The sequence below is a fragment of the Odontesthes bonariensis genome, chromosome 12, assembly GCF_027942865.1.
Source record: "Odontesthes bonariensis isolate fOdoBon6 chromosome 12, fOdoBon6.hap1, whole genome shotgun sequence".
Lineage (NCBI taxonomy): Eukaryota > Metazoa > Chordata > Actinopteri > Atheriniformes > Atherinopsidae > Odontesthes > Odontesthes bonariensis.
In genome coordinates, this window is record NC_134517.1 from 5502737 (window position 1) to 5574225 (window position 71489).

The window sequence follows — 71489 nt, forward strand, 5'->3', positions numbered from 1 at the left end:
CAACTTCTAAGTAAGCGGTTGTCTGAAGGGATGTTGGACCATTAGATTACATATTTATCAGTAAAAGGACCAGCATTTTTGTTTGGTTTTGCATAGGTTGGTCATACTCAGTGAAAAAAATGTATCATAAAAGAGCCCAATAACTTGCAAACTTGCACTGTAAGAGCTAAACATAGTGGGTCTGACCCTATGGGTGTCACCAGCTGGCTTACACAGAACAATGGCCATTTGTGTATAGACCTAATATTGATTTCATGAAATTGAATTTAAATCCAATATATCCCTCTGTTAAAAAATGTTTTCACCAACATACAGTGCAGTAATGCTAATGTGTTGCTTCCTTGCTTGTTTTATAGCTAGAGTAGGTAATAAATGACCAGGGTTTCTCAGCAGCAGCCAATCACCCATCGGTCATTGGTTTCTGGTTGAGGGTGGGAGTGAGTTTGCCCACAGTTGTTGCGAGTTGCCTTGAGCTGCAGACCTTCACGTCTTCCTGAGAGTAAACATAAAGGATGAAGGTTGATATTCACAGTCATATTTTACCAAAGGAATGGCCCGACTTGAAACAGGTAGGCACTGCAAGAAACAAGCTCATAAAGGACCACAACGGTTTTTACAACCTGCAGGCCTCAGTGTGAGTAGATTGTCACAGTCTATAGACAAGATCTCATTTGGAGTTCTCAGATTTTTATTTTCTAAACACATTTGTATTTGTATCACATCTGTAGCAGGCAAAGCTTGAATTAAGTGGCATAATCATAAAATGTATCTACTTTCCACCAGTAAGTCAGCAAGGAGATTAACAGCTCACTCCATAAATCTATGGATGGTTAAACTTTAATCAATAGGCTCTGGCCTTGGTTTATCTGTTCCTGCTCTTATGTCTTCATCACTGTGTTGGTTGGCCTGAGCTAATGATTTCCTACATCGCGTGCTGGGCAGTGGACTTGGTCGGCAGTATCGTACTTTGAACTTAATTTTCTTTCTTTCTTTCTTTCTCCCTTTCTTTCAACCAGCATAAGTCTAAATTCTGTTTTTTATATCACCACTTTTTTACAAAAGCATGAATAGCATATCCAAGCTTTAACAGCAGAATATCAAAGCTATTTGTTTGAACTGAAGTTTAATACTACAGTTTAACACTTTCCATTCAGCTGGTTCAAATTGAAGGAAAAAAACATATGAAATAAAACTATTTAGATAGATAGATAGATAGATAGATAGATAGATAGATAGATAGATAGATAGATAGATAGATAGATAGATAGATAGATAGATAGATAGATAGATAGATAGATAGAAAGAATTAGAATTTTAAAACAAACCTTTATTTCTATGTACTCGTGTACATTTTTCGTCGCTAACTAAAAATGAAACACAGAAAAAACAAACAAACAAAAAACAGCAAGAATAAAAAAAAACAACCAATCAAGTTAAAGGTTCAGGATCAGAGAGTTTTCTCTGACTGAACACAGGACATCCCTCACACTCCAAAGCTTTTCAAACTCGTCTGTTTGTTTGGTGAGTTTAAAAAAACTAAACTCCACTCTGAGCCGAGCTGCTAGCAGCCCAGTCATCATGGACACCACGTCCTCTGACCCCTGACCTCTCACTCTATTCTTCCTGGTTTTCCAGATGGCTAACTTTGCCATTCCTGAAATGAAATTAATCAACTGAAGTACAGCCTTCCTCCTTGCACAATAATGTGGCCCAAAGATGAACAGGCTGGAGGAGAAACCCTCACCTAACCCCCGAAACCACCTCTGCAGCTGTCTGAACAGCGCCTCCAGTCTGGGACATTGGACAAAGAGGTGGTAGACTGTCTCTGACTGAGGGCAGAACGGACAGCCATCCCCTGTGCCAGGATCGAGGTGCACCAGATACCTGTTTGTAGCTATGGCCCCATGTACGATCCTCCACTGGAGGTCTCCTGTCCATTTGTCGACAGGAGGTTTGTACAGGGACCGCCAACAGCCTCCTGGGGAAGGTCCCATGCCAAAAAACTCCGTCCACTTTGACGCCATTAAACCTACCAGGGTGCGCAAGTTTCCAACTTTAATACTGAGGAGATAGAGGTCCTTCTTCCCTACAGACTCAAAGTCTGCAGACTCTGAGGTCTTCAGAGACAGCAGGCCATCCTCCTCAGGCTGCCACTGTCCCACAGCTGGAGAGACAGTCAAGGAAGGAAATACATATTCACACTCCTGGTCCCATAGATTAAATAAAGAGGGGTCTTGAACAAAACCTCTGAAACCTCCAGGCAAGGAGGCACAGACCTCTTCTACCAGGCGGAGTAGCACCCTATTAGACTTGATGTTGAGCAGGTCAGCGAGATGAGGGATGGATGTCTTCACCAGATGGCCCAGCTTCACAATTCCTGCTTCTCTCAGTCTGGACCTCAGGCTGGCAGAAGACAAGACTTGGGAGGCGATAAAACTATTCCCAATGAGCGGTTCTTTAAATAGCCACATCCCTGGTGTTGTTGTTGCTTTACGTCTTGATGTTAAAACCTGCCAAGCCTGTAGCACTGACCGGTAGAAGGGTGTAAGACCAGTCAGATCCACCGACTGGGGCTGAAGCAGGAACAGGTGCTTATCGTACCCCAGTCGTCCAGCCTTCCTCAGCAACAAACACAGTACGATTGGTCTCTGTGGACGACCAGGTCAAGACAATTTTTTAGCCTGTTGGCAAGCACTTTCGAAAAATGTTTGTAGTCAGTGCATAGCAGCGCCACAGGCCTCCAGTTCTTTAAAAGAGCCAGGTCTCATTTCTTTGGAATCAAAGAAAGAACTGCGTATCGACAAGATGTTGTCAACAATCCTGTGAGAGTGCACTCCTGTAGAACGATGATGACCTCAAAATAACCACACGAATTACATCATAATCACACAGTGAGAAAAAGAGTCAGAAAAAGTTCACAAATTCTCAGCAAACTCACCACACCTTCCTTCAACAAACTCCCAGCATGCACTCTGAGAAAAGAAGGATAGATAGATAGATAGACAGATAGATAGATAGATAGATAGATAGATAGATAGATAGATAGATAGATAGATAGATAGATAGATAGATAGATAGATAGATAGATAGATTTTTATTTTCGAACATGTATAAAAAAGAAAATGTATGTTACTATTTGTACATACAAAATAAAGAAAAAGAGAAATTTAAAAAAAATTCAATCACATAAAGTGCTAATACATAACAAAACAACGCACATTGTTCGAAAAAGGCATGGGAAGAAGTACAATACTTTTTTAGTTTCCCACCCCTTTTTAACTACTCTTCAGTTTGTAAATATCCTAACTACAATACACCTATATACATATATGCCATATATACACTTAACTTAACTTTTACACCCACTTAAATTCTGATGCCATCTTTCCTGGTCCTTTACCAGACATCAATCCCATATCATTACTGATTGTGGAAATGTGCTAGGTTTCTTCAGGCAGTCATCTTTATATGTTTAATTGGACCTGTACCTAGTATACACCCACTCCATTGCATATGTATTACCAGGGGTCCCATTTAAATGACCCTGCTGTAAATGTAGCTTGACTTGACTGTGCATATAACCGAGCTGACTGAATATCACTGTCATCCAGTCATCAATAGTACATGACTGCTTCTCTTTAGCTCACCTTGTTTTGTGGTTTAAATAATGGTTTATGTTTGGTTTGTCTTTATTTAAACCCCATTTTCTTCAGCTGGTTTCTTACATTTTGTTACTAAACATTGTCTCATGTTTATGCCCATTTGTTTTTTTTATTATTTTTACTGTGCATTTTCTATTTGATACTGTTTGCTCATATTGCTTTGAGTTTTTGTCACAATACTTTGACATCGTCCCTAGTCAACATGTATGTTTCATTTTTCCACTTTTCCCATTTTGCTTGAATTCCAGACATAACTGAGTGAGAACAACCAATATCTTATAACAATTTAATGTAATCTTTTAAGGTATGATTTACAAAGTCAGAATGTTCAGTAGGTTATTATAATACTTTTGTGTCATATCAGTATTTTTTTTTCTCCTAGTATCAGTGGTCTTTATTCAACAGTCGCTGGGCAGGATGATAAGCAGTGCAATGAGGTTTGACATGTAGCAATGGGCCACAAACCAGGATTTGAACACAAAAACAGTAAAATGAACATTCTCCAAGAGTGGTGCATTTTATCTAAATTGGAAAAGGCTTTGAAGACATATAGATTCACCATTCATACTAACAGAAGACAGAAAAAAACTATGTAGCATTTTGAAAAGCTCAAGTGTCTCAATATATCAGCTAAGTACACAGTAGAGCTGATGGGGCTTTACAAACTGTATTCCTCACACAAATCATTTACAGGTTCAATTGTATGCAAACGCCTCAACAGCCCCGAATGGCATTCACTTGTGGTGATCTGGGGAGTTGGAGCAGATGTAAAATGACGGCCGAACCTTCACAGTCATTACAAAGCTTTTCTAGGAAGATGTATGGCAATGACAAACTCTTTGTTGTCTTGTTTACAAAAAGACCCTACATCAAAATAAGATACAACAAATATGCACTGTATATGCTTAGAAGTACGCCATATTTTCGAACTCTGTGATCATGAAACTTGTATCTTTCATGTCTTTCAGAGATATGGATATAGTGGGTTCGTACAGCTTCACCATCACTGCCAAGTAAGTCACAAATTGGATTTCCTTTTTTATCTAATACACTGTTTCAGGAACAATTTTGTGCGGCATACATTGCACAGCACACACCAGGTTTGTCCTGGTAGTACCTGACCCTGTGGACCTTTCAGGCTGGTCCTTCATGTGAGCAGGCCCGCCGATAGGGGGGGACAAACGAGTATTTTGTCCCGGGCCCAGGAATGGGGGGGGGGGCAAAAAAGAAAAAATGTTTCAGGCACGCACGCCAATCAGGCTGAATTGATTTGAGAATCATCCCCGGTCAGCTGAATGACAGCCAGTATAACGCGGCTCTGGTTTAACCTTATTTTGTTTAAAATAAGCCAGTATAGACATGGCAACGTGTGAAATTGCCATTTAGATAGAGTTGCATGTAACGAATGGGTTATAAACGTGACGTTTTGGGGTAGCCTGTAACTTTCGTTTAGACTGATTTAACTTGACACTCGCCAGATGAATGGGCTCCGCCTTGTTCCCCGAACATTCTCAGAAAGTTCAGCGGACATACACGCGGGTCTGGCTATAAATAAAAGTACCCTTAACATGATTCCCTTGGTCAAGTGAAAAATGGTTGATGAAATGTGCAGTTTATGAGCTCTAAATGAATAAGATAGCGTGAGTTTTATTGTGGTAGGATTTTGAAAGCCATTCAGAGAATTTTGTCTCGGGCCCAGCCAAACCTGTCAGCGGCCGGGCATGTGAGCAGCTGCAGAACTCAGCATGGTGCCCCTGGATCAGCGGAGTGATTCACTTTAAACAAAGTCGTAGCACAGCTGAACACAGTGCAGCCTGGCTGACATATACCCAGTGAAACCTTTAGCATCAGTTGTCCGTTTAGTTTCGGAGGATGAAGTTAAATGCATAATAGTGTTGCATACAATCAAATATGCAGAGACTGGTGATGAATATTTGTTTAAGTCTTGATGTTGTTATTAAAACAAGATTTCTCAGGGTCTTTGTGGCAGGAATGCAGTTTTACCATGATGAGTTTTTTTTTTTATTAAGAATCAACTGTCTGCTGCCATCATGTGGTTGTATTTTAAAATGTGATCAAATCCCAAAAGTCAGATGATATAATATGTCTGTCCCACACCAAAGCTAACAAATCTGCCAAAGAAAACCAGGGTCTTTCATGAAGACACAGCAAAACCTTCATTTTTCAGTCAGAGCTGTGAGTGTTGCGGATGTTTGTGTTGCAGGGAGAAGCCACGATGATGAAGGATGGGAAGTTGTTCCGGGTGATACAAGAAAACTGCTGGGATGCAAACGCACGCATACAGGACATGGATAAACACGGTGTGTGTGTGAAGACATTACTGACACAAACAGCTCTTAGTGGTTCATCATACTGATAAACATTATGTTTCCATTTATTATTTGCAGGAGTCACAGTTCAGGCCCTCTCAACTGTTCCAGTGATGTTCAGTTATTGGGTTAGTGCAAACTGTATCACAGCAAAAAAAAACTAAAATCATCTGATCCTTACCAGCTCTTAAATAGATGTAAATACATTCTCAGAAGAACAGCAAGCAACACATGACATGTTATATTCCATCATTATTTAGTTATGATATATTTAACAAAAACTAAGCCAAAATATAGAAGCAGCGTTTGACAAACTACACCTAAAGATTAAACAGCTTGTAGAACCACCTGTAGCATATAAAGTGAAGTAATGGTTTTCTGAATGATGTTATCAGTCTCTTACATCCCTGTGGAGGAATTTTGGCCCACGCTTCTTTACAATGTTACTTCAGTTCATCATGGTTTGTGAGCATTTGTTTTTTGTACAGCTCCCCTAAGGTCCCACCACAGCATCTCAGTCAGTTTGAGGTCTGGACTTTGACTGGACCATTGCAACACCTCGATTCTTTTCTTTTTCAGACATTCTGTTGTAGATCTGCTGCTGTGTTTGGGATCATTGTCCTGTTGATGAGCCAGTTTCAGCCGAACTTTAGCTGTCAGACAGATGGCCTCACATTTGACTCTAGAACACTTTGGTATCCAGAGAAGTTGATGGTGGACTCAATGGCTGCAAGGTGCCCAGGTTCTGTGGCTGCAGAACAAGCCCAAATCATCAGTCCTCCACCACTGTGCTTGACAGCTGGTATGAGGTGTTTGTGCTGATATGCTGTGTTTGGTTTTCTCCAAACGTGCTGCTGTGCATTATGAGCAAACATCTCCACTTTGATCTTATTTGTGGAAAGCACATCGTTCCAGATGTCTTGTGGTTTGTTCAGATGTAACTTTACAAACCTAAGCTTTGCTGTGATGTATTCAGTGTTTTTCTAATTATACTGTCATGAGACTTGTCTGTAAAGTCTGAGATGAAGTTCTTGGGTTTTTTGCAGTTTCTCTGAGCATTGCACAGTCTGACCTTGGGGTGAACTTGCTGGGTTGTCCACTCCTGGGAAAACTGACAGATGTCTTATTGAATGTTTTCTACTTATGAATAATCGTTCTCACTGTAAAACGATGGACTCCAAATAGTTTAGATTTTGCCTTATAACCCTTCCCAGATTGATGGGCAGCAACAACTGCTTGTCTAACACTACTGATGTCTTCCCTCCTTGGCATTATGTTAAGACATACTGACAAAACTTCTGCTCTTATAGAGGTGCTCACACATCAATTAATCAAGTACTTACCCTCTTAACTCCTATGGAAGCAGAAAGGGTGTACTTAGTTTTATGCAAACTGCTTCTGCTTTTAGGCTCGCTAATTGTAAAATAAATAACGGCATTGTGTAATATTTTGTATGTTGTCATTTAAATGATATTCTATTTGCCACATTTCAAAGATCAGGTGATTTGTTATTATTTCCAGATACGTAAAACCTTAGAAATTGAAAGATGGTGTACTTTCTTTCTCACATCACTGTACTTACATGCAAAGCTGCTTATCAGTCTTATTTAATACAGAAGTACCAACTGTTTAATTTCACTTTCATACATTCATGTAATTTTGTAATTACAGGCCAAACCTCATGACACTCTGGATCTCTGTGTCCTTTTAAATGACGATTTGGCACATACAGTGCGCAGCCAACCGAAGAGGTTTGTAGGCCTGGGTACGCTGCCCATGCAGGCCCCTGACTTGGCTGTGCTGGAGATGAGGCGCTGTGTAAAGGAGTTGGGTTTCCCTGGGGTGCAGATTGGGTCACACATCAACAACTGGGACCTCAACGCCCCCGAACTCTATCCTTTTTATGCTGTGAGACATTACACAATGTCAGTATACACTGTCATAAAATGCTATGCTAAATGCTATGATCCTGGTAACTGTATTAGCAATTACATTATCTGTGTAGTTAATCATTTTTATGTATTTATTTATCATGACATCCTTTTGTATCTGGCATCATTCATATTATTAAAGGAAAAAAAAAGTGATAGTAATATTGTGTGTTTTCCATGCAGGAAGCGGAGGAGCTGGGATGTTCCATTTTTGTCCACCCATGGGACATGCAGACAGATGGGAGAATGGCTAAGTATTGGCTCCCCTGGCTGGTGGGTGAGCGAGCCGAAGCAGGAACAGAAGACATGAATTAGCTATGCAAAACAAACCAAACTGACAGCACCATCGCAGCAGTACTTTTAATTACTGATGAAGTGAAGAGAAACATTACTTTTCTTGTCTTTTCCATCCTAAAGGCATGCCATCGGAGACAACCATGGCAATTTGCTCAATGATATTTGGAGGAATCTTCGAGAGGTTTCCTGAGCTGAAAGTCTGCTTTGCACATGGAGGTAAAGAAGAGATGCTATTTTACCAGTAAATCTCATCTCTATATTAAAGTCACAGCAAAATAAAACGCACAGTAAAGCTAAATTTTCTAAGTATTCTTACTGCATGTTCTTGTTCTGCCTTTGTTCTTCTGGTTGCAGGTGGCTCTTTCCCGTTCACTGTTGGCAGAATTGATCATGGCCATAAAGTTCGCCCTGACCTGTGTGCAGTTGACAATAAGATCAGTCCACGGAAGTACCTTGGTTCTTTCTACACCGACTCATTAGTTCATGATCCCAACTCACTGAAGCTGCTCATTGATGTTATTGGAAAAGTGAGCTTATACTAATAATTTCATCAACATACACATTAGGTTTTGAAATGGTTAGAGACGGTTCATACAGTCAGATGACACTAAGGGGGCATTCTTGAGTGTGGAATGTGTTAGAGTGAAAATGACACCTCAAAACCACCTGTAAAACTACTTTGAGTCTGATACAAGATCTGTGTACTTTGGTTAGTTCAAGTGGCCGTTTCCCATTCAAAAAAAAAATTACACTTCAGAATGGTTAAACTAATATCAAGAACTCTTTCACTTTCACCGCTATGAAAGTACTGCTTATGTGTGCTCTGTCCCGCTCACATGTATGTATTCCTCTTCTAGGATAAAGTGATGCTGGGAACAGATTACCCATTCCCACTAGGAGAGCTGCAGCCTGGATCACAAATTGAGTCAATGGATGAGTTTGAAGATTCACTGAAGGTATTAACATTTTACTGTCCTTCATTAAATGTTACAGTGGCATAGTTTTGATGTCATGAATTAAATCTACCACAGATGACCAGTTGGAAATGGCATTTTTAGTTGGATAGATTAAAGTAAGGAATATCTTTTTAAAATAAAGTTCAGAGCTATTTCTAACATTTCAAATTTAGGAAAAAATTGGAAAGACATATCTTTAATTCTGCTTGTTTTAAAGCAACAAATGACCATTTCTATCTTTTTTAAATTGTGCTCTCTTTTGTCTTGCAGGAAAAACTGCTTGCTGGAAATGCGCTGGAATTTTTGGGACTGAAACAAGAGCAGTTTGTGTAACACCATAGTTGACAATGACTGCTGTAACAGCCACTGATAGAGTGCATATGCTATATTAACATGTTTATGTTTAGTGGCTTTTAAAATGACTTTGGATTACCCTTTAGAATAGACCCAACAAAGGTTATTTATGTTGGTGTTTAAAAGTAATCATTTCTCCCATTGTAACTGGAATAACCTTATTTGCTCAATGAAAAAAGAGCCTGAAGAGGGAAAATTAGGCTAATATTGTGTGCAGGAAAAGGCATTTGTTCCAATACTCTAATCATACTGGCTAAGATGTTACGTTACAATTATTGTATTGTAAATTTAATGCCTTGTTTCCCCAATGCTGTTAGGCCTCAAAATCCAGTAATTTACCCTATATTCTGTTTTAAATGAAAATGTAAATGTGATGATATTCATTGGAACCCCAACGTGGTTAAATACCACTTGTGAATATCCAGTGTTATATTTTCAGACAGTTAAATAACTTGTACCAACAGTTTATTCTTGCACATCTCATGAAACATCATAATTGTAACTATCAATAGATTTTTCTTCCTCCAAAAGAAATGATCTCTGACTTCAAATTGTAACAAATAACTACTGACTCTGTGTTATAGGTACATATTTTCAGACAGTCCCACTTTTGAATGACATATGTTGGAGTTCTCCAGATGTCTTATCAAACATCCACATTTCTTTTGATACATTTGTTCTTAAAGTAATACTATGTAACATTTCTACCTTAAAATAACAGTTTGAAAAAAATTGTGCGGCTAGAATGAGTTTTAATATTACGATTGGCCTGTCTCCTATGCCCTTCGGGGGTCTGAGTTGAAATAATTTCATTCATTTATTTATATATATTTTTTTAAACTTTATTAGTAATTCAACAAAATATGAGTTGGAATAACTGCGCTATGTAACTTTGCTGGACCGGCCCGGGAGCTGAGCGGAAGTACTTTGACTTGCTTTCTGGCACACCTACCGCAAAAACAAATAGACCCCTCTCACGCTACCAGGTAAGGCTAAGCTAGCGCAACATTGTCAGTACGATCATCATGGCAGAGGCACCGAAGAAACAGAAGAAGACGTTGACTGATGAAGCAAGGAAGAGAAAGAGATTTACGACAGTGTCTTAACCGTACATTACCTCCAAGCCTGTAGGGGGAGCTCCATAATGGGCTTTTTGAGAAGTTACATAGTATTACCACAGCCATTATAACGAACAGCCTTGCCACTCTCTATTAAGCCCCATTGTACCGGCTTTTTGGCTGCAGTTCCACCAGAATTCCACTGGGGGCGTCGGTGGAGACCAGAATGAATGGGGCCCAATGGAGCTAGATGCTACAAATGGTCAGTTTCACCTAAGTCTCCTCAAGAGCACTCAGATTTGAATGTAGTTTCTGAGAGCTCAACATGGGTTTCAAGTCAAAAATCTACTGAACGAGTACATATATCCCTTTGATTTCTTACAGGTTGGCTTCTTGTTGTCCACAACGCGCTAGCATTGTGCTAATGACAGCGCTCGACCAGAATTATGACCAGAGGCACCGCTTGACGGCTGGCTCCATACCAAGCGACAACAGAATTAAGATGGACTTTTTCCGCTTATGTTACCACAGCCTAAGAATCTGTGATGTTACCACACATTCTCTCTTACTACAGCTCTTCCTTGAAAATGCTGCTGCCTTTGAGACCAACAACAAGCAGGATTGTTGCCGTAAAGCGGCATCTCCGGTCGTAAGCTATGTATGACGTCATATACACTTCAAATCCTTTTTTTAAGCAAATGAGTGGCTCTAAAAATCTAAAACTCAGCCATGGGTATTTTTTAAACATCCTCTTTCGAAAAAACATTCGAATTACTAGAGAAAAAATTATATCTTGAGATAAGGGCACGAAAGGGCGTATAGCTCCATAGGACTCCATTCATTCTGGTCTCCAAAATTGAGCGCCCCACGTCCGATGAGGAAGCAGAGTTGGGGAGCTCGGACGTGGGACCTCCCATTTCTGGGGCTGAGGTTGCCGAGGTGGTCAAAAAACTCCTCGGTGGCAAGGCCCCGGGGGTGGATGAGGTCCGTCCTGAGTTCCTCAAGAATCTGGATGTTGTGGGGCTGTCTTGGTTGACACGCCTCTGCAGCATCGCGTGGACATCGGGGGCAGTGCCTCTGGACTGGCAGATCGGGGTGGTGGTCCCCCTCTTTAAAAAGGGGGACCGGAGGGTGTGTTCCAACTATAGGGGGATCACACTCCTCAGCCTCCCTGGTAAGGTCTTTTCGGGGGTACTGGAAAGGAGGATCCGCCGGATAGTCGAATCTCGGATTCAGGAGGTGCAGTGTTGTTTTCGTCCTGGCCGTGGAACAGTGGACCAGCTCTATACCCTCCGCAGGATCCTGGAGGGAGCATGGGAGTTCGCCCAACCGGTCTACATGTGTTTTGTGGACTTGGAGAAGGCGTTCGACCGTGTCCCTCGGGGACTCTTGTGGGGGGTGCTCCGGGAGTATGGAGTGCCGGACTCCTTGATATGGGCTGTTCGGTCCCTGTATGACCGGTGTCAGAGTTTGGTCCGCATTGCCGGCAGTAAGTCGGACATGTTTCCTGTGAGGGTTGGACTCCGTCAGGGCTGCCCTTTGTCACCGATTCTGTTCATAATTTTTATGGACAGAATTTCTAGGCGCAGCCAGGGCGTCGAGGGGGTCCGGTTTGGCGACCTCAGAATCGGGTCTCTGCTTTTTGCGGACGATTTGGTTCTGTTGGTGTCGTCAGGCCGTGACCTTCAGCTCTCACTGGAGCAGTTCACAGCCGAGTGTGAAGCAGCTGGGATGACCATCAGCACCTCCAAATCTGAGACCATGGTCTTCGGCCGGAAAAGGGTGGAATGCTCTCTTCGGGTCGGGAATGAGATCCTTCCCCAAGTGGAGGAGTTCAAGTATCTCGGGGTCTTGTTCACGAGTGAGGGACGAATGGAACAGGAGATTGACAGACGGATTGGTGCGGCGTCTGCAGTGATGCGGGCTCTGCACCGGCCCGTCGTGGTGAAGAAGGAGCTGAGCCAGAAGGCGAAGCTCTCGATTTACCGGTCAATCTATGTTCCTACCCTCACCTATGGTCACGAGCTGTGGGTAGTGACCGAAAGAACGAGATCGCAAATACAAGCGGCCGAAATGAGTTTCCTCCGCAGGGTGTCTGGGCTCTCCCTAAGAGATAGGGTGAGAAGCTCGGTCATCCGGGAGGGGCTCGGAGTAGAACCGCTGCTCCTCCGCATCGAGAGGAGTCAGATGCGGTGGCTCGGGCATCTGGTGAGAATGCCTCCTGGACGCCTCCCCAGTGAGGTGTTCCGGGCCCGTCCCACTGGGAGGAGGCCCCGGGGAAGACCCAGGACACGTTGGAGAGACTATGTCTCTCGGCTGGCCTGGGAACGCCTCGGGGTCCCCCCAGAAGAGTTGGAGGAAGTGGCCGGGGACAGGGACGTCTGGGTCTCTTTGCTCAAGCTGCTGCCCCCGCGACCCGATCCCCGGACCAGCGGAAGATAATGGATGGATGGAATGGATGGACGTGGAAAAAGGGTGGAACTGCAACCAAAATCGCCTCGTTGGAAACCGGAAATGCACCGTGAGTGGCGTATCTGTACTATTATAGAATCTGTGGTTTCCAACGAGGCGATTTTGGTTCCACCCTTTTTCCACGTGGGGCGCTCAATTTTGGAGACCAGAATGAATGGAGTCCTATGGAGCTATACGCCCTTTCGTGCCCTTATCTCAAGATATAATTTTTTCTCTAGTAATTCGAATGTTGTTTTCAAAAGAGGATGTTTAGAAAATACCCATGGCTGAGTTTTAGATTTTTAGAGCCACTCATTTGCTTAAAAAAAGGATTTGAAGTGTATATGACGTCATACATAGCTTACGACCGGAGATGCCGCTTTACGGCAACAATCCTGCTTGTTGTTGGTCTCAAAGGCAGCAGCGTTTTCAAGGAAGAGCTGTAGTAAGAGAGAATGTGTGGTAACATCACAGATTCTTGGGCTGTGGTAACATAAGCGGAAAAAGTCCATCTTAATTCTGTTGTCGCTTGGTATGGAGCCAGCCGTCAAGCGGTGCCTCTGGTCGTAATTCTGGTCGAGCGCTGTCATTAGCACAATGCTAGCGCGTGGTGGACAACAAGAAGCCAACCTGTAAGAAATCAAAGGGATATATGTACTCGTTCAGTAGATTTTTGACTTGAAACCCATGTTGAGCTCTCAGAAACTACATTCAAATCTGAGCGCTCTTGAGGAGACTTAGGTGAAACTGACCATTTGTAGCATCTAGCTCCATTGGGCCCCATTCATTCTGGTCTCCACCGACGCCCCCAGTGGAATTCTGGTGGAACTGCAGCCAAAAAGCCGGTACAATGGGGCTTAATAGAGAGTGGCAAGGCTGTTCGTTATAATGGCTGTGGTATTACCACAGCCCTTTTACAGACAGCCGTTCCACTTCCTATTCGCCCCATTATAAAAAAATTGGCTGCAGTTCAGTTGATTTTCTCTGGGGGCGCTGGCGAGCGAGTGCAGAATGACCATTGGCCATAGGGCTGGGCTAATAACTCAAAAAATGTCCCCGCTAACGACTGAAACCTGAAAATATTACTGTGATTTCTGACAGAGGGATGTAGATTTATATCAAAAGTACAATAACCTGGGAGTTATATCTTTCTGTTTTCTTACAGGTCTGGCATTTGCGAGTCAGTCTCCGCTAGCATTTAGCTAACGGAATCTGAAGAACGCACGGCAGATTACGACCGGCTGCTTTACGGCACTCATCCACTGTACCAGAGTGCTAACCTGGTGCTGCTAACAACAACCAAAGCTTAACCAGAGGCTAGTCAGAGAGTATGTAAAAGGGCTGTGCTGAAATCTGTAACTATTTAAGCTAACACCTCTCTGCTAGCTCAGCGCTAGGACTGACCATGCCGTAAAGTGATGCCACATGTGTGACGTCACTTGTGAGGCAATACTGACAATAAATGTGTATTTTAAAAAGATCTAGTGAGTCTAAAAAATCAAACCAAGTGCCGTTTGAAAGGATAATTTATGATGCCTTTAGAAAAATTTAAATGAAAAAATATAAAAAATTCTATCCAAAGCAATGGCTGCATCTAAGGTGGATTTCATAGTACCAACATAGAGTTCGGCGTGCTCTGCACTGCTTCGTTGGCGCCCCTAGAGTGCAGTACCACCCGGAAAAAGCCGCCAGTTTTCCCTCTCGTCATAATAGAGACTCTCTGGTATTACTTTAATAATAAACAGAGTGGAGCTGCAGAGATAATCAGGTGATGATCTATTTAAAATGAGCTGTCCAACGCTCTTTTCTGACCAACATAGTTACAAATCTAGCTAATCACTTTGTGCAGAGAAAATATACTTTCAGGTTACTGTATTGCAAAAGCTACGTGCCTCTGTCTGAGTTCATAAGTTAATCATTTTTGAAGGTTCGTCACCTCTTCAGTTAATGATTTATAATTATATGCAGAGGAAATACGTATACATTTATTCAGTACGTTTATTCTTGCAAATTCTTTTTTAAGTAAATGAATGCTGTCGAAATATAAACATATAAATAGAACTAAATAATGCAAAACATTAAAAAACTTGCCAATTACAAATATTTTTTACCGTCGAAGAAGTCATATTTTCCTGTGCGACATGTACGTCACATCCGCTTTCTCGATGCCAGGCTGAACGTTACAGAGTAATGGCGGCGTGCCGGGGGTCTTCGTCAAAATGGTTTTTCTCCCGGGAGCAACTAGAAAACACGCCGTCCCGCCGATGTGGAGTAGAACCAGACCGGGAATTGTCCTACCGACAGCAAGCGGCAAATCTGGTCCAAGATATGGGTCAGAGGCTAAACGTGTATCCTTTGTAAACAAACTTATTCTTGGTCAAGTTTGAGGGAGACATGGCTCTAGCTAACCGTCAGTGTGGGCCCGTTAGCTAATTCTTAACCTAAACCTGCACTCAGGCCTTTTTTTAAATGCTTGTATTTCATGGTAGCCAACATGCTGTTTTAATTGTAAAATCCTGAGCAGGAATCTCTGCGTCATGGTTTTATGTTTGACGGTGTTCTTTCGTAAAGCCTGCTAGCTAACTGAGTGTTAGCGTCTGTAAGGCCACTAGGCGGGTTTGCAGGTTTTGCTGGATTCCGTTGTAAAACAACGAGTTGCTTAGTTTTGCAATAGATAACACTATTGGTGTTATTTGACCTTGCTTAGATATAGTATCAGAATCTGATATTTTAATGTATATGTAAGTCACGTATTTTGGTAGCTTCGGCTCAGCTGTCAACCTTTCTTCACTCTGACCCTTCGCCACTGTAAAACGTTGTTCAGCGCTCAGTGGCACGTGTCTTGGTATTATGTAATAGCTTACCATTTACCCTTAATGTACTCTTCACTCTGGATAAAATACTAGCGTCAGACTAAATAAGAATTTCCCTTGACCATCCTTCCAGCTCTCAATTAACAATAAATACTGCAATTGTTTACATGCATAGATTTTATATGCACCATTCTTTCACCAAATTCCATAGGAATGTAAGTATCCTCAGATGATAATAAAAAAAAAAAGCAATATACTTTCATCCTATTTATTATCAGTTGTACACATCTCTTTAGGGTGGTTGGGTAACTGTTCACATATTGATGTTTTTATACAGATAATATCTCCAACCACCTTGTTCTTGGCTGCAAAAGTGGAAGAGCAACCCCGGAAACTGGAGCACGTGATCAAAGTTGCACATGCTTGCCTAAATCCACAAGAGCCTCCTCTAGACACAAAAAGTAATGTAAGTATGGGTACACATGCATATTGTAATACTTCACATGTTCTCCTGTCTTTCCAGTTGTCTCAGTGGTCATGGTTTCCCTGTCTATAACTGGCTGAGTCACATTCTGCTGCCCTGTTCAAGGGGCTATAATTCACTGCCTTGGGTTGCAGTTTGTGTGTACAAAACATCTGGGCTTTACCAATGCTGGTATTAATAGTGACATGAGCCTGTTTGGAGTTTTGGCCAATTTAAATCAGTTGCTAAGGGTATAGATTAATAGACTCATTACATTTGTGTTGTAATGACTGTCTATCAAACTTCAGGCATACCTCCAGCAAGCTCAAGAGCTGGTGATACTTGAATCCATAGTGCTGCAGACCCTGGGTAAGTAGTGGTGACTTGATAGAGAGCTTTGTTCATAATAATGATAATAGTAATACTTGGTTGATAAGGGCTTTTCATTGGTTATTGTTGAATCTATTTATCACAGCTTAATGTGTGAAATGTTTTATCAGCTACACTATGGCTATCTTGTCATATTTGAAATGAGCCATGTAAAGGTGACATGTCATTCTTTTGAAGCTGACATTAGTCATGCAGTACAGTATTGATTAGACTATAGAGAATTTCTCACTAGAATCTTGCAAATGCTGCTTTCACTTCACAGTCGCAACATTGTGTTACAAGGCGAGAATGGTTTGGACACACCTACTGGCTAAATTTGATAAATGTTTCTGTCCAGTGTGAAAGTGGTTGAGTCGATTGCACCTAATCTATGCCATACATTCATGTATTGACCAAGTTCCATTGCTCATAATCAATATGACTTGGAGGCTTAAAATGGGCTGCTTCTGTGCGTTTAATCACAGAATGACATGTCACCTCCGAAGTGTGTCTGTGTTGAACTCACCTGTTATGTATTTTGTTCCAGGCTTTGAAATTACTATTGATCACCCACACACTGATGTGGTGAAATGTTCCCAGCTAGTGCGAGGTAGAGGCTTCCTTCTTTGCTCTTTGTGCCCTCTGCTCTTGTTTGTCCCACCTCAGATGTGGGTGGGGAGGGGGTGAAAACCTTGCTGATTTAATGGTTACCTGACCACAACACTTTGACCTTTTGATCTCCTGCTGACTTTGTTATATGACATAACTTAAATTACAACATTTGCCTCCGCTGATTGAGCCAAGACTGAGACTGAATTGTTTATGAAGATTTTACCATTACTGCTTAGTCTGTCAGAAAAGAAGCCTTTAGTTAATTAACGTCAGCACAAAGACGATGTATCAAATGTTGAATCTGTGAAATATAATTTCTTATTATTTTTTCCTTTTAAGACTTGAAGAACCAATAATGACTAATCTGGGGTGTTAGGCCTTAAGAGCCAGAACAAATAATATGAGAAATTAGTCAAAGTTATGAGAAGTTGGCACAAACTAGGTGACAAAGGTACTGTTTTTTGCTCATGTAGTGTCCCATCTTAGCATGTACATAGAGGAAGGTCTTGTCATGGCCAAGTCATTTTAAAGGAGAATTCCGGCTATTTTACAAACATATCCCATCTGTTGGAGACCCAGGAAAGTTGGCCAAAGGGAAAAACGTGAGAAATTTTCATGCCCGCTGCGCAAAGTTGTCCAATTGCGCGGATTTCCATGAAAGCGGGCTCTATCGGGCAAGCGTTTAACCTTTTCTGAGGCTCTTAACGTGTATCAAAATACTTTTTACCGAATTGGCCGTGGTTTCAGTAGCAATACAATTCAACCCAGGGCCTAACCATACCATTAGCTAGCACAGACATTATACATTTTGAGATTTCAAAAACAGCGCACCTACCTTTCTCAGCTTCCGTGTTCCACAGGCGTGCGCACAAATCGATCGCCGAAGTCATACACTATGGTATTCCAAAATTGTCTTTTTGTCCACCAAAAACGACCCTCGGGAACCGAACTACACATTGCCATGTTTGTTATTGTTTCCTATCGAACAACTGACTCGTTTCAACACCCATTTTCGCCGTGATGTCATGACGTGTCACATGACTGCTTGAAAGAGCGCACCTTCGCCCATTATTCAGCTGCGGGAGATAAGAACCCTCGGGATTTTATTGGAAGCACGTCCTGGACTTGAACAGTTGAGAAAATGAGAGTGTGTGCCTGTCCGAATTGCGGCAACATAATGAGGAGGTATTTGGCCTTGAGTTTTCATCGCCTTCCCGTCCGCAACCGGCAGACTTTACCTCTGTGGCTTGTTGCGCTTCACCTGGATCCGAACACTCCTCTGAAAACACTTCGCGAGAAAGATCATCGTGTTTGCAGTGAGCACTTCGATGAAGACGACTTAACCGAAAAGACTGTGAAACACCGCTACCAAGCAGTCATGTGACACGTCATGTGACACGTCATGTGACACGTCAAGTGACACGTCATGTGATCACGTCATGTGATCACGGCGAAAATGGGTGTTGAAACGAGTCAGTTGTTCGATAGGAAACAATAACAAACATGGCAATGTGTAGTTTGGTTCCCGAGGGTCGTTTTTGGTGGACAAAAAGACAATTTTGGAATACTATAGTGTATGACTTCGGCGATCGATTTGTGCGCACGCCTGTGGAACACGGAAGCTGAGAGAGGTAGGCGCACTGTTTTTGAAATCTCAAAATGTATGTCTGTGCTAGCTAATTGTATGGTTAGCCCCTGGGTTGAATTGTATTGCTACTGACACCACGGCCAATTCGGTAAAAAGTATTTTGATACACGTTAAGAGCCTCAGGAAAGGTTAAAAGCTTGCCCGATAGAGCCCGCTTTCATGGAAATCAACGCAATTGGACAACTTTGCGCAGCGGGCATGAAAATTTCTCGCGTTTTTCCCTTTGGCCAACTTTCCTGGGTCTCCAACAGATGGGATATGTTTGTAAAATAGCCGGAATTCTCCTTTAAGGGTATGATAAGTGAGGTTTCCTTTATTATTATGACTAAAACTTCAAAATTTTTAATTTGGAGGAACAAATACGTTTTTAGGGGACTAATAACTGCTGAGCGAAACCTTAACAACATTCTGTTAGTATTTGAGAGCTGAGGAGAGCAATTACTGTACTTGTGAAAGTAAAGGTTTTTCCATTATTACCATATGTAGGATTCCATCAACACATTGGTTAAGGGCCTCTTTTTATTTCATAATGGGTCAAATGTTTTTAACGGGGGACGGATCTTTACAATGGACAGTTTACTTTAGCTCTGCACTCTTTTACTTCTGAGTCATGTTGCTGTAATGCATGCGACATGTCATTTAGCGTTGTATTTCTGAAATAAACAATACCCTCCCTGAAAAAGGGATTTTTGGATAGCAGTATATGTTGCCTGTATAAATTATGTCCTGCAGATGATGAAATCCCCCAATCCCTTGCTAGTTTACATTGGAAAACATTATTCCTAAAAATTTTAGTACACCTCATTCTTCCCAGTCTTTGGACTGCCCCAACTTTACTTTTTAACATATTTGTTTGCATTGAAATGAATTTGTTTCATGTTTTTGCAGTTTCAACATTTGATAAAGTTGTATTTGAACAATAGCCAATGAGACATGTTATTTAGATCATTTACACAACTTTTTAAAAAGTGTTCCATATACTCTTAAATCAGCACTCAGAACTGTATTTAAAAACGATTAGAAATAGAATAGATTTAAACTAATTGTTATTTATAGTAGAAACAGTATTTCAGTATTTTGTTTTGTTATAGTTTTTAATGTTCTGGCTGCAGATTAAGCATGCAGCTATGTTGCAGATGCATACAAAGAATCTGATTGAACTGCAGTGCAGCTTTCAGTGGTCATGTTTCATACATGTAGTTTTTCATTTGCCAAACTGCATGTTTGTGAAAAACATTCATTATATGATAAGATTTAAAGCCATGGGTCAATAGTTTTGAATTGCACCTCAGCTTTGCTTGGTGATTTAATTTAGTTATCAAGTTTTATTTGACCCCCTCAGTCTTGGTCTTGGCCTGATCGTTGTATTGGGAATCAGCTTAAGAATGGTAAATGTTGAATGTGATTTTATATTGCAAGAATTTTTGTAATTATTTTCTATCCTTTCTGCTTTTTTTTTTCTCTGTTTTACAGCAAGCAAGGATCTGGCTCAGACTTCCTATTTCATGGCTACCAACAGGTTGTTATCCTGACCCTCCTTTGTTGCACTTTGACTGCACACCATAGCTTCCTGTAATGCAGGGTACCCTTTCAGTGTCCAACGGGCCCTACTTGCGCTGGCGGTTGTTGGGACGCTTGCCTCCTCCCCTAAGCTCCCCTTCCTTTCTCTGAGGTAGCGGGACATGGTGGCTTGTAGCGTTACCGGCCCCAGTCGCAGTGCGGTGTATTGTACAAGGGACCATGTGTTGGCACAGATGGGTTGAATGCAAGATGTGAAGTGTAGTGGTGCGCTTGAAAACCCACATGTTTGTTCGGTTGCGAAAAAGTGCATAATTCTAAAAGAAAGACACTGGTAGCCTGAATAGCAGCTAAAGATTTCACAGATGTAAACATTTCTCATAGAGGTCCCTCCGGTAAGTACTGCAGATTAATTTTTAAAGTTTTCTTTTTGATATTGTTCTGTTTTCATTTTTCTCTCAAATATATTTCAGCTTTTCTTATATTTGCTCGTGATTTAATGCAGAATAAATTTTTTTCTTGCTCTGGAACATTCTTGCATACATTTAGCTTTTAAGCTCAAGAACTACCCAACTATAGCCCATTAAGGACCTGCAGAATATTAGCGTTTTACCTCTCGCAGGGTTGGTCCACTTGAGTCATGCCATGACAAGCATTTCCATTACAGCCACAGAGCATGTGATTAATAGGAAAGTGTAGGTTTTACAGTTTGTGTGTTCAGTTCTCTGAACATCTATAGTTTCTTTCTTATTCTGTGTAAATTTGATTTTAGTTTCACTCCTGTCTTAGTCTCTTTAATTTTCAGATATCAGCCATAAACCGTTTTCACACATGAGTTGCTTCCATTCATCTGACTGCAAATGAAGACATTGTTATGTCTGAATGAGTACCTACCGGTACTTTTTTGCAACACTGCAACAGCAAACTTACTAAATCCAACCTAGAAACATTTGCGAATCACTTTCAGCAAAGCATATTTATTACTCGAAGCGGTCACAATTAGACACGGACGGCAGCCGTGGCTTTTTAAGTTGTCATGTGACATATGTACTCAGTGTTTTTTCCCTACAATAATCGTATTTAGCAAAAATTTTCAGCGCATCTGAGCCAAGTCATTAAAAAAAAAACAAAAAAAAACCTAAGAAGCATTTGAGTTGCATTTTGTTTCATTGTGCAGCAGAAATTTCAACTGTTGCCATAAACTGCCGTATTCCTTAACACAAATGTGTGCTTGTGAAATTGATAAAAAGTTTTAAGGGAAAAGGACATGTTTTGAGAAAACTTAAAGTGATACTCCGGAGTAGATTCAACCTGGGGTCATTTGAACCGTGATATCCAGCCAAGTAGCCCACCCGCAGTTTTTTCGATATTGGCTGAACATCAGCTGAGTTACAGAGTTATCCCGAATAGCTTCGTACAAGGGTTAATGGATCCTGGTCCGTATCTCCAAAATTACCACACTAAAATCACATGCCATGACACCAAACTTCTACAGGAGTACAAATATGGTCTGTACTCACCAAACGATGCATTTGGAAGTTTAAAAATAGTCCAGGAGTTAATTATTATCAACACAAGCCTGATGGCTTCTCTGCAGCTAAAGCTGCGTCGACGTCACTTCAGAGAGCTGGGAGCTTCAAAATAAGATGAAGGTTGATCTACTACTGTAGGCAACAAAGCAAAGCTGCTCAGTTTCTCCATTGATAAAATAACTTCACAACTCTACAACATAAAAATTCATAAAAAAACATGTAGAATATAGCATATACTTTGTTGTCTACAGTATTAGATCAACCCTCATCTTACTTTGAAGCTCCCAGCTCTCTGAAGTGACGTCGATGCAGCTTTAGCTGCAGAGAAGCTATCAGGCTTGTGTTGATAATAATAAACTCCTGGACTATTTTCAAACTTCCAAATGCATCGTTTGGTGAGTACAGACCATATTTGTACTCCTGTAGAAGTTTGGTGTCATGGCATGTGATTTTAGTGTGGTAATTTTGGAGATACGGACCAGGATCCATTAACCCTTGTACGAAGCTATTCGGGATAACTCTGTAACTCAGCTGATGTTCAGCCAATATCGAAAAAACTGCGGGTGGGCTACTTGGCTGGATATCACGGTTCAAATGACCCCAGGTTGAATCTACTCCGGAGTATCACTTTAAGCTTTATATAAGTACTTGCAGAGTTTTGAGCCATTCTTCTCATCTTACATAAAGCGATGACAGGAGACATGTAATCAGTTTACATACCACTGTGCAACAAATAATTGTGCTACTTGTGCTTTTAAAAAGTACGTTAACGTGTTGGTTCGACCGAACTCAAGCCTTTCAAAACCGGACCAAAATGTTTTAAAATGTAACCCAGATCAACATTTCTTAACTTTCGTCTTAAAAATGCTCAGGCACTTGTAATGGTAATGACATGGCATGGCACAACTGTACCGCTGCTTTGGGTAATCCCAAAATATATAGACACTGAGCATCATCTGTACTGGCCAATATGTATTTGGTGTTTTTAGAGTTCTAAAGCAAGGATAAAATTTCCAGAATGTTTTTAGTAGCTGGGTCCTCAAAGGGTTTGTTTAGAATAGACTACATGTGAAAGGCTGTGGTAGTGATTTATTTTACAGTCTTCAGCAATTGAATGAATTTAATATTGTCTGCATGCTGGCTGGTAATGGTGTTAGGCATTCATTAATAATGAGGCTGTAGCCTGTAACTGTGTGATGTAGCTGATAAGGTGCGTCTTAATGTTGTCACAAACAGACAAACCCTTAATTTGATCTTTTTTTGGTGTTGTTTTACAAACTGTCCTAAGATATCTTAGACAGACCAGGGCTGTGTTTGAATGGTCTACTTGTTCACTTTAAAGTGTGCTATGGACTGAATCAGCATTTTGTTGCATTGTGTGGAACATATGTTAGATTTCTCCAGATGTCTTATCCACATTTCTTTTGATAAATTTCTTCTTAATAATAAACAGTGGAACTGAAACTTTTAATTTACTACATAGTGTAGTACAGACTTCATTTTGCATTGCACCCTGGAGCCAAGAGCTGACGGAGTGTGCTAATGCTAGCTGCTATAGGTGCTAGTTCTAGCTGCTGCCTATAGGTGGATGCTGTACAGATGCTAATGTGTATATACTGCATTGGTGTAAAAGTTTTGAGTGTTGTGGAGAGTGACATTCCCTCAATCTTCTGTGGTCAGTCACTTAAGATTCGGTGCGTACGTATCCTAACAGTGTTCGTTCATGTGAGTTGTAACTGTAAATGTATGGCATATAATTGTGAAGCACTGCTGCATTCAAGTAGTGTCCAAAATGCATCTGCAACTGGCTACCCCATATGTAGTAAACATTGTGTAGTGAGAGAACAAGGGGACAATTCAAACACAGCCCAATCCTGAACTTTGTGTAAATGCACCATAACCAGACCAACAGATTCCAGAGGTTGTGTTTATCCCTCTGTCCAAGATTACCATCCAAGCTCACCACTTTTTTTTTTTTCTTTTTTTTTAGCAATGTTGTTTTAAGTTGAGCTTATATATTGTGCAGCTACTTGCTGGAACAATTATTAATCAAATTTTTGTTCAATATGGCTCCAATGTGGACAAGAGTTTCTATGAGAAACATTTTTTTCAATGCATTAAAGCTGTGTTTCTACAACATTGCATTGATTAAATCCCCCCATACACCTCTGAATGATCAATACTGCCATCTGCAGGAACGGAGTTGTATTGCATGACATCTTTCACAACTTCTTTATATGTCAGCAAACCCAAGTGTGATATCACAGTGGGTCATTAGTTGGTGGAAGCGCAGTCAACAAGCAGCTCTTTTTTTAAATTAAAAAAAGAGGTTCTTTGGACTTAAAGTGTTGGATAGTATAAGTGGTAACACAGCTCAAGATTCCAGTTGTTGTCTTGGTGACCTTGGGAAAACAAACCTGGAGTCTTAAAACTAAAAATGTTGGTGCTCATCTGAAGTTAATGCATCAGTTGACATCTGTTTTACCAAAGGAGAACTTTTGTTCTCCTTACTAATGGGCAACCAGATCTTGGAGATATTTAAGTGTTAGAGTAAAAATCTCTGTATATCAGCCATCAACACATTAATTGTTCCATTTCTGTTAATGAAATGCTTTGCTGTGCTGTTTATAAACTACATTGTTGACTTTACTGTTGCAGTTCCACTCTTTGCTGAATAATGTTGCAGATTGACGCAGATTTTTATCCTTGAGTTATTTAGCTATTGTATAGCGTTCAGTTCACACTTTTAAAATAGCCCTAATTCAGCACCTAACACCATCCCTGCCATGTTGTCTGCCTGATTTAAAGATCATTCTAGACCCATTTGAACAGTGTACACAGAAAGAGAACTGCACAGATACTGTTGTTGGAGCAGCCCTTTGTTAGATAACTGTACAATGATGTAACAGTCACATGGATGGCCTCATGGTCAGTGTGTTGTACAATGGGCAGAATTTACCTAGCTATTACAAACGGCCTCCTTCCTGCTTCCTTCTCTTTTCATATCTCAGCAGTTAAACCAGCAATGTGTCACAGTGAATAAACATCTGTTTTTAACTATAGACTTAATTTTGATTTGAATAAAAAGCTGCCAGATTGTTAAAGCACTTCACTGTGTCAACATGATAAGATGTATTTAACCCTTTAACGCCTATTGTCGCATATATGCTACAAACCTTTTGACTCAATCAACCAGCTGAGATAGCATCTTTATTCCCCAATACCAAAAATTCTATTTATTTTTTGTGCAAAAGTGAAATGAATAATCTCAGCATTATTTACCATCTACTTAAAGGCTAAAACACACACAAAACATTTTTTTATATACAGCTATATAAATTCAGGCGTTAAGGGGTTAAATAATTATGCTGCATTCTTACAGTTGATGCCAACAGCATACTTAATCTGTCTGCTCCCTCTTGTTTTTTTTTGTTTTTTTCTCTTTTCTGCACATGTTGGCTGGATCTTGACCTCCCTTGGCCTGAATTACTGTCACATGCCCTCACACACACTGCAGTCTACACCTCACTACCTTCTGCCTCCAGCACAAGCCCACAGTGATTGCCTGTGTCTGCATACATTTGGCCTGTAAGTGGTCAAACTGGGAGATTCCGGTTTCTACTGATGGGAAACATTGGTGGGAATACGTGGACAGCTCTGTCACTCTGGAGCTGCTCGACGGTGAGATCATATGTTTCACTATGCTGTGATGCATTGTGCTCTTAAGGTTTTTAAAGGTTTTCTAAATGGGGAAGTGTGTTAAATTCACAAACATCCCAACTGAATGAGACCAGATGTATCTGTGAGACTTTAGGAGCAGAATTGTTTGACAGGATTTATACCTTGCTCTTTCAGAGTTGACCCACGAGTTTCTGCAGATTCTGGAGAAGACTCCTAGTCGATTAAAGAGGATACGCAACTGGAGGGTAATATACATGCTCCATTGTTTCAATACAGATGATTTTCCAATTTCTTTCATTGTGGAAATGGTTTGAATCCTCGTAGTATACAAACAACTAGAAAACTTTTTAATCACTGGAGGTTGAGGCACCTTTTCAGTTTTTTTTTGTTTTTTTTTTTTTAAATTCCACATAAAACAGCTAAGCTACACAGGTGATATATGAATCAACTCATTTAAATATCTCTGAGCTTTTTTGATAGTGTAATATAGTTTAAAAACTATAGAAAGCCAATGGGATTGAAATTCACCTTCTTAGCCCACCCTTTAAATGCCATATGGTGTCCACTTTGCGCCACCTAGCATCTGTTAGAATCTAATGGCGCTTTTCCACTAGCTCGCCACGGCTCGGTTTGGTTGTGTTTCCATTTCAAACGAGTAAACTTCGTGCCTCCTCGACGTGGGCGGGGTAGTCGTAACACAGCTGCGCGTGTTGCTGCTCACCCTGTGGCTCTTTGTCGCACAGAAGGCAAGAGAAGAGAGCCAGAGAAGACTCCTGGCCGCCAGACAAAACAGTATTGAAAAGTACCGGAGACTTTTGTTACGAGCTTCAAAAAGACGACGTTTGGATGTAAGCTAACGGTGCTAACGCTAGCTTTTATTATCCGCGTTATGACGCTTCCAGTGACAACACTCATCGCCCAATCAGTGGAAGGCAGTCGGCTGACGTCACGTTTTAGTAACGCTTCGGCCCGCTTGGAACTAGGGCTGAGGGGATACTGAAAATCGTCCCGGTTGCAGGTATGGTGTGCTAGTGGAAACACGCAATAGCGCGCCGAGCCGAAGCGAGCTAGTGGAAAAGCTCCATAACAGTTAGATGATAACCAGGTGAAAAGTGGTCCTTGTAGCAGCATTTAAAGGGGAACTCCGGGGCATTTGAAGCGCAATCCCATTGCTAGAGGTTGTGAAATACTGACAGTAGGACACAGACTGGTGCAAATCAGCGCTCCCTGTGCGGCGACTTTATAAACAGCATGTCACTTACCGGTTGTCGGTATGCTACAAGTATTTAAAACATTACAACAATACATGCCCAGTAATATTGTTGTAATGTTTTAAATACTTGAACGCAGTTTTTCTAGAGAAGATAATTGTTTTGTATATGGGAGTATCGTCCATTGACTCTTTTGGGCTTTCACATGCGCGAGCATACCGACAACCGGTAAGTGACATGCTGTTTATAAAGTTGTTTTGTAACGTCCCCATGCCAGTAATGTGAGAACCATGCATATGGTTTTGATGGTAAGGCTTGTGACTTTATTGTCGGATGGTTTATAAAGTGGTGTGACGTTTCTGCAGTGTGCAAGTTGTTGTTTTACGTGGAAGGGTTAGCACTTGCCCCTTGGCTAGCATGACAGGCTGCGCAAACAGCGCAATCGCCGCACAGGGAGCGCCGATTTGCACCAGTCTGTGTCCTACTGTCAGTATTTCACAACCTCTAGCAATGGGATTGCGCTTCAAATGCCCCGGAGTTCCCCTTTAATAGATGCCAGGTGGGGTTTGAACTGCTTCATAAATAAACCAGACGTGAAATTTGAGATGTGGCCCATTTGTCCAACAATATCGTTCAGTTTTTTCCCCTGTGTGCCAGGGAGCTCTTATTTTGAAAAGGGGACAATATCTTCCCGTTTTGATATATATGTGGTATATAAAGTTAAAGTACTGAAAGCATGAAAGAAGTTTTAAAAAAAGAAATATTTAGGTTACAAAGCATCATCACACTGGCTTGGAGAAATCCCCAAAAATCCTAGAAATTAAACTGGTTGTGTAGAAGGCCTAAAAATATGAAAATACCAATTCAGTCAGCAAAAATCCAGCTATCCATGACCTGTTTAAACTTTGAGTGATATTACTTCTATAAAGTATGCCTCAACCATAAGTTTCTAAACATTGCTGTCAAAATCCCATTGTCCTGTATGGAGTAATGATGTATAAAATATAGAAATAAAAATTATAGTAATAAGTGTTCACAATGCTTTTGCATTGGTGTTCTTTGTAAACTTTATTAAAATAAATTTTTTTTTAAACTTTACAAATCTTTCTGCTTTCTAGGCAACACAAGCTGCCAAAAAGCCCAAGAGTGACAACTCACAACTGACAGACAACTCATTTGCCGGGCCTTCGATGCTCCAGGATCACGGTGATGGTTCAATTTCTGGGATCCCCTCATCCAACCCAAGTTTCTCCAAAGCAGGCGCTGCCTTCTCTATGCCCATGCCTGGCCAGTCCAGAGGAGTACCGCTGTCTCTGGACACCATTGCTGCCACATTCAATCCAGCTAGCCACAGTCAATGGCCCCAGGGCAACCAGAGCCAAGCAGGGTACGCTTCGACCTGTGTGAAACAAGAACTTGTTGGTGTCCCTCTCCAAGAATCTACACTTTCTTTGCCAAACGCCACCTCCTCTTTGCTTCAACATCCACCAGCTTACAGGACTGAAAAAATGGTAGACATCAACCTTGTCAAACAAGAACATAAAGCTGGTGGAAGTGGAATGGTGAAGCATCAGCTACCACCTCAGCTTGTTAACCCTCCACCACCACAACCTTCTCCTGCTCAGAAGCTTTCTCTAGATAAATACAGAGAGAAACACTCTGCAGAGTCATATGTTCCTGTGCAGAGGCGTAGGCCGGAACATCACGCAGGGTTAATGGACTGCGACGTGAGAGGCGATTTGACATCTTCTACCTATGCACCATCCACTATTAGCCAAGTAGATCATAGAAAACATGCACAGCCCCACCAAACCTCCCACGGCAGCGGTGGAAGCACCACAGCCTCCCCAATGAAAGTGAAAGGCCCTTCTTCCTCTGCTTCAGGGCAAGATAGACGCCATCATGGTGACAAACGGGACAAAGGCTCGCTTAAGCTTCGTCTGGCAGTTCCTGGGTCCAGTTCCCAGCTGGAGAAAAGTGGACAACCAAGCAAAGACGAACTTAAGATGAAGATAAAAGTTTCGTCTTCTGATCGCCACAGCTCATCCGATGAAGGCATGGCTGCCAACAACAACAAGAGTAAACATTCCAGCCCGCTGGTGAGCAAGGAGAAGCCACACCGTGGAGTGGAGCACAACTTCCATCGCCCTCACAAGCACAGTCACCCCCAAACACACAGTGGCAACGGGAGAGGAGGCACAGAGACCCCAGGGGGCGGGGTAGGCCTCGGCCTGCTGCGTGGTCCTCCAGGACTGGTCAGCATGGATGGAACAACACTTGGTCTTCCTGCATCCACCCCTTTGACTTCATCCTCATCGCGCAAGAGGGTGTTCCCCGAGGCCAGCCACAACCACCACCCTTCGTCCTCAACCTCCAGCTCTTGCTCCAAAGTGAGCAAAATCTCCAAGGGTGGCACTGGTGCTGCAGGTACTTCTCCTTTTTCTCCCCCCTCTTTTCCCCTTTGCTCCTCCCCTGTACTGCAGTGTATCTCATCTGGCTTGCAGCTCTATGGCTAACATCCCTCCCTCCCACCCTCCTCCTTCTCCTCCTCTTTCTTATTCTTGTTTCTCCTCCTCCCCTCCTGTCACACCCAGGTGGGCTGCGGACCTCTCAGCAGTTCCCTCCTAGTGAATCGCCACATGAAGTGGGAGAGCAGAGACATTGAGTCCACCATTCTGCAGCCATGGCCAGCACATGGAAATGGCAACAAACTACCCACAGCTCAGACTTTGAAGACTATGCTCACCTCCTTGTCAAGTGCCCTAGGAAAATAACTCTTTATGTGATGATAAACCCTTCACTGAAAGGCAGAAACACTTATCTGCAAAACAGAAAAAAAAAGTATTGTTGGACTTCTCAATTTCTGAGACAAGAAAGATGAATAATTATGCTTCCTGACTGTCAGATTTCGGGGCTATGATACTCAGTCCTGTCTTTGTTAATGTTGAATTGCTGCTTGGTTATCCTTTCGCCTCATATGAGCTTAGGAAAGTGTGAAGGTGGAGGATGTTTCTCAATCAAGGTGAAAAGTCCCTTCTTTATGTCAGATCTCCACATGGGATAACGAGTATTACAAGTTCATAAAAGCATGAAAGGTGCACTTTGTTCATTTTCACATTTTTTTTAAACAAGTAATTTAATTGAATCACTTTTCTGTGGTTGTGTGGAGGAAGTTAGTGGCGACCTGGAGATGAGTTAAGTTTATGTTTGCTGGCATTCCATTTAAAACTGTTGATGGATGAGTTTTCTTTCTTTCTTTTTTTTTAAGTGTAAAGTTTCATCTCCCCAATTACTTTCTTGTCTTGGGTTTCTTTTTATACTTAAATACTGTGCATTTGATTTGCATGTTTCAATCATCAAAGGGATTTAAAAGGAGAGCGCTTACTTGCTGTTTACAGAAAATGGAGATAAATGTACATACATTTTTGTATGTTTAAAGAAAAAGCTATACCATGACTACTCAGGGTTGAAGCTGCTTGTATCTATAACAAGATAACTATGATACCTATAAGATTTTTTTTTTTGTTCATGGGTAGGTTAGGCATCATCAGGTGAACGATTGCAGCATTCCAGTTGTTTGTGCTTCTTACAGCTTTGCTGTAGATGGTGATGGATCGTCGGTTTCCACCGCAGGAAATAAGTCTATTCCCCCTGCAACTGACACATCCAATACCTACTTCTCACAGTTATCAGATTGATGCAATTTGTACCAAAAATATTTTTTGACCTCAAAAGTAGACCTTAAGCTGGATGCCAAAGGTTGTGCCTCAATGAAAAGAAAAAAAAAATAGGATGGTAGTAGGGGGCTAAAAAAAAGTTTACGTATCCATCTTTACTTTGAGGTGCATCAAACATTATGCTAATTCAAGCTGTAGCCCATCAGCCCTTAAAGGACACATTTAAGTGTTATTCATTCAACCATTAACAGGGTACTATTCCTGGTTTTCAAAGCAGAAACTAATCGGGCATATGCAAGCCCCCATCCCCTTTTTCAGGACATGACTTTACTATCACTTTCGGTATACATTGTTTGAAAGATCCACACATGACCCAGTTTTCTCTGTTCTGTACATGGTTACTTGTTTTAGTGTGCAAAATGCCTAATGAGGCTCATGCTGGATTGTTTGTACCCAATTAGGGATTCACAGTTAGGCACAGAACAACCATAATTGTAGACAAATGATCATAAGCCACTTTTTACCTCCTTTTCCCCATTTTCATTTCAATATTATGAATAAACTTAAGAATTGCCACTACCCTGACACTGTATAATATCTGGCTGTCATTTTATTACATATACTGTAATGTCCTGCCATGGAATGGTAGGACTGGATTGATTATTTAAGATAAATAAGACATTCCATTCAGTAGCTTCCACCAAGAAATATTTAGTAAAAAAAAAAAAAAGATTTTATGAAGGAATGAAAGATTTCTTAGTGCTGATTGCTGACCGACTTCCATGGAAAAAAAACATTCTAAATAGACCACACAGCTTGTGAACATCATGTTACACTGGACTGACTGAATGATTTGGGTATATATTAAAATGGCACATTTATAAATCTATATTACTGAACATATTCATGAATGCCAAAAGTACATATCAGTCATTCTAACTATTCATATTTTATAGGTTTTATTGTACCATTTGAAATGAGTGAAAAATGCTTCTGAAGTATTTCTATTAGAATTTCAATTTAATGGTGTGAACACAGTTTCCTCACCCTTGCTGTAGTTCAGGTACACATGTCTGTCCTGATCATACAGCTGCCCTTGTTGGGTCACAATAGAACAAGTTTAGAACTGGTAATATGACTGAAATAATCAAATGTCCTCTTTCATTTATGAACATCTACTGGCTCAAAATGGACAAAGTCCTTTCTGGTGACCACAAAACATTGTATTTCCCTAGTTCGTGATTGTTTCATATTTAGGGATGAATGAATGCTTCAGCAACTGGTCAGCTGATGGCCGTTGTCTCTGGTCTCTGGAGTTGAGAGAAAATGAATGAAAATTCAGGAACTTTTAAGTCTAAATAAAAAAAATATTTACAGAAGACTCTTAGTGACAGTTTCAGACTGTAGGAAAGCAGATGTTTTTTATGAATAAATATTTCAACATAAACTGCTCACCTTGTCAAGCAGATTTTTACAAAGTCCTTGGCATTCTCTGAGAACCCATCTGGCAATGATGGCATCAACCCTTTCTGAGCCCCAATGTAGAACAAGGCAGCCATTTTGTCCATGTGTCCAAGTGGCGGTTTCCCTGTGGCCATTTCAAAGACTGTGCAACCAACACTCCATATATCTGACTTCCTGCCATATCCTGACTTGTTGATAACCTAAACAGTGAAAAAGTTGGAAGAAAAATAATAATTAAAGGAGAACTTGAAGGTCAGTGGAGAAGTGAAAAAAATGCAACAAAAACCAACTGAAAAGAATTGAGTTACCTCTGGTGCCATCCAGTAAGGTGTTCCATGGATGGACTTGAGCAGCTCTCCACTGTTACAAGCTGTGTGATTTAGGCAGCTTAGACGTCGTGCACAGCCAAAGTCTATGAGCTTGATGACACCAGTTGGCATGAGCATGATGTTGTTTCCCTTTAAATCCCGATGAATCACCCTGTTCAAGTGAAGGTAGGCTACCCCTTTAAGGATCTGATGAGTGTAGAGAGCAAGGACTTGCTCTGGAAGCGGGCCAAACCTAAGAACAGTATAGAACTATGTATATTAAAGGCACCAATAAGGAGCATTTATCAATTTAGTCACAAATGAGAGTTCTTTTTTCAAGAGAAACTTCATGTCGAAGCGGTCAATATCAACCTGTGAAGGATGCTAGTCATAGATCCTCCTGGGATGAACTCCATGAAGATGGAAACAACGTGGTGATAAAGTGAAGTTCCCTGGAAGCCAACAATGTTGATGTGTCGAAGGGTTTTCAGCAACTGAACCTCCTCCTGAAGATGATTGTACTCTTTCTTTGCAGCATCAGGTTCTGAGGAATCCAGGCACACCTGCTTCACAGCTATTAGCTGGCCCTGGCTAGTCAGGCCACAGTACACCTGGTAAGAGGGCAGTTTCACTCAGTGTGACAAAAAGCAGTTATATCAAAAGATCTATGGAGTAAAACTGGTAGAAGTTGATCTTTCTAAATATGGATGAAAAAGTTTTTTGCTTCAGTATCTTATGTATTGCTTTAATTTTAATCTCTGTGAAAAATGTGTGCACGTACTGTGCCATAGGCACCCCTGCCGAGCACTTCACCCTTTGTCCATTTGATGCTGTGGTCTTCAACCAACTGAGGACTTAGAGGAGCACAGCCATCTTTAGGCACCTGTGATAAAATACACTGAATTGAAAATAGAACAAACATAGAGAGTTGTTAAAGCCAGACCAATGGGAGTAACCATGGAGTGATCAACTGGAAATAAGTGAATTTATTATAGTTTTGGGTCAGTTAAATTAGACATTTCTAAAGAAAAAAAAAGTTAAATTTTCAAATTTGTAGTCCTCAACAACACATACAACAAGACCTCTAATAAGACTGATGTGTAAAATCAGTGGTGTGTGTAAAATCCCCCTGTAATATGACCAGGATATGGAGACAGGTGATCGTGTGCATACGGCCTTCTTGCATACAGTGCAGGGCATCTTTCTGAACCTTTCCATAAGCTCCCTTTATGACGTGACAGTTAATTCAACTATTAACTGTATTTATTAAGGAGGGCAAAAGTAAAAAACATAGAATATGAAAAAAAAATCCAAACCCACAAACTATCTTTTGACCTTTCTCTCCTCTGAACATTTTGAAAAAACATGTCTGAAAATGGGTCTTTAAAAGAAGATATGAAATATCAAACTAAGATCATGTTTATTCTTTTTCAAAGTTTACCTCAGGAAAGATATTTTGTCCTGATGAGGGTTCCTCTTCTCTGGTAAACTCCTTGTTGTTGTGCTCAGGGTCTTCGGGATCTATAGATACATCTCTCTCATCCAATGAGATCAGCTCCTCTGCTAGACATTGCAGCATGTCATCTGTAAGCAGCCCATCCCCCGCCTCATCCAGAAACTTCTGGTAAACTGGTGACAGAATGGTGTGGCAGCTCCTGGTAGGAGATGTCCATATGTTGGTCTTTGGCTGCAGAGGGGTTGGTAATGATGACATGGGAGCCTGTTGGGTTGAGTTTCCTGTTGATGTATTTACAGTCCTCCCATGGTTGTTTGCATGACTAGGATCTTCATTTGTTGATGATCTCAGGGTTTTGTCACCTGGCCTTAATGTTTTAGACTCAAAGCTTGAAAGAGCCTCATCTGTGGTCAGTAGCGTGTGATCTTTACTTTGATCCTGAGCACTTCCAGAACTAATGCCAACATTGTTAGCGAGAACAAACTCAGTCCCTAGTTTAGGACCACTGTCTGCTCTGTAGATGGCCTTTCTTGGTACTGTGATTGGGTTTGGTTTAATTCTAGATGGCACAGGTTTTGCTTTGCTTTTAGCTGAGACGACTATACACTCCCCAGGGCTTCTCTTTAGCTTATTCTGTGCTGGTTTCGATGGCCTGCGTTTAACTTTATGGCCCTGTTGTGGCTTTCTCGGTGGAGCACACAGCAACTCTCTGTCTTTAGGTTTCTCACAGGAGCTGGAAAACCGGTGGTTTTCAAACATTGGACCAGCAAACATCTCATAAATGGCTGGCCCTTCATCACCACTCTGTAGCTGCTGAAACATGTCTTTGTATGCGATGAGGTCCACAGCAGATTTAGATCTTGGGGGTTTCCCGCTCAAACATGGTTTCTTCATTTGCTGGGCACTTTTCAGTTCCCTTGCTGCTGAGTCTTGTTGAGCTCTGTTGCTGCTCAACTTGTCAGGATGTGCTCTGCTGCTCTTTGGGAGATCACAAACCATCTTACATGGTGTAGGGGTGGTGATGTTAAAATGAGCAGCACTGACAGATTTAATCTTTAACTTGAGTCTAGCTACAGTTACTTGTCTGCTCATTTTTAGGTCAGGGCTTTTCCTGATTTTATCTTTGACTTGAGTAGAAAATGCAGAGCACTTCAGATTATTTTTGGATTTATTCCCATTTAAGCTATTCCGACTTTTATGTGCAAGTGTTTTGAGAGACACAATTGTCCTGCCATTTACCTTTGCATCCTCTGCGGTGCAAACAGTTGGCTTGTCTACTTTAGTGTCAATATTAAAGGAGGATTTGATTGTTGTCTTTGCCTGTTTTACATGTTGCTGCATATTTATGTGCTCTCTCTCACAGCATGCAATAACATAATCTTGAACATTGCTTGCATCAAATATAAATCTGAGGCTTATATCAGTCTCAGATTCTGTGGTGAGGCTCACCTTGTTCTTGTCTTCACTAAACACTGATGTGATGGGTGTTTTATTGTTGGCAGAATCTTCAGGAGTCATAGTGGCTCCTTTTTGTGCATAATTCCCATTGATTGCTTCACAGTGCGATGTCTTAGCTTTTTCAAAGCTGAGAAATTGTTGTGTATGATTGATAGCATCTTCCTCCCTGTCATGTTTTGATATCTGGACTGATGGAACATGACTGATCCTTGGCTGAACTTGAACATTCAGCCTCGTCTTCCCAGCCAAATCTACCTTCACATCCTTTGAATGCTGTAAAGGTCCGTCCCCAGAGAACTTCAGATCTCTGTCTTCACAAGCAATGTCATGGACAGCCCTGTCATAATTTTCAAGCTCCAGCTCGGTGGAACTCTGGCTGCTGCTTCTGGACCCACTTTCCTCACTGCCAGTCATAGTGGCAGACGGGCCATTGCACTGGCTGCCCCACGGCAGCCTGCCTTTGCTCAGCTGGGTCCTGGTGCAAAGGGGGCTCCTACTAATGGGTTTTAGGGGAACGCTGCACTTGAGCATCGGAAGAGCTGTGCTGTCTCTGGTCCGGCTATCCAAGGGTGCCAAGAGCTTGGGTGTTCGAGGATGAAAAGCTGGCAAGAGACCCTGTGAAAAGGCAGAAAACCAATATTTCAGCAGTTTTTGGTCTAACTCAGGGTTCTAAAACTCCCAACCCGTGGGCCGCTTCTGGCCCAGTTCTGGCCCCAGAAGAGCACAAGAGTTGCACGGTGTGGAGCTCCAGAGCAGATGACACGAATTAAAAACAGGAGACAAAGAAGAGAAAGGGAAGAAAAAGAAGAGGAGGCGGAGGAGGGAAAATATGTCGCTTTCAAAATCTAAGAGAAAAGTGGATGACGAGCATAGACAGTCTCAGGAAAGATGTACATCACAATATTTCTTTGTTGGGTTAGGTGGAAATGCGACTGCCTCATATGTAAAGAGAAACTTGCTGCTCTTCAGGAATATAATCTCAAGCGTCATTATTCAGCTAAATGCGGAGATCATTATGCATATACGTCTTAAATCATTCAGTTAATTTCTTTCCACTGCACTCAAATTGACCTTTTATGATAATATACATTTTTTTTAAATTTCTCAAGTTTAAGGTTTGTTCAGATTTTTGCCATTTCTTTTAATCCAGATAGTATTTGTTTTCCAAATTTTATCTCCATAAATGATTTTGTTTTTATCTGTATCTCTCTTTTTGTCTTTGTGAAGCAATTTATGATATTTGTTCTTGAAAGGTGCTTTTCTGCACATATTAAAAGCATGCATACATGAAGGAAAAGAAAAAAGTGATAAAAGTGACAAGGTGAATCTGTGAAGCTGATATTACACATATATATGTAGGATGTTTTTGGTTTAAACTCACCTTTTGTTTATTCACAGTGTTGTGAGAGCCCAGTCCTGACAGCAGGAAGATATTATAAATCATGAATCATCCACGAGTGTCATCAACAAAACATATTACAAAATTCTACACACATAAACTATAAATATACACACGTGTCTGAATGTGTGCTCTGGCCTGCATCAAAGTGTTGGAACACAGCAGGGGTTCCATCATGCTCGGGGCTGATTGGCTGAGCTGGCTGGACTCTGCCACAGACAGCCTATCGTTGGAAGGTGGGGAGGCGTTGACCTCACTTCTTGTTCTCTGTCTTTTGGAGACACATCCAAGTCAAAGATAATATTTTGATTTTTATTTATTTACCAACAAGTCCACCAAACAAAGAAACAGTGGTTTGTTCCTGTCCTTAAATACAACCCAATAATGGTGTCTGAACTACCACCCCTACAGTCGGCAGGAGTTGGCAGTTTCCACAAAGGAGAAAACATAATTTTCATGTGTTTGACTGAACAAGCCACAAAGTCCTCTTAAGAGGAATGGAGGGGGATGCATAGCAGAGTTACAAGCATTTTTTTCACTTCTGGATCACTATCAATAAAATGACACTTTAGCACGTTTTTTGTTGTATTGAAGATGAGTTAGAAATAACAAATACTTTTTTCGGATAACAAATAAGAAAAGGAAAATAAAACAATTAGGGCTAAAGTACTTTATATACTTTATATAAGTACTTTACTTTATATAGTACTTTTTATCAGACACCACTGTCACCTTGATGGACTCCAAGTTTACACTTCACATGCAGTTGCATTCATGACACTAGAGGTCACATATTCTTTGAATTTACTAGCACGATGTTATTGCCTGCATGAACAAAAAACTATGGTTGTTTTTTTGGTGGTGAACAGTCAGGTATTTGATCATTTATTAAGTCTCACATTTGAAACCAAAATGAATATCATAAAGCTATCTTTAACATAGTTGATTACAGATTATTTTAGCACATCTCAGGTGCTTGTAATTCAGAAATCTGGATTGAAGTCAATCAGACTTCTTTCTTGTCAATTTATTATATTAGACACAATTTGTGAAACAAAGGTCTGATGCTTCTTTAGGTCTATTATCTTAAGTAATATAATATACTTTGTTAACCAGTGATGTCAGTGTGTGTACCTTTGTCTGGGGGGTACTGGCTGGCAGGGGGTGCTGGTACTCAGAAAGCCAGATGATAAAGCAGGATCTGCAAGGTCCCAGTGTCTGTTGTTGTTGCACAAACTGGGCAGAAACAAACCTCTGCTAAACAGATGAGATGAAAACACAGTCATGCAGTCGCCATAGAAAAAAACGTGATTGTTAATGGTGTTTGTTGGAGCTTAGCTGAAAAATCATCATTTAGGCTACAATATTTTAGTCACTTTTGTTTCCTTGTGTCAAAGTCAATATTGGGACTCATTCAGAAACGTCTCTCCCTATTCCTGGAAGCCGATTCTATGAAACTGGAGACGGTCTCAAAGACCTTTATTTTCCTCCGAGAGCTTGGACTTGATTCAGTCGTGAGAGCTGCTCATAACAGACAATGAGCTGATTCACCAAAGCCCTCTCTGTTCCTGTCTTTGTGTTGCCAACCTGTTTGGGTAGAACAGATTGTCCTCTGGACACAGTGACAGGTACCTGCGTGCAGGTCTGTGAGTGTAACTGGATAGGCCACTTTTCTACTGCTAGTGTAAAAGTAAGAGGCATATGCTAAGCAGCCCAGGAGAAGTGGACAGCGTATACAAGAGACTGTGTGTTAGTGTGTTGATAGGGGTGGAGTGTTAACTATACACACATAAACTGTTTGTGGTTACAGATGTGTTAAAATATGCACTGTCAATACAATCACCTTGTGAGCATTTTCTTTTCTTTATGGCTAATACACATTATAAAAGCCTCAATACAAAAAAAGTGTGAGTTTGTGAGAAAGATAGAGATTTCTCCCTGCCCACCTGCTGCCCCTCCTTGTGTCCTGACTGGATTGTCTGTCTCTCAGTGTTTCCATGGCGTTTCGGAAACAGGTGGGGATCCTTTTATCTGCTCCAAGCAGACAAACACACACTTAATAGTCTTCATCCAGTTCTATTCTTCACGGGACGACACTTTCCTTAACTTAAGTTACTTAAACAATATTTCTGACTTGACAGGAGCCCTAATAATGCTATCCATATATCCCAGTGAAAACAAAAAATATTTGGAATATGTCACCTTAAACTGGAAAGTTAACAACTTTTTTGCTCGGTCAAACTTCCAGTTGTGAGACTGCACCTGTCATTTTTCTGTAGAATATGCAACATATACTATATAACAGCAAAACAGTCATGATCAACGTACTAGTGCAAAGTTTTGAGGAACCAATTTGCATTACCTGTTTGTAAGGCTGTTGCTCCACTCTGCTCACATCTTGAGACTCTTACTCTTTCCTCTCAAGACTAAGACCTAATAGTTGCATTTTTATTCTGCTTTTTGACTCTTTCTTCTTCTTCTTCACTGTGAAAGACAATGCTGTTGTATCTGAGGTGAAAGATGTTCAGGCAGGTTTCTCAGCTGAAAGGTTTGTTTTATATGGAAAACCCCTCCTACCCAGTCACGCCTCCCCCAACTCCCTCCCTTTAGAAAGTGATGTAGGTGAGGCCTTTTTGGGATGTTAACCATTATGTTTCTACAACAAAAGGCCTCAGTGACTGAAAATGAGAAAATTCAGAATGAAAATCCCTTCATTCTTCTAAACATTTTCCAATTCTTGCTTGATCATTTCAGCTGTTCAACAGTTATGGGCCTCTTTTGTATTTCGGCCTCTTTGTTTCATAATGTACCAAATCCGTGGGTGTAGGTCCTGACTGCAGGTAAGCCAATTTAGAACCTGGGTTTGAGCTTTGATGCAGAATATGTGGAGGCGAGTTGTTGGGTCTTTTTTTCTTTTGTTTTGTAAGGTAAATTGTTAATTTGCAGTTTATCCAATCCAATCCAATCAAATTTTATTTATAAAGCACTTTACAACAACCTCAGTTGACCGAAGTGCTCTACAGAAAAATAAAACAAACAAAAAAAAATTAAAAGAATAAAATACAAGAATAAATTAAAAGACATAAAACAGCTATATAATTTAAAACAATAATAATACTAAAATAAATTAAAAAACATCTCACATCATGTCGAAAGCCAAGGAGAAGAGGTGTGTTTTAACATATGATTTAAAAACAGACAGAGCTTACACTTTGTTTTCGGTACACTCAGGAGCAGCTGATCAGCTGACCTGAGAGAGCGAAGGGGGGGTGGGGTGTATAGGGCTGTAGCAGCTCGGAGAGGTAGGATGGTGCGAGACCATTGTGGAATTTAAAAGTAAATAAAACAATTTTAAAACTGATCCTAAAATGTATGGGCAGCCAGTGAAGTGAGGCTAAAATGGGGGAAATATGCTGTATTTACGTGTGCCAGTTAAAAGACGTGCGGCAGTATTTTGCACCATCTGAAGACGGGCGATGGAGGACCCTCTAACCCTCACATAAAGAGCATTGCAGTAATCCAGCCTAGTGGTTACAAAGGCGTGAATTACTGTTTCAAAGTGTTGCTTTGAAATAATAGGTTTTATTTTTGCAAGCTGCCTCAAGTGGAAGAAACTCGATTTAACAACCGAATTTACCTGACATTCGAGCTTGAGATCAGTATCCACTTTCACCCCAAGGTTAGTGACAGTTGGCTTAATGAACTGGGACAAGGAACATAGATCAACAAAGGGGGCCCCAGTAGTGCCACCAAAAACCATCACCTCTATCTTTTTCTCATTAAAATTTAAAAAGTTTATACTCATCCAGGCCTTTATGTCGTCCAGACACCTGAGTAGTGGTTTCACAGAATAGGCGTCTTTCTTTTTCAGTGGGACAAGAATCTGGCTGTCATCCGCATAACAGTGGAAGGAGATACCATGCTTTCTTAGTATGGAACCAAGTGGTAGCAGTTAAAGAGAGAAGAGAATAGGGCCTAAAACTAATGTTTGCGTGAATGGTTAGAAAGCACGTAGTGTGTATAGACGTAGACCTGCTGTATGAGTGTGTTAATGGGTGAATGTGGCATGTAGCGCTTTAAGTGGTCAGTTAGACTAGAAAAGCGCTGTACAAATACAGTCCATTTACCATTCCTGTATTTCTATCTCTGCTTTAGATTTAAGGCCAACTTGATATTTTTGCTATAAACACAAATTCCTTCAGTCAAGACCTCATCAATTTCCCCAAGCTGACCATGTCCATCCCATTGCAACTTGTGTGGTCCTTAAAAGAGCCCTTAATTTGGCTGAAGTCCCTCGGATAGTCAGATTGAGGAGGTCACCCTGGAGCCTGTAGAACTTCCTGGAAAGACCACAGGTGTGGTTCCAACCATAAACCTCTTTAAATGATCTTGTTTGAGAAAGAAACACAGCAAAAGCTTTCCTTTGCGGAAATAAGGCGAAATTGGTATTTTTGCTATAAAATGAATTACTTTAGTCAAAAAGAGTTCAAACTCCTTTGTCCTTCATATCCATTCTAAGTAGGTTCCATGCACAAACCTCTTTAAATGACCTTGTATGAGAAAGAAAAACAGGAATAGCCTTACTTTTGCGAGTTAAGGACAAATTGGTATTTTTGCTATAAACACAAATTCCTTCAGTCAAAACAAGTCCAAACTCATTTGTCCTTCATATATATCAATTCTAAGTAGGTTCCATGCATAAACCTCTTTAAATGACCTTGTATGAGAAAGAAAAACAGGAATAGCCTTCTTTTGCGGAATTAAGACGAAATTCGGATTTTTGCTTATAAACACCAATTCCTTCAGTTAAAACAAGTTCAAACTCCTTTGTCCTTCATATATATCCATTCTAAGAAGGTTCCATGCATAAACCTTTTTAAATGAACTTGTATGAGAAAGAAACACAGGAATAGCCTTACTTTGGCGAGTTAAGGCGAAATTCGGATTTTTTTTTATAAAATGAATTCCTTCAGTCAAAACAAGTCCAAACTCATTTGTCCTTCATATGTATCCATTCTAAGTAGGTTCCATGCATAAACCTCTTTAAATGACCTTGTATGAAAAAGAAACACGAATAGCCTTACTTTGCAGAGTTAAAGCCAAATTGGTATTTTTGCTATAAACCCAAATTCCTTAAGTCAAAACTATTTCAAACTCCTTTGTCCTTCATATATATCCATTCTAAGTAGGTTCCATGCATAAACCTCTTTAAATTACCTTGTATGAGAAAGAAACACAGGAATAGCCTTACTTTGGATAGTTAAGGCCAAATTGGTATTTTTGCTATAAAATGAATTCCTTAAGTCAAAACCAGTTCAAACTCATTTGTCCTTCATATATATCAATTTTAAGTTGGTTCCATGCATAAACCTCTTTAAATAACCTTGTATGAGAAAGAAACACAGGAATAGCAGTATTTTGCGGAGTTAAGATGTAATTCGGATTTTTGCTTATAAACACCAATTGCTTCAGTCAAAACAAGTTCAAACTCATTTGTCCTTCATATATATCAATTCTAAGTAGGTTACATGCATAAACCTCTTTAAATGACCTTGTTTGAGAAAGAAAAACAGGAATAGCCTTACTTTTGCTAGTTAAGACCAAATTGGTATTTTTGCTATAAAATGAATTCCTTCAGTCAAAACCAGTTCAAACTCCTTTGTCCTTCATATATATCAATTCTAAGTAGGTTCCATGCATAAACCTCTTTAAATGACCTTGTATGAGAAAGAAAAACAGGAATAGCCTTCTTTTGCGGAATTAAGACGAAATTCGGATTTTTGCTTATAAACACCATTTCCTTCAGTCAAAACCAGTTCAAACTCCTTTGTCCTTCATATATATCAATTCTAAGTAGGTTCCATGCATAAACCTCTTTAAATGACCTTGTTTGAGAAAGAAAAACAGGAATAGCCTTACTTTTGCGAGTTAAAGCCAAATTGGTATTTTTCCAATGAAATGAATTCCTTCAGTCAGAACCAGTTCAAACTCCTTTGTCCTTCATATATATCAATTCTAAGTAGGTTCCATGCATAAACCTCTTTAAATGACCTTGTATGAGAAAGAAAAACAGGAATAGCCTTCTTTTGCGGAATTAAGACGAAATTCGGATTTTTGCTTATAAACACCATTTCCTTCAGTCAAAACCAGTTCAAACTCCTTTGTCCTTCATATATATAAATTCTAAGTAGGATCCATGCATAAACCTCTTTAAATGACCTTGTATGAGAAAGAAAACCAGGAATAGCCTTCTTTTGCAGAATTAAGACGAAATTCGGATTTTTGCTTATAAACACCATTTCCTTCAGTCAAAACCAGTTCAAACTCCTTTCTCCTTCATATATATCAATTCTAAGTAGGTTCCATGCATAAACCTCTTTAAATGACCTTGTTTGAGAAAGAAAAACAGGAATAGCCTTACTTTTGCGAGTTAAAGCCAAATTGGTATTTTTGCTATAAAATGAATTCCTTCAGTCAGAACCAGTTCAAACTCCTTTGTCCTTCATATATATAAATTCTAAGTAGGTTCCATGCATAAACCTCTTTAAATGACCTTGTATGAGAAAGAAAAACAGGAATAGCCTTCTTTTGCGGAATTAAGACGAAATTCGGATTTTTGCTTATAAACACCATTTCCTTCAGTCAAAACCAGTTCAAACTCCTTTCTCCTTCATATATATTTATTCTAAGTAGGTTCCATGCATAAACCTCTTTAAATGACCTTGTTTGAGAAAGAAAAACAGGAATAGCCTTACTTTTGCGAGTTAAAGCCAAATTGGTATTTTTGCTATAAAATGAATTCCTTCAGTCAGAACCAGTTCAAACTCCTTTGTCCTTCATATATATCAATTCTAAGTAGGTTCCATGCATAAACCTCTTTAAATGACCTTGTTTGAGAAAGAAAAACAGGAATAGCCTTACTTTTGCGACTTAAAGCCAAATTGGTATTTTTGCTATAAAATGAATTCCTTCAGTCAAAACCAGTTCAAACTCCTTTGTCCTTCATATATATCAATTCTAAGTAGGTTTCATGCATAAACCTCTTTAAATGACCTTGTTTGAGAAAGAAAAACAGGAATAGCCTTACTTTTGCGAGTTAAAGCCAAATTGGTATTTTTGCTATAAAATGAATTCCTTCAGTCAGAACCAGTTCAAACTCCTTTGTCCTTCATATATATAAATTCTAAGTAGGTTCCATGCATAAACCTCTTTAAATGACCTTGTATGAGAAAGAAAAACAGGAATAGCCTTACTTTTGCGGAATTAAGACGAAATTCGGATTTTTGCTCATGAACACCATTTCCTTCAGTCAAAACCAGTTCAAACTCCTTTGTCCTTCATATATATCAATTCTAAGTAGGTTCCATGCATAAACCTCTTTAAATGACCTTGTTTGAGAAAGAAAAACAGGAATAGCCTTACTTTTGCGAGTTAAATTCAAATTGGTATTTTTGCTATAAAATGAATTCCTTCAGTCAAAACCAGTTCAAACTCCTTTGTCCTTCATATATATCAATTCTAAGTAGGTTCCATGCATAAACCTCTTTAAATGACCTTGTTTGAGAAAGAAAAACAGGAATAGCCTTACTTTTGCGAGTTAAAGCCAAATTGGTATTTTTGCTATAAAATGAATTCCTTCAGTCAGAACCAGTTCAAACTCCTTTGTCCTTCATATATATAAATTCTAAGTAGGTTCCATGCATAAACCTCTTTAAATGACCTTGTATGAGAAAGAAAAACAGGAATAGCCTTCTTTTGCGGAATTAAGACGAAATTCGGATTTTTGCTTATAAACACCATTTCCTTCAGTCAAAACCAGTTCAAACTCCTTTCTCCTTCATATATATTTATTCTAAGTAGGTTCCATGCATAAACCTCTTTAAATGACCTTGTTTGAGAAAGAAAAACAGGAATAGCCTTACTTTTGCGAGTTAAAGCCAAATTGGTATTTTTGCTATAAAATGAATTCCTTCAGTCAGAACCAGTTCAAACTCCTTTGTCCTTCATATATATCAATTCTAAGTAGGTTCCATGCATAAACCTCTTTAAATGACCTTGTTTGAGAAAGAAAAACAGGAATAGCCTTACTTTTGCGACTTAAAGCCAAATTGGTATTTTTGCTATAAAATGAATTCCTTCAGTCAAAACCAGTTCAAACTCCTTTGTCCTTCATATATATCAATTCTAAGTAGGTTTCATGCATAAACCTCTTTAAATGACCTCGTTTGAGAAAGAAAAACAGGAATAGCCTTACTTTTGCGAGTTAAAGCCAAATTGGTATTTTTGCTATAAAATGAATTCCTTCAGTCAGAACCAGTTCAAACTCCTTTGTCCTTCATATATATCAATTCTAAGTAGGTTCCATGCATAAACCTCTTTAAATTACCTTGTTTGAGAAAGAAAAACAGGAATAGCCTTACTTTTGCGAGTTAAAGCCAAATTTTTATTTTTGCTATAAAATGAATTCCTTCAGTCAGAACCAGTTCAAACTCCTTTGTCCTTCATATATATCAATTCTAAGTAGGTTCCATGCATAAACCTCTTTAAATGACCTTGTTTGAGAAAGAAAAACAGGAATAGCCTTACTTTTGCGACTTAAAGCCAAATTGGTATTTTTGCTATAAAATGAATTCCTTCAGTCAAAACCAGTTCAAACTCCTTTGTCCTTCATATATATCAATTCTAAGTAGGTTTCATGCATAAACCTCTTTAAATGACCTTGTTTGAGAAAGAAAAACAGGAATAGCCTTACTTTTGCGAGTTAAAGCCAAATTGGTATTTTTGCTATAAAATGAATTCCTTCAGTCAGAACCAGTTCAAACTCCTTTGTCCTTCATATATATAAATTCTAAGTAGGTTCCATGCATAAACCTCTTTAAATGACCTTGTATGAGAAAGAAAAACAGGAATAGCCTTACTTTTGCGGAATTAAGACGAAATTCGGATTTTTGCTCATGAACACCATTTCCTTCAGTCAAAACCAGTTCAAACTCCTTTGTCCTTCATATATATCAATTCTAAGTAGGTTCCATGCATAAACCTCTTTAAATGACCTTGTTTGAGAAAGAAAAACAGGAATAGCCTTACTTTTGCGAGTTAAAGCCAAATTGATATTTTTGCTATAAAATGAATTCCTTCAGTCAGAACCAGTTCAAACTCCTTTGTCCTTCATATATATCAATTCTAAGTAGGTTCCATGCATAAACCTCTTTAAATGACCTTGTTTGAGAAAGAAAAACAGGAATAGCCTTACTTTTGCGACTTAAAGCCAAATTGGTATTTTTGCTATAAAATGAATTCCTTCAGTCAAAACCAGTTCAAACTCCTTTGTCCTTCATATATATCAATTCTAAGTAGGTTTCATGCATAAACCTCTTTAAATGACCTTGTTTGAGAAAGAAAAACAGGAATAGCCTTACTTTTGCGAGTTAAAGCCAAATTGGTATTTTTGCTATAAAATGAATTCCTTCAGTCAGAACCAGTTCAAACTCCTTTGTCCTTCATATATATAAATTCTAAGTAGGTTCCATGCATAAACCTCTTTAAATGACCTTGTATGAGAAAGAAAAACAGGAATAGCCTTACTTTTGCGGAATTAAGACGAAATTCGGATTTTTGCTCATGAACACCATTTCCTTCAGTCAAAACCAGTTCAAACTCCTTTGTCCTTCATATATATCAATTCTAAGTAGGTTCCATGCATAAACCTCTTTAAATGACCTTGTTTGAGAAAGAAAAACAGGAATAGCCTTACTTTTGCGAGTTAAATTCAAATTGGTATTTTTGCTATAAAATGAATTCCTTCAGTCAAAACCAGTTCAAACTCCTTTGTCCTTCATATATATCAATTCTAAGTAGGTTCCATGCATAAACCTCTTTAAATGACCTTGTTTGAGAAAGAAAAACAGGAATAGCCTTACTTTTGCGAGTTAAAGCCAAATTGGTATTTTTGCTATAAAATGAATTCCTTCAGTCAGAACCAGTTCAAACTCCTTTGTCCTTCATATATATAAATTCTAAGTAGGTTCCATGCATAAACCTCTTTAAATGACCTTGTATGAGAAAGAAAAACAGGAATAGCCTTCTTTTGCGGAATTAAGACGAAATTCGGATTTTTGCTTATAAACACCATTTCCTTCAGTCAAAACCAGTTCAAACTCCTTTCTCCTTCATATATATTTATTCTAAGTAGGTTCCATGCATAAACCTCTTTAAATGACCTTGTTTGAGAAAGAAAAACAGGAATAGCTTTACTTTTGCGAGTTAAAGCCAAATTGGTATTTTTGCTATAAAATGAATTCCTTCAGTCAGAACCAGTTCAAACTCCTTTGTCCTTCATATATATCAATTCTAAGTAGGTTCCATGCATAAACCTCTTTAAATGACCTTGTTTGAGAAAGAAAAACAGGAATAGCCTTACTTTTGCGACTTAAAGCCAAATTGGTATTTTTGCTATAAAATGAATTCCTTCAGTCAAAACCAGTTCAAACTCCTTTGTCCTTCATATATATCAATTCTAAGTAGGTTTCATGCATAAACCTCTTTAAATGACCTTGTTTGAGAAAGAAAAACAGGAATAGCCTTACTTTTGCGAGTTAAAGCCAAATTGGTATTTTTGCTATAAAATGAATTCCTTCTGTCAAAACCAGTTCAAACTCCTTTGTCCTTCATATATACACATTCTAAGTAGGTTCCATGCATAAAACTCTTTAAATGACCTTGTATGAGAAAGAAAAACAGGAATAGCCTTCTTTTGCGGAATTAAGACGAAATTCGGATTTTTGCTTATAAACACCATTTCCTTCAGTCAAAACCAGTTCAAACTCCTTTGTCCTTCATATATATAAATTCTAAGTAGGTTCCATGCATAAACCTCTTTAAATGACCTTGTTTGAGATAGAAAAACAGGAATAGCCTTACTTTTGCGAGTTAAAGCCAAATTGGTATTTTTGCTATAAAATGAATTCCTTCAGTCAGAACCAGTTCAAACTCCTTTGTCCTTCATATATATCAATTCTAAGTAGGTTCCATGCATAAACCTCTTTAAATGACCTTGTTTGAGAAAGAAAAACAGGAATAGCCTTACTTTTGCGAGTTAAAGCCAAATTGGTATCTTTGCTATAAAATGAATTCCTTCAGTCAAAACCAGTTCAAACTCCTTTGTCCTTCATATATATCAATTCTAAGTAGGTTCCATGCATAAACCTCTTTAAATGACCTTGTTTGAGAAAGAAAAACAGGAATAGCCTTCCTTTTGCGAGTTAAAGCCAAATTGGTATTTTTGCTATAAAATGAATTCCTTCAGTCAAAACCAGTTCAAACTCCTTTGTCCTTCATATATATATATTCTAAGTAGGTTCCATGCATAAACCTCTTTAAATGACCTTGTATGAGAAAGAAAAACAGGAATAGCCTTCTTTTGCGGAATTAAGACGAAATTCGGATTTTTGCTTATAAACACCATTTCCTTCAGTCAAAACCAGTTCAAACTCCTTTCTCCTTCATATATATTTATTCTAAGTAGGTTCCATGCATAAACCTCTTTAAATGACCTTGTTTGAGAAAGAAAAACAGGAATAGCCTTACTTTTGCGAGTTAAAGCCAAATTGGTATTTTTGCTATAAAATGAATTCCTTCAGTCAGAACCAGTTCAAACTCCTTTGTCCTTCATATATATCAATTCTAAGTAGGTTCCATGCATAAACCTCTTTAAATGACCTTGTTTGAGAAAGAAAAACAGGAATAGCCTTACTTTTGCGACTTAAAGCCAAATTGGTATTTTTGCTATAAAATGAATTCCTTCAGTCAAAACCAGTTCAAACTCCTTTGTCCTTCATATATATCAATTCTAAGTAGGTTTCATGCATAAACCTCTTTAAATGACCTTGTTTGAGAAAGAAAAACAGGAATAGCCTTACTTTTGCGAGTTAAAGCCAAATTGGTATTTTTGCTATAAAATGAATTCCTTCTGTCAAAACCAGTTCAAACTCCTTTGTCCTTCATATATACAAATTCTAAGTAGGTTCCATGCATAAAACTCTTTAAATGACCTTGTATGAGAAAGAAAAACAGGAATAGCCTTCTTTTGCGGAATTAAGACGAAATTCGGATTTTTGCTTATAAACACCATTTCCTTCAGTCAAAACCAGTTCAAACTCCTTTGTCCTTCATATATATAAATTCTAAGTAGGTTCCATGCATAAACCTCTTTAAATGACCTTGTTTGAGAAAGAAAAACAGGAATAGCCTTACTTTTGCGAGTTAAAGCCAAATTGGTATTTTTGCTATAAAATGAATTCCTTCAGTCAGAACCAGTTCAAACTCCTTTGTCCTTCATATATATCAATTCTAAGTAGGTTCCATGCATAAACCTCTTTAAATGACCTTGTTTGAGAAAGAAAAACAGGAATAGCCTTACTTTTGCGAGTTAAAGCCAAATTGGTATCTTTGCTATAAAATGAATTCCTTCAGTCAAAACCAGTTCAAACTCCTTTGTCCTTCATATATATCAATTCTAAGTAGGTTCCATGCATAAACCTCTTTAAATGACCTTGTTTGAGAAAGAAAAACAGGAATAGCCTTCCTTTTGCGAGTTAAAGCCAAATTGGTATTTTTGCTATAAAATGAATTCCTTCAGTCAAAACCAGTTCAAACTCCTTTGTCCTTCATATATATATATTCTAAGTAGGTTCCATGCATAAACCTCTTTAAATGACCTTGTATGAGAAAGAAAAACAGGAATAGCCTTCTTTTGCGGAATTAAGACGAAATTCGGATTTTTGCTTATAAACACCATTTCCTTCAGTCAAAACCAGTTCAAACTACTTTCTCCTTCATATATATTTATTCTAAGTAGGTTCCATGCATAAACCTCTTTAAATGACCTTGTTTGAGAAAGAAAAACAGGAGTGGCCTTACTTTTGCGAGTTAAAGCCAAATTGGTATTTTTGCTATAAAATGAATTCCTTCAGTCAAAACCAGTTCAAACTCCTTTGTCCTTCATATATATCAATTCTAAGTAGGTTCCATGCATAAACCTCTTTAAATGACCTTGTATGAGAAAGAAAAACAGGAATAGCCTTCTTTTGCGGAATTAAGACGAAATTCGGATTTTTGCTTATAAACACCATTTCCTTCAGTCAAAACCAGTTCAAACTCCTTTCTCCTTCATATATATCAATTCTAAGTAGGTTCCATGCATAAACCTCTTTAAATGACCTTGTATGAGAAAGAAAAACAGGAATAGCCTTACTTTTGCGAGTTAAAGCCAAATTGGTATTTTTGCTATAAAATGAATTCCTTCAGTCAAAACCAGTTCAAACTCCTTTGTCCTTCATATATATCAATTCTAAGTAGGTTCCATGCATAAACCTCTTTAAATGACCTTGTTTGAGAAAGAAAAACAGGAATAGCCTTACTTTTGCGAGTTAAAGCCAAATTGGTATTTTTGCTATAAAATGAATTCCTTCAGTCAAAACCAGTTCAAACTCCTTTGTCCTTCATATATATATATTCTAAGTAGGTTCCATGCATAAACCTCTTTAAATGACCTTGTATGAGAAAGAAAAACAGGAATAGCCTTCTTTTGCGGAATTAAGACGAAATTTGGATTTTTGCTTATAAACACCATTTCCTTCAGTCAAAACCAGTTCAAACTCCTTTGTCCTTCATATATATCAATTCTAAGTAGGTTCCATGCATAAACCTCTTTAAATGACCTTGTTTGAGAAAGAAAAACAGGAATAGCCTTACTTTTGCGAGTTAAAGCCAAATTGGTATTTTTGCTATAAAATGAATTCCTTCAGTCAAAACCAGTTCAAACTCCTTTGTCCTTCATATATATCAATTCTAAGTAGGTTTCATGCATAAACCTCTTTAAATGACCTTGTATGAGAAAGAAAAACAGGAATAGCCTTACTTTTGCGAGTTAAAGCCAAATTGGTATTTTTGCTATAAAATGAATTCCTTCAGTCAAAACCAGTTCAAACTCCTTTGTCCTTCATATATATCAATTCTAAGTAGGTTCCATGCATAAACCTCTTTAAATGACCTTGTTTGAGAAAGAAAAACAGGAATAGCCTTACTTTTGCGAGTTAAAGCCAAATTGGTATTTTTGCTATAAAATGAATTCCTTCAGTCAGAACCAGTTCAAACTCCTTTGTCCTTCATATATATAAATTCTAAGTAGGTTCCATGCATAAACCTCTTTAAATGACCTTGTATGAGAAAGAAAAACAGGAATTGCCTTACTTTTGCGGAATTAAGACGAAATTCGGATTTTTGCTTATGAACACCATTTCCTTCAGTCAAAACCAGTTCAAACTACTTTCTCCTTCATATATATTTATTCTAAGTAGGTTCCATGCATAAACCTCTTTAAATGACCTTGTTTGAGAAAGAAAAACAGGAATAGCCTTACTTTTGCGAGTTAAAGCCAAATTGGTATTTTTGCTATAAAATGAATTCCTTCAGTCAGAACCAGTTCAAACTCCTTTGTCCTTCATATATATAAATTCTAAGTAGGTTCCATGCATAAACCTCTTTAAATGACCTTGTATGAGAAAGAAAAACAGGAATAGCCTTCTTTTGCGGAATTAAGACGAAATTCGGATTTTTGCTTATAAACACCATTTCCTTCAGTCAAAACCAGTTCAAACTCCTTTGTCCTTCATATATATCAATTCTAAGTAGGTTCCATGCATAAACCTCTTTAAATGACCTTGTTTGAGAAAGAAAAACAGGAATAGCCTTACTTTTGCGAGTTAAATTCAAATTGGTATTTTTGCTATAAAATTAATTCCTTCAGTCAAAACCAGTTCAAACTCCTTTGTCCTTCATATATATCAATTCTAAGTAGGTTCCATGCATAAACCTCTTTAAATGACCTTGTTTGAGAAAGAAAAACAGGAATAGCCTTACTTTTGCGAGTTAAAGCCAAATTGGTATTTTTGCTATAAAATGAATTCCTTCAGTCAGAACCAGTTCAAACTCCTTTGTCCTTCATATATATAAATTCTAAGTAGGTTCCATGCATAAACCTCTTTAAATGACCTTGTATGAGAAAGAAAAACAGGAATAGCCTTCTTTTGCGGAATTAAGACGAAATTCGGATTTTTGCTTATAAACACCATTTCCTTCAGTCAAAACCAGTTCAAACTCCTTTGTCCTTCATATATATCAATTCTAAGTAGGTTTCATGCATAAACCTCTTTAAATGACCTTGTTTGAGAAAGAAAAACAGGAATAGCCTTACCTTTGCGAGTTAAAGCCAAATTGGTATTTTTGCTACAAAATGAGTTCCTTCAGTCAAAACCAGTTCAAACTCCTTTGTCCTTCATATATATGAATTCTAAGTAGGTTCCATGCATAAACCTCTTTAAATGACCTTGTATGAGAAAGAAAAACAGGAATAGCCTTCTTTTGCGGAATTAAGACGAAATTCGGATTTTTGCTTATAAACACCATTTCCTTCAGTCAAAACCAGTTCAAACTCCTTTGTCCTTCATATATATATATTCTAAGTAGGTTCCATGCATAAACCTCTTTAAATGACCTTGTATGAGAAAGAAAAACAAGAATAGCCTTCTTTTGCGGAATTAAGACGAAATTCGGATTTTTGCTTATAAACACCATTTCCTTCAGTCAAAACCAGTTCAAACTCCTTTCTCCTTCATATATATCAATTCTAAGTAGGTTCCATGCATAAACCTCTTTAAATGACCTTGTTTGAGAAAGAAAAACAGGAATAGCCTTACTTTTGCGAGTTAAAGCCAAATTGGTATTTTTGCTATAAAATGAATTCCTTCAGTCAGAACCAGTTCAAACTCCTTTGTCCTTCATATATATATATTTTAAGTAGGTTCCATGCATAAACCTCTTTAAATGACCTTGTATGAGAAAGAAAAACAGGAATAGCCTTCTTTTGCGGAATTAAGACGAAATTTGGATTTTTGCTTATAAACACCATTTCCTTCAGTCAAAACCAGTTCAAACTCCTTTGTCCTTCATATATATCAATTCTAAGTAGGTTCCATGCATAAACCTCTTTAAATGACCTTGTTTGAGAAAGAAAAACAGGAATAGCCTTACTTTTGCGAGTTAAAGCCAAATTGGTATTTTTGCTATAAAATGAATTCCTTCAGTCAAAACCAGTTCAAACTCCTTTGTCCTTCATATATATATATTCTAAGTAGGTTCCATGCATAAACCTCTTTAAATGACCTTGTATGAGAAAGAAAAACAGGAATAGCCTTCTTTTGCGGAATTAAGACGAAATTCGGATTTTTGCTTATAAACACCATTTCCTTCAGTCAAAACCAGTTCAAACTCCTTTGTCCTTCATATATATCAATTCTAAGTAGGTTCCATGCATAAACCTCTTTAAATGACCTTGTTTGAGAAAGAAAAACAGGAATAGCCTTACTTTTGCGAGTTAAAGCCAAATTGGTATTTTTGCTATAAAATGAATTCCTTCAGTCAAAACCAGTTCAAACTCCTTTGTCCTTCATATATATATATTCTAAGTAGGTTCCATGCATAAACCTCTTTAAATGACCTTGTATGAGAAAGAAAAACAGGAATAGCCTTCTTTTGCGGAATTAAGACGAAATTCGGATTTTTGCTTATAAACACCATTTCCTTCAGTCAAAACCAGTTCAAACTACTTTCTCCTTCATATATATTTATTCTAAGTAGGTTCCATGCATAAACCTCTTTAAATGACCTTGTATGAGAAAGAAAAACAGGAATAGCCTTACTTTTGCGAGTTAAAGCCAAATTGGTATTTTTGCTATAAAATGAATTCCTTCAGTCAAAACCAGTTCAAACTCCTTTGTCCTTCATATATATCAATTCTAAGTAGGTTCCATGCATAAACCTCTTTAAATGAACTTGTTTGAGAAAGAAAAACAGGAATAGCCTTACTTTTGCGAGTTAAATTCAAATTGGTATTTTTGATATAAAATGAATTCCTTCAGTCAAAACCAGTTCAAACTCCTTTGTCCTTCATATATATCAATTCTAAGTAGGTTCCATGCATAAACCTCTTTAAATGACCTTGTATGAGAAAGAAAAACAGGAATAGCCTTCTTTTGCGGAATTAAGACGAAATTGGGATTTTTGCTTATAAACACCATTTCCTTCAGTCAAAACCAGTTCAAACTCCGTTGTCCTTCATATATATCAATTCTAAGTAGGTTCCATGCATAAACCTCTTTAAATGACCTTGTTTGAGAAAGAAAAACAGGAATAGCCTTACTTTTGCGAGATAAAGCCAAATTGGTATTTTTGCTATAAAATGAATTCCTTCAGTCAAAACCAGTTCAAACTCCTTTGTCCTTCATATATATCAATTCTAAGTAGGTTCCATGCATAAACCTCTTTAAATGACCTTGTTTGAGAAAGAAAAACAGGAATAGCCTTACTTTTGCGAGTTAAAGCCAAATTGGTATTTTTTCTATAAAATGAATTCCTTCAGTCAGAACCAGTTCAAACTCCTTTGTCCTTCATATATATAAATTCTAAGTAGGTTCCATGCATAAACCTCTTTAAATGACCTTGTATGAGAAAGAAAAACAGGAATAGCCTTCTTTTGCGGAATTAAGACGAAATTCGGATTTTTGCTTATAAACACCATTTCCTTCAGTCAAAACCAGTTCAAACTCCTTTCTCCTTCATATATATTTATTCTAAGTAGGTTCCATGCATAAACCTCTTTAAATGACCTTGTTTGAGAAAGAAAAACAGGAATAGCCTTACTTTTGCGAGTTAAAGCCAAATTGGTATTTTTGCTATAAAATGAATTCCTTCAGTCAGAACCAGTTCAAACTCCTTTGTCCTTCATATATATCAATTCTAAGTAGGTTCCATGCATAAACCTCTTTAAATGACCTTGTTTGAGAAAGAAAAACAGGAATAGCCTTACTTTTGCGACTTAAAGCCAAATTGGTATTTTTGCTATAAAATGAATTCCTTCAGTCAAAACCAGTTCAAACTCCTTTGTCCTTCATATATATCAATTCTAAGTAGGTTTCATGCATAAACCTCTTTAAATGACCTTGTTTGAGAAAGAAAAACAGGAATAGCCTTACTTTTGCGAGTTAAAGCCAAATTGGTATTTTTGCTATAAAATGAATTCCTTCTGTCAAAACCAGTTCAAACTCCTTTGTCCTTCATATATACAAATTCTAAGTAGGTTCCATGCATAAACCTCTTTAAATGACCTTGTATGAGAAAGAAAAACAGGAATAGCCTTCTTTTGCGGAATTAAGACGAAATTCGGATTTTTGCTTATAAACACCATTTCCTTCAGTCAAAACCAGTTCAAACTCCTTTGTCCTTCATATATATAAATTCTAAGTAGGTTCCATGCATAAACCTCTTTAAATGACCTTGTTTGAGATAGAAAAACAGGAATAGCCTTACTTTTGCGAGTTAAAGCCAAATTGGTATTTTTGCTATAAAATGAATTCCTTCAGTCAGAACCAGTTCAAACTCCTTTGTCCTTCATATATATCAATTCTAAGTAGGTTCCATGCATAAACCTCTTTAAATGACCTTGTTTGAGAAAGAAAAACAGGAATAGCCTTACTTTTGCGAGTTAAAGCCAAATTGGTATCTTTGCTATAAAATGAATTCCTTCAGTCAAAACCAGTTCAAACTCCTTTGTCCTTCATATATATCAATTCTAAGTAGGTTCCATGCATAAACCTCTTTAAATGACCTTGTTTGAGAAAGAAAAACAGGAATAGCCTTACTTTTGCGAGTTAAAGCCAAATTGGTATTTTTGCTATAAAATGAATTCCTTCAGTCAAAACCAGTTCAAACTCCTTTGTCCTTCATATATATATATTCTAAGTAGGTTCCATGCATAAACCTCTTTAAATGACCTTGTATGAGAAAGAAAAACAGGAATAGCCTTCTTTTGCGGAATTAAGACGAAATTCGGATTTTTGCTTATAAACACCATTTCCTTCAGTCAAAACCAGTTCAAACTACTTTCTCCTTCATATATATATATTCTAAGTAGGTTCCATGCATAAACCTCTTTAAATGACCTTGTTTGAGAGAGAAAAACAGGAATAGCCTTACTTTTGCGAGTTAAAGCCAAATTGGTATTTTTGCTATAAAATGAATTCCTTCAGTCAGAACCAGTTCAAACTCCTTTGTCCTTCATATATATCAATTCTAAGTAGGTTCCATGCATAAACCTCTTTAAATGACCTTGTATGAGAAAGAAAAACAGGAATAGCCTTCTTTTGCGGAATTAAGACGAAATTCGGATTTTTGCTTATAAACACCATTTCCTTCAGTCAAAACCAGTTCAAACTCCTTTCTCCTTCATATATATCAATTCTAAGTAGGTTCCATGCATAAACCTCTTTAAATGACCTTGTATGAGAAAGAAAAACAGGAATAGCCTTACTTTTGCGAGTTAAAGCCAAATTGGTATTTTTGCTATAAAATGAATTCCTTCAGTCAAAACCAGTTCAAACTCCTTTGTCCTTCATATATATCAATTCTAAGTAGGTTCCATGCATAAACCTCTTTAAATGACCTTGTTTGAGAAAGAAAAACAGGAATAGCCTTACTTTTGCGAGTTAAAGCCAAATTGGTATTTTTGCTATAAAATGAATTCCTTCAGTCAAAACCAGTTCAAACTCCTTTGTCCTTCATATATATATATTCTAAGTAGGTTCCATGCATAAACCTCTTTAAATGACCTTGTATGAGAAAGAAAAACAGGAATAGCCTTCTTTTGCGGAATTAAGACGAAATTCGGATTTTTGCTTATAAACACCATTTCCTTCAGTCAAAACCAGTTCAAACTACTTTCTCCTTCATATATATTTATTCTAAGTAGGTTCCATGCATAAACCTCTTTAAATGACCTTGTTTGAGAAAGAAAAACAGGAATAGCCTTACTTTTGCGAGTTAAAGCCAAATTGGTATTTTTGCTATAAAATGAATTCCTTCAGTCAGAACCAGTTCAAACTCCTTTGTCCTTCATATATATCAATTCTAAGTAGGTTCCATGCATAAACCTCTTTAAATGACCTTGTATGAGAAAGAAAAACAGGAATAGCCTTCTTTTGCGGAATTAAGACGAAATTCGGATTTTTGCTTATAAACACCATTTCCTTCAGTCAAAACCAGTTCAAACTCCTTTGTCCTTCATATATATAAATTCTAAGTAGGTTCCATGCATAAACCTCTTTAAATGACCTTGTATGAGAAAGAAAAACAGGAATAGCCTTCTTTTGCGGAATTAAGACGAAATTCGGATTTTTGCTTATAAACACCATTTCCTTCAGTCAAAACCAGTTCAAACTCCTTTCTCCTTCATATATATCAATTCTAAGTAGGTTCCATGCATAAACCTCTTTAAATGACCTTGTATGAGAAAGAAAAACAGGAGTGGCCTTACTTTTGCGAGTTAAAGCCAAATTGGTATTTTTGCTATAAAATGAATTCCTTCAGTCAAAACCAGTTCAAACTCCTTTGTCCTTCATATATATTAATTCTAAGTAGGTTCCATGCATAAACCTCTTTAAATGACCTTGTTTGAGAAAGAAAAACAGGAATAGCCTTACTTTTGCGAGTTAAAGCCAAATTGGTATTTTTGCTATAAAATGAATTCCTTCAGTCAAAACCAGTTCAAACTCCTTTGTCCTTCATATATATATATTCTAAGTAGGTTCCATGCATAAACCTCTTTAAATGACCTTGTATGAGAAAGAAAAACAGGAATAGCCTTCTTTTGCGGAATTAAGACGAAATTCGGATTTTTGCTTATAAACACCATTTCCTTCAGTCAAAACCAGTTCAAACTCCTTTGTCCTTCATATATATCAATTCTAAGTAGGTTCCATGCATAAACCTCTTTAAATGACCTTGTTTGAGAAAGAAAAACAGGAATAGCCTTACTTTTGCGAGTTAAAATCCAAATTGGTATTTTTGCTATAAAATGAATTCCTTCAGTCAAAACCAGTTCAAACTCCTTTGTCCTTCATATATATCAATTCTAAGTAGGTTTCATGCATAAACCTCTTTAAATGACCTTGTTTGAGAAAGAAAAACAGGAATAGCCTTACTTTTGCGACTTAAAGCCAAATTGGTATTTTTGCTATAAAATGAATTCCTTCAGTCAAAACCAGTTCAAACTCCTTTGTCCTTCATATATATCAATTCTAAGTAGGTTCCATGCATAAACCTCTTTAAATGACCTTGTTTGAGAAAGAAAAACAGGAATAGCCTTACTTTTGCGAGTTAAAGCCAAATTGGTATTTTTGCTATAAAATGAATTCCTTCAGTCAGAACCAGTTCAAACTCCTTTGTCCTTCATATATATAAATTCTAAGTAGGTTCCATGCATAAACCTCTTTAAATGACCTTGTATGAGAAAGAAAAACAGGAATAGCCTTACTTTTGCGGAATTAAGACGAAATTCGGATTTTTGCTTATAAACACCATTTCCTTCAGTCAAAACCAGTTCAAACTCCTTTCTCCTTCATATATATTTATTCTAAGTAGGTTCCATGCATAAACCTCTTTAAATGACCTTGTTTGAGAAAGAAAAACAGGAATAGCCTTACTTTTGCGAGTTAAAGCCAAATTGGTATTTTTGCTATAAAATGAATTCCTTCAGTCAGAACCAGTTCAAACTCCTTTGTCCTTCATATATATCAATTCTAAGTAGGTTCCATGCATAAACCTCTTTAAATGACCTTGTTTGAGAAAGAAAAACAGGAATAGCCTTACTTTTGCGACTTAAAGCCAAATTGGTATTTTTGCTATAAAATGAATTCCTTCAGTCAAAACCATTTCAAACTCCTTTGTCCTTCATATATATCAATTCTAAGTAGGTTTCATGCATAAACCTCTTTAAATGACCTTGTTTGAGAAAGAAAAACAGGAATAGCCTTACTTTTGCGAGTTAAAGCCAAATTGGTATTTTTGCTATAAAATGAATTCCTTCTGTCAAAACCAGTTCAAACTCCGTTGTCCTTCATATATATCAATTCTAAGTAGGTTCCATGCATAAACCTCTTTAAATGACCTTGTTTGAGAAAGAAAAACAGGAATAGCCTTACTTTTGCGAGATAAAGCCAAATTGGTATTTTTGCTATAAAATGAATTCCTTCAGTCAAAACCAGTTCAAACTCCTTTGTCCTTCATATATATCAATTCTAAGTAGGTTCCATGCATAAACCTCTTTAAATGACCTTGTTTGAGAAAGAAAAACAGGAATAGCCTTACTTTTGCGAGTTAAAGCCAAATTGGTATTTTTGCTATAAAATGAATTCCTTCAGTCAAAACCAGTTCAAACTCCTTTGTCCTTCATATATATATATTCTAAGTAGGTTCCATGCATAAACCTCTTTAAATGACCTTGTATGAGAAAGAAAAACAGGAATAGCCTTCTTTTGCGGAATTAAGACGAAATTCGGATTTTTGCTTATAAACACCATTTCCTTCAGTCAAAACCAGTTCAAACTACTTTCTCCTTCATATATATATATTCTAAGTAGGTTCCATGCATAAACCTCTTTAAATGACCTTGTTTGAGAGAGAAAAACAGGAATAGCCTTACTTTTGCGAGTTAAAGCCAAATTGGTATTTTTGCTATAAAATGAATTCCTTCAGTCAGAACCAGTTCAAACTCCTTTGTCCTTCATATATATCAATTCTAAGTAGGTTCCATGCATAAACCTCTTTAAATGACCTTGTATGAGAAAGAAAAACAGGAATAGCCTTCTTTTGCGGAATTAAGACGAAATTCGGATTTTTGCTTATAAACACCATTTCCTTCAGTCAAAACCAGTTCAAACTCCTTTCTCCTTCATATATATCAATTCTAAGTAGGTTCCATGCATAAACCTCTTTAAATGACCTTGTATGAGAAAGAAAAACAGGAATAGCCTTACTTTTGCGAGTTAAAGCCAAATTGGTATTTTTGCTATAAAATGAATTCCTTCAGTCAAAACCAGTTCAAACTCCTTTGTCCTTCATATATATCAATTCTAAGTAGGTTCCATGCATAAACCTCTTTAAATGACCTTGTTTGAGAAAGAAAAACAGGAATAGCCTTACTTTTGCGAGTTAAAGCCAAATTGGTATTTTTGCTATAAAATGAATTCCTTCAGTCAAAACCAGTTCAAACTCCTTTGTCCTTCATATATATATATTCTAAGTAGGTTCCATGCATAAACCTCTTTAAATGACCTTGTATGAGAAAGAAAAACAGGAATAGCCTTCTTTTGCGGAATTAAGACGAAATTCGGATTTTTGCTTATAAACACCATTTCCTTCAGTCAAAACCAGTTCAAACTACTTTCTCCTTCATATATATTTATTCTAAGTAGGTTCCATGCATAAACCTCTTTAAATGACCTTGTTTGAGAAAGAAAAACAGGAATAGCCTTACTTTTGCGAGTTAAAGCCAAATTGGTATTTTTGCTATAAAATGAATTCCTTCAGTCAGAACCAGTTCAAACTCCTTTGTCCTTCATATATATCAATTCTAAGTAGGTTCCATGCATAAACCTCTTTAAATGACCTTGTATGAGAAAGAAAAACAGGAATAGCCTTCTTTTGCGGAATTAAGACGAAATTCGGATTTTTGCTTATAAACACCATTTCCTTCAGTCAAAACCAGTTCAAACTCCTTTGTCCTTCATATATATAAATTCTAAGTAGGTTCCATGCATAAACCTCTTTAAATGACCTTGTATGAGAAAGAAAAACAGGAATAGCCTTCTTTTGCGGAATTAAGACGAAATTCGGATTTTTGCTTATAAACACCATTTCCTTCAGTCAAAACCAGTTCAAACTCCTTTCTCCTTCATATATATCAATTCTAAGTAGGTTCCATGCATAAACCTCTTTAAATGACCTTGTATGAGAAAGAAAAACAGGAGTGGCCTTACTTTTGCGAGTTAAAGCCAAATTGGTATTTTTGCTATAAAATGAATTCCTTCAGTCAAAACCAGTTCAAACTCCTTTGTCCTTCATATATATTAATTCTAAGTAGGTTCCATGCATAAACCTCTTTAAATGACCTTGTTTGAGAAAGAAAAACAGGAATAGCCTTACTTTTGCGAGTTAAAGCCAAATTGGTATTTTTGCTATAAAATGAATTCCTTCAGTCAAAACCAGTTCAAACTCCTTTGTCCTTCATATATATATATTCTAAGTAGGTTCCATGCATAAACCTCTTTAAATGACCTTGTATGAGAAAGAAAAACAGGAATAGCCTTCTTTTGCGGAATTAAGACGAAATTCGGATTTTTGCTTATAAACACCATTTCCTTCAGTCAAAACCAGTTCAAACTCCTTTGTCCTTCATATATATCAATTCTAAGTAGGTTCCATGCATAAACCTCTTTAAATGACCTTGTTTGAGAAAGAAAAACAGGAATAGCCTTACTTTTGCGAGTTAAAATCCAAATTGGTATTTTTGCTATAAAATGAATTCCTTCAGTCAAAACCAGTTCAAACTCCTTTGTCCTTCATATATATCAATTCTAAGTAGGTTTCATGCATAAACCTCTTTAAATGACCTTGTTTGAGAAAGAAAAACAGGAATAGCCTTACTTTTGCGACTTAAAGCCAAATTGGTATTTTTGCTATAAAATGAATTCCTTCAGTCAAAACCAGTTCAAACTCCTTTGTCCTTCATATATATCAATTCTAAGTAGGTTCCATGCATAAACCTCTTTAAATGACCTTGTTTGAGAAAGAAAAACAGGAATAGCCTTACTTTTGCGAGTTAAAGCCAAATTGGTATTTTTGCTATAAAATGAATTCCTTCAGTCAGAACCAGTTCAAACTCCTTTGTCCTTCATATATATAAATTCTAAGTAGGTTCCATGCATAAACCTCTTTAAATGACCTTGTATGAGAAAGAAAAACAGGAATAGCCTTACTTTTGCGGAATTAAGACGAAATTCGGATTTTTGCTTATAAACACCATTTCCTTCAGTCAAAACCAGTTCAAACTCCTTTCTCCTTCATATATATTTATTCTAAGTAGGTTCCATGCATAAACCTCTTTAAATGACCTTGTTTGAGAAAGAAAAACAGGAATAGCCTTACTTTTGCGAGTTAAAGCCAAATTGGTATTTTTGCTATAAAATGAATTCCTTCAGTCAGAACCAGTTCAAACTCCTTTGTCCTTCATATATATCAATTCTAAGTAGGTTCCATGCATAAACCTCTTTAAATGACCTTGTTTGAGAAAGAAAAACAGGAATAGCCTTACTTTTGCGACTTAAAGCCAAATTGGTATTTTTGCTATAAAATGAATTCCTTCAGTCAAAACCATTTCAAACTCCTTTGTCCTTCATATATATCAATTCTAAGTAGGTTTCATGCATAAACCTCTTTAAATGACCTTGTTTGAGAAAGAAAAACAGGAATAGCCTTACTTTTGCGAGTTAAAGCCAAATTGGTATTTTTGCTATAAAATGAATTCCTTCTGTCAAAACCAGTTCAAACTCCGTTGTCCTTCATATATATCAATTCTAAGTAGGTTCCATGCATAAACCTCTTTAAATGACCTTGTTTGAGAAAGAAAAACAGGAATAGCCTTACTTTTGCGAGATAAAGCCAAATTGGTATTTTTGCTATAAAATGAATTCCTTCAGTCAAAACCAGTTCAAACTCCTTTGTCCTTCATATATATCAATTCTAAGTAGGTTCCATGCATAAACCTCTTTAAATGACCTTGTTTGAGAAAGAAAAACAGGAATAGCCTTACTTTTGCGAGTTAAAGCCAAATTGGTATTTTTGCTATAAAATGAATTCCTTCAGTCAAAACCAGTTCAAACTCCTTTGTCCTTCATATATATATATTCTAAGTAGGTTCCATGCATAAACCTCTTTAAATGACCTTGTATGAGAAAGAAAAACAGGAATAGCCTTCTTTTGCGGAATTAAGACGAAATTCGGATTTTTGCTTATAAACACCATTTCCTTCAGTCAAAACCAGTTCAAACTACTTTCTCCTTCATATATATTTATTCTAAGTAGGTTCCATGCATAAACCTCTTTAAATGACCTTGTTTGAGAAAGAAAAACAGGAATAGCCTTACTTTTGCGAGTTAAAGCCAAATTGGTATTTTTGCTATAAAATGAATTCCTTCAGTCAGAACCAGTTCAAACTCCTTTGTCCTTCATATATATCAATTCTAAGTAGGTTCCATGCATAAACCTCTTTAAATGACCTTGTTTGAGAAAGAAAAACAGGAATAGCCTTACTTTTGCGAGTTAAAGCCAAATTGGTATTTTTGCTATAAAATGAATTCCTTCAGTCAAAACCAGTTCAAACTCCTTTGTCCTTCATATATATATATTCTAAGTAGGTTCCATGCATAAACCTCTTTAAATGACCTTGTATGAGAAAGAAAAACAGGAATAGCCTTCTTTTGCGGAATTAAGACGAAATTCGGATTTTTGCTTATAAACACCATTTCCTTCAGTCAAAACCAGTTCAAACTCCTTTGTCCTTCATATATATCAATTCTAAGTAGGTTCCATGCATAAACCTCTTTAAATGACCTTGTTTGAGAAAGAAAAACAGGAATAGCCTTACTTTTGCGAGTTAAAGCCAAATTGGTATTTTTGCTATAAAATGAATTCCTTCAGTCAAAACCAGTTCAAACTCCTTTGTCCTTCATATATATATATTCTAAGTAGGTTCCATGCATAAACCTCTTTAAATGACCTTGTATGAGAAAGAAAAACAGGAATAGCCTTCTTTTGCGGAATTAAGACGAAATTCGGATTTTTGCTTATAAACACCATTTCCTTCAGTCAAAACCAGTTCAAACTACTTTCTCCTTCATATATATTTATTCTAAGTAGGTTCCATGCATAAACCTCTTTAAATGACCTTGTTTGAGAAAGAAAAACAGGAATAGCCTTACTTTTGCGAGTTAAAGCCAAATTGGTATTTTTGCTATAAAATGAATTCCTTCAGTCAGAACCAGTTCAAACTCCTTTGTCCTTCATATATATCAATTCTAAGTAGGTTCCATGCATAAACCTCTTTAAATGACCTTGTATGAGAAAGAAAAACAGGAATAGCCTTCTTTTGCGGAATTAAGACGAAATTCGGATTTTTGCTTATAAACACCATTTCCTTCAGTCAAAACCAGTTCAAACTCCTTTGTCCTTCATATATATAAATTCTAAGTAGGTTCCATGCATAAACCTCTTTAAATGACCTTGTATGAGAAAGAAAAACAGGAATAGCCTTCTTTTGCGGAATTAAGACGAAATTCGGATTTTTGCTTATAAACACCATTTCCTTCAGTCAAAACCAGTTCAAACTCCTTTCTCCTTCATATATATCAATTCTAAGTAGGTTCCATGCATAAACCTCTTTAAATGACCTTGTATGAGAAAGAAAAACAGGAGTGGCCTTACTTTTGCGAGTTAAAGCCAAATTGGTATTTTTGCTATAAAATGAATTCCTTCAGTCAAAACCAGTTCAAACTCCTTTGTCCTTCATATATATGAATTCTAAGTAGGTTCCATGCATAAACCTCTTTAAATGACCTTGTTTGAGAAAGAAAAACAGGAATAGCCTTACTTTTGCGAGTTAAAGCCAAATTGGTATTTTTGCTATAAAATGAATTCCTTCAGTCAAAACCAGTTCAAACTCCTTTGTCCTTCATATATATATATTCTAAGTAGGTTCCATGCATAAACCTCTTTAAATGACCTTGTATGAGAAAGAAAAACAGGAATAGCCTTCTTTTGCGGAATTAAGACGAGATTCGGATTTTTGCTTATAAACACCATTTCCTTCAGTCAAAACCAGTTCAAACTCCTTTGTCCTTCATATATATCAATTCTAAGTATGTTCCATGCATAAACCTCTTTAAATGACCTTGTTTGAGAAAGAAAAACAGGAATAGCCTTACTTTTGCGAGTTAAAGCCAAATTGGTATTTTTGCTATAAAATGAATTCCTTCAGTCAAAACCAGTTCAAACTCCTTTGTCCTTCATATATATCAATTCTAAGTAGGTTCCATGCATAAACCTCTTTAAATGACCTTGTTTGAGAAAGAAAAACAGGAATAGCCTTCTTTTGCGGAATTAAGACGAAATTCGGATTTTTGCTTATAAACACCATTTCCTTCAGTCAAAACCAGTTCAAACTCCTTTGTCCTTCATATATATCAATTCTAAGTAGGTTCCATGCATAAACCTCTTTAAATGAACTTGTTTGAGAAAGAAAAACAGGAATAGCCTTACTTTTGCGAGTTAAAGCCAAATTGGTATTTTTGCTATAAAATGAATTCCTTCAGTCAAAACCAGTTCAAACTCCTTTGTCCTTCATATATATCAATTCTAAGTATGTTCCATGCATAAACCTCTTTAAATGACCTTGTTTGAGAAAGAAAAACAGGAATAGCCTTACTTTTGCGAGTTAAAGCCAAATTGGTATTTTTGCTATAAAATGAATTCCTTCAGTCAAAACCAGTTCAAACTCCTTTGTCCTTCATATATATCAATTCTAAGTAGGTTCCATGCATAAACCTCTTTAAATGACCTTGTATGAGAAAGAAAAACAGGAATAGCCTTCTTTTGCGGAATTAAGACGAGATTCGGATTTTTGCTTATAAACACCATTTCCTTCAGTCAAAACCAGTTCAAACTCCTTTGTCCTTCATATATATCAATTCTAAGTATGTTCCATGCATAAACCTCTTTAAATGACCTTGTTTGAGAAAGAAAAACAGGAATAGCCTTACTTTTGCGAGTTAAAGCCAAATTGGTATTTTTGCTATAAAATGAATTCCTTCAGTCAAAACCAGTTCAAATTCCTTTGTCCTTCATATATATCAATTCTAAGTAGGTTTCATGCATAAACCTCTTTAAATGACCTTGTTTGAGAAAGAAAAACAGGAATAGCCTTACTTTTGCGAGTTAAAGCCAAATTGGTATTTTTGCTATAAAATGAATTCCTTCAGTCAAAACCAGTTCAAACTCCTTTGTCCTTCATATATATCAATTCTAAGTAGGTTCCATGCATAAACCTCTTTAAATGACCTTGTATGAGAAAGAAAAACAGGAATAGCCTTCTTTTGCGGAATTAAGACGAAATTCGGATTTTTGCTTATAAACACCATTTCCTTCAGTCAAAACCAGTTCAAACTCCTTTGTCCTTCATATATATCAATTCTAAGTATGTTCCATGCATAAACCTCTTTAAATGACCTTGTTTGAGAAAGAAAAACAGGAATAGCCTTACTTTTGCGAGTTAAAGCCAAATTGGTATTTTTGCTATAAAATGAATTCCTTCAGTCAAAACCAGTTCAAACTCCTTTGTCCTTCATATATATCAATTCTAAGTAGGTTTCATGCATAAACCTCTTTAAATGACCTTGTTTGAGAAAGAAAAACAGGAATAGCCTTACTTTTGCGAGTTAAAGCCAAATTGGTATTTTTGCTATAAAATGAATTCCTTCAGTCAAAACCAGTCAAACTCCTTTGTCCTTCATATATATCAATTCTAAGTAGGTTCCATGCATAAACCTCTTTAAATGACCTTGTATGAGAAAGAAAAACAGGAATAGCCTTCTTTTGCGGAATTAAGACGAAATTCGGATTTTTGCCTATAAACACCATTTCCTTCAGTCAAAACCAGTTCAAACTCCTTTCTCCTTCATATATATCAATTCTAAGTAGGTTCCATGCATAAACCTCTTTAAATGACCTTGTATGAGAAAAAAAAACAGGAATAGCCTTCTTTTGCGGAATTAAGACGAATTTCGATTTTTGCTTATACACCATTTCCTTCAGTCAAAACCAGTTCAAACTCCTTTGTCCTTCATATATATTAATTCTAAGTAGGTTCCATGCATAAACCTCTTTAAATGACCTTGTATGAGAAAGAAAAACAGGAATAGCCTTCTTTTGCGGAATTAAGACGAGATTCGGATTTTTGCTTATAAACACCATTTCCTTCAGTCAAAACCAGTTCAAACTCCTTTGTCCTTCATATATATCAATTCTAAGTATGTTCCATGCATAAACCTCTTTAAATGACCTTGTTTGAGAAAGAAAAACAGGAATAGCCTTACTTTTGCGAGTTAAAGCCAAATTGGTATTTTTGCTATAAAATGAATTCCTTCAGTCAAAACCAGTTCAAACTCCTTTGTCCTTCATATATATCAATTCTAAGTAGGTTCCATGCATAAACCTCTTTAAATGACCTTGTTTGAGAAAGAAAAACAGGAATAGCCTTCTTTTGCGGAATTAAGACGAAATTCGGATTTTTGCTTATAAACACCATTTCTTCAGTCAAAACCAGTTCAAACTCCCTTTGTCCTTCATATATATCAATTCTAAGTAGGTTCCATGCATAAACCTCTTTAAATGAACTTGTTTGAGAAAGAAAAACAGGAATAGCCTTACTTTTGCGAGTTAAAGCCAAATTGGTATTTTTGCTATAAAATGAATTCTTCAGTCAAAACCAGTTCAAACTCCTTTGTCCTTCATATATATAAATTCTAAGTAGGTTCCATGCATAAACCTCTTTAAATGACCTTGTATGAGAAAGAAAAACAGGAATAGCCTTCTTTTGCGGAATTAAGACGAAATTCGGATTTTTGCTTATAAACACCATTTCCTTCAGTCAAAACCAGTTCAAACTCCTTTGTACTTCATATATATCAATTCTAAGTAGGTTCCATGCATAAACCTCTTTAAATGACCTTGTTTGAGAAAGAAAAACAGGAATAGCCTTACTTTTGCGAGTTAAAGCCAAATTGGTATTTTTGCTATAAAATGAATTCCTCAGTCAAAACCAGTTCAAACTCCTTTGTCCTTCATATATATAAATTCTAAGTAGGTTCCATGCATAAACCTCTTTAAATGACCTTGTATGAGAAAGAAAAACAGGAATAGCCTTCTTTTGCGGAATTAAGACGAAATTCGGATTTTTGCTTATAAACACCATTTCCTTCAGTCAAAACCAGTTCAAACTCCTTTGTCCTTCATATATATCAATTCTAAGTATGTTCCATGCATAAACCTCTTTAAATGACCTTGTTTGAGAAAGAAAAACAGGAATAGCCTTACTTTTGCGAGTTAAAGCCAATAGGTATTTTTGCTATAAAATGAATTCCTTCAGTCATAACCAGTTCAAACTCCTTTGTCCTTCATATATATCAATTCTAAGTATGTTCCATGCATAAACCTCTTTAAATGACCTTGTTTGAGAAGAAAAACAGGAATAGCCTTACTTTTGCGAGTTAAAGCCAAATTCGGATTTTTGCTATAAAATGAATTCCTTCTGTCAAAACCAGTTCAAACTCCTTTGTCCTTCATATATATCAATTCTAAGTATGTTCCATGCATAAACCTCTTTAAATGACCTTGTTTGAGAAAGAAAAACAGGAATAGCCTTACTTTTGGCGAGTTAAAGCCAAATTGGTATTTTTGCTATAAAATGAATTCCTTCAGTCAAAACCAGTTCAAACTCCTTTGTCCTTCATATATATCAATTCTAGTAGGTTCCATGCATAAACCTCTTTAAAATGACCTTGTTTGAGAAAGAAAAACAGGAATAGCCTTACTTTTGCGAGTTAAGCCAAATTGGTATTTTTGCTATAAAATGAATTCCTTCAGTCAGAACCAGTTCAAACTCCTTTGTCCTTCTTATATATAAATTCTAAGTAGGTTCCATGCATAAACCTCTTTAAATGACCTTGTAAGAGAAAGAAAAAAAAGGAATAGCCTTCTTTTGCGGAATTAAGACGAAATTCGGATTTTGCTTATAAACACCATTCCTTCAGTCAAAACCAGTTCAAACTCCTTTGTCCTTCATATATATCAATTCTAAGTAGGTTCCATGCATAAACCTCTTAAAATGACCTTGTTTGAGAAAGAAAAACAGGAATAGCCTTACTTTTGCGAGTTAAAGCCAAATTGGTATTTTTGCTATAAAATGAATTCCTTCAGTCAAAACCAGTTCAAACTCCTTTGTCCTTCATATATATATATTCTAAGTAGGTTCCATGCATAAACCTCTTTAACTGACCTTGTATGAGAAAGAAAAACAGGAATAGCCTTCTTTTGCGGAATTAAGACGAAATTCGGATTTTTGCTTATGAACACAGTTTCCTTCAGTCAAAACCAGTTCAAACTCCTTTCTCCTTCATATATATCAATTCTAAGTAGGTTCCATGCATAAACCTCTTTAAATGACCTTGTTTGAGAAAGAAAAACAGGAATAGCCTTACTTTTGCGAGTTAAAGCCAAATTGGTATTTTTGCTATAAAATGAATTCCTTCAGTCAAAACCAGTTCAAACTCCTTTGTCCTTCATATATATCAATTCTAAGTAGGTTCCATGCATAAACCTCTTTAAATGACCTTGTTTGAGAAAGAAAACAGGAATAGCCTTACTTATGCGAGTTAAAGCCAAATTGGTATTTTGCTATAAAATGATTCCTTCAGTCAAAACCAGTTCAAACTCCTTTGTCCTTCATATATATAAATTCTAAGTAGGTTCCATGCATAAACCTCTTTAAATGACCTTGTATGAGAAAGAAAAACAGGAAAAGCCTTCTTTTGCGGAATTAAGACGAAATTCGGATTTTTGCTTATAAACACCATTTCCTTCAGTCAAAACCAGTTTCAAACTCCTTTGTCCTTCATATATATCAATTCTAAGTAGGTTCCATGCATAAACCTCTTTAAATGACCTTGTTTGAGAAGAAAAACAGGAATAGCCTTACTTTGCGAGTTAAAGCCAAATTGGTATTTTTGCTATAAAATGAATTCCTTCAGTCAAAACCAGTTCAAACTCTTTTGTCCTTCATATATATCAATTCTAAGTAGGTTCCATGCATAAACCTCTTTAAATGACCTTGTATGAGAAAGAAAAACCAGGAATAGCCTTCTTTTGCGGAATTAAGACGAAATTCGGATTTTGCTTATAAACACCATTTCCTTCAGTCAAAACCAGTTCAAAACTCCTTTGTCCTTCATATATATCAATTCTAAGTAGGTTCCATGCATAAACCTCTTTAAATGACCTTGTTTGAGAAAGAAAAACAGGAATAGCCTTACTTTTGCGAGTTAAAGCCAAATTGGTATTTTTGCTATAAAATGAATTCCTTCAGTCAAAACCAGTTCAAACTCCTTTGTCCTTCATATATATCAATTCTAAGTAGTTCCATGCATAAACCTCTTTAAATGACCTTGTTGAGAAAGAAAACAGGAATAGCCTTACTTTTGCGAGTTAAAGCCAAATTGGTATTTTTGCTATTAAAATGAATTCCTTCAGGTCAAAACCAGTCAAACTCCTTTGTCCTTCATATATATAAATTCTAAGTAGGTTCCATGCATAAACCTCTTTAAATGACCTTGTATGAGAAAGAAAAACAGGAATAGCCTTCTTTTGCGGAATTAAGACGAAATTCGGATTTTTGCTTATAAACACCATTTCCTTCAGTCAAAACCAGTTCAAACTCCTTTGTCCTTCATATATATCAATTCTAAGTAGGTTCCATGCATAAACCTCTTTAAATGACCTTGTTTGAGAAAGAAAAACAGGAATAGCCTTACTTATGCGAGTTAAAGCCAAATTGGTATTTTTGCTATAAAATGAATTCCTTCAGTCAAAACCAGTTCAAACTCCTTTGTCCTTCATATATATCAATTCTAAGTAGGTTCCATGCATAAACCTCTTTAAATGACCTTGTTTGAAAAAGAAAAACAGGAATAGCCTTACTTTTGCGAGTTAAATCCAAATTGGTATTTTTGCTATAAAATGAATTCCTTCAGTCAAAACCAGTTCAAACTCCTTTGTCCTTCATATATATAAATTCTAAGTAGGTTCCATGCATAAACCTCTTTAAATGACCTTGTATGAGAAAGAAAAACAGGAATAGCCTTCTTTTGCGGAATTAAGACGAAATTCGGATTTTTGCTTATAAACACCATTTCCTTCAGTCAAAACCAGTTCAAACTCCTTTGTCCTTCATATATATCAATTCTAAGTAGGTTCCATGCATAAACCTCTTTAAATGACCTTGTTTGAGAAAGAAAAACAGGAATAGCCTTACTTTTGCGAGTTAAAGCCAAATTGGTATTTTTGCTATAAAATGAATTCCTTCAGTCAAAACCAGTTCAAACTCCTTTGTCCTTCATATATTTCAATTCTAAGTAGGTTCCATGCATAAACCTCTTTAAATGACCTTGTTTGAGAAAGAAAAACAGGAATAGCCTTATTTTGCGGAATTAAGACGAAATTCGGATTTTTGCTCATAAACACTAATTCCTTCAGTCAAAACCAGTTCAAACTCCTTTGTCCTTCATATATATCAATTCTAAGTAGGTTCCATGCATAAACCTCTTTAAATGACCTTGTTTGAGAAAGAAAAACAGGAATAGCCTTACTTTTGCGAGTTAAAGCCAAATTGGTATTTTTGCTATAAAATGAATTCCTTCAGTCAAAACCAGTTCAAACTCCTTTGTCCTTCATATATATCAATTCTAAGTAGGTTCCATGCATAAACCTCTTTAAATGACCTTGTATGAGAAAGAAAAACAGGAATAGCCTTACTTTTGCGAGTTAAAGCCAAATTGGTATTTTTGCTATAAAATGAATTCCTTCAGTCAAAACCAGTTCAAACTCCTTTGTCCTTCATATATATGAATTCTAAGTAGGTTCCATGCATAAACCTCTTTAAATGACCTTGTTTGAGAAAGAAAAACAGGAATAGCCTTACTTTTGCGAGTTAAAGCCAAATTGGTATTTTTGCTATAAAATGAATTCCTTCAGTCAAAACCAGTTCAAACTCCTTTGTCCTTCATATA

General features: G+C 37.6%; 3 protein-coding genes across 12 annotated transcripts; 2 read left to right on the top strand and 1 right to left on the bottom strand.

The window, feature by feature from the left end:
• Nucleotides 1-512: 512 nt before the first annotated feature.
• Nucleotides 513-10231, top strand: acmsd (aminocarboxymuconate semialdehyde decarboxylase). Its single transcript, XM_075478617.1, has 10 exons — nucleotides 513-569; nucleotides 4631-4675; nucleotides 5887-5983; nucleotides 6071-6120; nucleotides 7664-7900; nucleotides 8107-8200; nucleotides 8341-8436; nucleotides 8575-8747; nucleotides 9078-9176; nucleotides 9447-10231. Exons 1-10 carry the CDS (start codon nucleotides 513-515, stop codon nucleotides 9507-9509), a joined length of 1011 nt encoding a protein of 336 aa, XP_075334732.1. The 3' UTR covers nucleotides 9510-10231.
• A 4975-nt stretch (nucleotides 10232-15206) lies between these two features.
• Nucleotides 15207-31148, top strand: ccnt2a (cyclin T2a). Of its 6 annotated transcripts, XM_075478967.1 has the most exons (10): nucleotides 15207-15387; nucleotides 15986-16067; nucleotides 16190-16318; nucleotides 16624-16684; nucleotides 17232-17294; nucleotides 20418-20463; nucleotides 25512-25675; nucleotides 25850-25920; nucleotides 28005-29313; nucleotides 29481-31148. In XM_075478967.1, exons 1-10 carry the CDS (start codon nucleotides 15230-15232, stop codon nucleotides 29549-29551), a joined length of 2154 nt encoding a protein of 717 aa, XP_075335082.1. In that variant the 5' UTR covers nucleotides 15207-15229; the 3' UTR covers nucleotides 29552-31148. The 6 variants fall into 6 exon arrangements, 4 of the variants coding, with proteins under 4 accessions (XP_075335082.1, XP_075335081.1, XP_075335083.1 ...); XM_075478966.1 differs by having other exon boundaries at nucleotides 28005-31148; XM_075478968.1 differs by lacking the exon at nucleotides 17232-17294 and having other exon boundaries at nucleotides 28005-31148.
• Nucleotides 31061-39172, bottom strand: map3k19 (mitogen-activated protein kinase kinase kinase 19). 5 transcript variants are annotated; one of them, XM_075478963.1, is made up of 12 exons: nucleotides 39011-39172; nucleotides 38851-38921; nucleotides 38595-38679; nucleotides 37783-37905; nucleotides 36765-36919; nucleotides 36631-36665; nucleotides 33777-35864; nucleotides 33117-33233; nucleotides 32708-32946; nucleotides 32336-32588; nucleotides 32019-32227; nucleotides 31061-31873 (listed from the first exon to the last, which is right to left on the bottom strand). In XM_075478963.1, exons 3-12 carry the CDS (start codon nucleotides 38645-38647, stop codon nucleotides 31795-31797), a joined length of 3351 nt encoding a protein of 1116 aa, XP_075335078.1. In that variant the 5' UTR covers nucleotides 38648-38679; nucleotides 38851-38921; nucleotides 39011-39172; the 3' UTR covers nucleotides 31061-31794. The 5 variants fall into 5 exon arrangements, with proteins under 5 accessions (XP_075335078.1, XP_075335079.1, XP_075335080.1 ...); XM_075478964.1 differs by lacking the exon at nucleotides 38851-38921 and having other exon boundaries at nucleotides 37783-37902; XM_075478965.1 differs by lacking the exon at nucleotides 38851-38921 and having other exon boundaries at nucleotides 33117-33218.
• Between the last annotated feature and the right edge of the window lie 32317 nt (nucleotides 39173-71489).

Excerpts from the sequence above, each read along its gene's own strand:
- acmsd (XM_075478617.1), top strand. The coding sequence starts at position 513 with ATGAAGGTTGATATTCACAGTCATATTTTACCAAAGGAATGGCCCGAC. Across the intron at positions 6,121-7,663 it reads CAGTGATGTTCAGTTATTGG|GCCAAACCTCATGACACTCT; the intron begins GTTAGTGCAAAC and ends TTGTAATTACAG. Across the intron at positions 7,901-8,106 it reads AACTCTATCCTTTTTATGCT|GAAGCGGAGGAGCTGGGATG; the intron begins GTGAGACATTAC and ends TTTTCCATGCAG.
- ccnt2a (XM_075478966.1), top strand. The coding sequence starts at position 15,230 with ATGGCGGCGTGCCGGGGGTCTTCGTCAAAATGGTTTTTCTCCCGGGAG. Across the intron at positions 16,319-16,623 it reads CTCTAGACACAAAAAGTAAT|GCATACCTCCAGCAAGCTCA; the intron begins GTAAGTATGGGT and ends ATCAAACTTCAG. Across the intron at positions 17,295-20,417 it reads ATGTTCCCAGCTAGTGCGAG|CAAGCAAGGATCTGGCTCAG; the intron begins GTAGAGGCTTCC and ends TCTGTTTTACAG.
- map3k19 (XM_075478961.1), bottom strand. The coding sequence starts at position 38,647 with ATGGAAACACTGAGAGACAGACAATCCAGTCAGGACACAAGGAGGGGC. Across the intron at positions 32,947-33,116 it reads GCAGGGGTGCCTATGGCACA|GTGTACTGTGGCCTGACTAG; the intron begins GTACGTGCACAC and ends CCCTCTTACCAG. Across the intron at positions 31,874-32,018 it reads GTAAAAATCTGCTTGACAAG|AGACCAGAGACAACGGCCAT; the intron begins GTGAGCAGTTTA and ends TCTCAACTCCAG.